Genomic DNA, 72089 nt, shown 5'->3' with positions numbered 1-72089 from the left:
TGCACAATAAAAAAAATCTTCCTCTTTCAAATATTTTTTCTCCTGCATGGCCCTAATACTGTACTCTTCTGTAAAAATTAAAATAAAAACTGTTTAACTAATGATTTATTTGCTATTTCACTGTACTGTGAGTTCATTAAACTGAAAAATGGGCACAATATTTCCGTCTTTGCGGTTGAAACGGGAGTATGTTCACTATATTATTTTAATAACAAAATATGATCTGATTTTTATGTTGAACACTTCCTTTAACCCTTGTGCTGTCTTCTGGTCAAGGAAGGAGGAAGAGAAGAAGGGAGGAAAGAAGGAAGGAAGGAAGAATGAAAAGAAGGAAAGAAAGAAGGAAGGAAGGGAGAAAAGAAGGAAAGGAGAAAAGAAGGAAGGGAGGAAAGAAGGAAGGAAGGAAGGGTGGAAGGAAAGGAAGGAAGGAAGGAAAGAAAGAGGAAGTGAGAAAAGAGGAGAGAGCAGGAGGAAAGAAGGAAGGAAGGAAGGAAGAGGAGAGAGCAGGAGGAAGGAAGGAAGGAAGGAAGGAAGGAAGGAAGGAAGGAAGGAAGGAAGGAAGGAAGGAAAAAGGAAGGGAGAAAGAGGAGAGAGCAGGAGGAAAGAAGGAAGGAAGGGTGGAAGGAAGGAAGGAAAGGAAGGAAGGAAAGAAAGAGGAAGTGAGAAAAGAGAAGGGAGCAGGAGGAAAGCAAGAAGGAAGGGAGGAAAGGGTGGAAGGAAGGAAGGAAGGAAGGAAGGAAGGAAGGACGGAAGGAAGGAAGGAAATAAAGGAAGGAAGGAAGGAAGGAAGGAGGAAGTGAGAAAAGAGGAGAGAGCAGGAGGAAAGAAGGAAGGAAGGAAGGTTGGAAGGAAGGAAGGAAAGAAGGGCGGAATGAAGGAAGGAAGCAAGCAAGGAAGGAAGGGTGGAAGGAAGGACGGAAGGAAGGGAGGAATAAAGGAAGAAAGGAAGGAAATAAAGGAAGGAAGGAAGGAAGGAAGGAGGAAGTGAGAAAAGAGGAGAGAGCAGGAGGAAAGAAGGAAGGAAGGAAGCAAAGAAGGAAGGAAGGAAGGAAGGAAGGAAGGAAGGAAGGAAGGAAGGAAGGAAGGAAGGAAGGAAGGAAGGAAGGAAGGAAGGAAGGAAGGAAGGAAGGAAGGAAGGAAGGAAGGAAGGAAGGAAGGAAGGAAGGAACAGGAGAATTAGGTAATTTTGACCCAAAGACAGTACCAGGGTTAAATGAGTGTAACATAAGGAAACATGAACAGCAGCATTTAGTTGTTTCACAAAACACCGAAGAACCTTTTGATGGAGAAAATCTGATTACATAACTCTGTTTGGCTGCGGTCCAGCTGCAGGAGTCGGGGTTTTGCTAAGCGTCCTTCTCTCAAGCGTTAAATCAAACTCTGCATTCATCCGATGCAGGTTATGCTGAGCCGCCTTTTCCCAGATTATTTCACTCCCGCTTGTTTTCACCTCGATTGTGTCTGCTGATGTCGGTGCTCGTCAGCATCTTCCCGCTCCAGGTTTACGGGCTCGTAGCAACAGCCGGGCGCCGTGGGAGGGGAGGGGGGTGTCACCTCTCTGGTGACAGAAACAGAAAGTGAGTTCGTGGAGGAGAAAGAAGAACAGGCCTGTAAGACCAACGGCAACAGCAAGACTGGGAGACGGAGACATTTTCCAATAAGAATGAATCTGGATGCAGCAAAGCATCATGGGAGGAGGAGGAGACAACCTGTCTTTTAGAGATGTGTCCACGGAGGAGCTACGTGGACCAAGTCCTGTTAGAGCAGATACCTGGTTGTTGCTGCAACTTTCACGGCAACGCAGCGACGTAACTAACGTTTGTAGTGAGGTAATGACGTGGCTCCCCTTAGAACCCGAGCTGGGAAAAAACTAACCAGTCCTCAGCATGTTCGCAAGTTGAACGAGTTGTGAACCAGAACCAGCACTGGAACCTGTTTGGTGGAAAACCTGACCAGCTGACTAACCCTCATATCATAATACTGCCCACACAAACTTGCATGGTAGGAACTTCTTCACAATGGGTACATTATCTTCTGATGCACTTCTTCTTCAATAATTTCTCATGTTCTGGATCTCTGGAAAGCGCCTAGAGACAACTTGTGTTGTAAAAGACCAGGGGTCGGCAACCCAAAATGTTGAAAGAGTCATATTGGATCAAAAACACAAAAAACGAATATGTCTGGAGCCGCAAAAAATGAAACGTCTTGTATAAGCCTTAGAATGAAGAAGACAACACATGCTGCATGTTTCTATATTAGTTAGAACTGGGGATATTAGTTATTTTCATTATGCACTTCAAGAAAAAAGTCGAAATTTTGAGAAAAAAGTCGAAATGTCAAGAAAATAGTAAAAATGTCAAGTAAAAAGTTGAAATGTTGAGGAAAAAGTCAAAATTTCGATAAAAAAAAGTCGAAATGTCGAGATTAATGTTGAAGTACAATCTTGGGAATAAAGTCGAAATGTTGAGAAAAAAGTCGAAATGTCGAAAAAAAAGTCGAAATGTCAAGAAAAAAGTCCAAATGTTGAGAAAAAAGTCAAAATTTCGAGAAAAAAGTCGAAATGTCGAGATTAAAAAAAAGAAGAAAAAAAGAGAAAAAAAAGAAAAAGAAGAAAAAAAGGAAAAAACAAAAAAAAACGGTCAAACATTTTTGAAAAAGCTCCAGGAGCCACTAGGGCGGCGCTAAAGAGCCGTATGCGCCTTTAGAGCCGCTGGTTGCCGACCCCTGTAATAGACGCTATATAGATAAAATTGAATTGAATTCTTATGCTGATACGTCTGTCTTTCTGGACCAGATAAACTAAGACTCATGAGATCAGATGATGACCTTTTCCATTTCGCCTTACTTGTTCTCCAACAAAGGAGTCTTTTTATTTGTTGTCAGCCCCCCTGATAAGTGGGTTTTCAAAAGCTTTCATATAGTTAGGGTTAGTGTTGGGCTGGTTCCAAGTTGAAGGAGTCGTGAACCAGAACCAGCACTGGAACCAGTTTGGTGGAAAAGGGGTACACTTGTGTGTCCAGAGTCAAAGACTTCTAAAACTGCGTCTAGAGACATCTGTTGTATTAGATGCTATACAAATAAAATTGAATTGAATTGAATTGAATCAATCAACCGCAACGATCAGTGCTACGCCCCCATCGCTCCCCGCCCACTCAGAATAGTTAATCCCTGTCCATGTTTCTCTGATATCTGCTGCACGCAGCAGATATCAGAGAAACAGCAGTGCAGCCTCCCGCGCTTCTGCTGCCCATTCAGTTACTGACAATGTCTTTGTTTATCTTGCATCCTGTGCAATAAAATCACCACGCTAACACCCCCCCCCCCACCACAAAAAAAAGAATGACCTGTGGAGTTACGCCATTCACACTTGTGATGCACATGTGTTGTTACAGTAAAAAGGAATTTTTAGAGAATGTTTTACACATATTAAGACACAAGATAGGCTAAACAGAAATACACATCAAAATTCAAATAAAAAAAATACATATATATTTGTCCCCAGGGGGTCATTTTACAGAAGAGTATTAGGGCCATGCAGGAAAAAAGTTTCGAGAAAAAAGTCGAAATGTCGAGGAAAAATGTCGCGAAATTTTGACTTTTTTCTCAACATTGACTTTTTTCTTGACATTTCGACTTTTTTCTCAAAATTTTTTCTTTTTTCTCTCGACATTTTGACGTTTTTCTCAAAATTGTACTTCAACATTAATCTTGACATTTCGACTTTTTTCTCGACATTTCGACTTTTTTCTCGACATTTCGACTTTTTTCTCGAAATTTCAACTTTTTTCTTGAAGCGCATAATGAAAATAAAAATCTCCCCCCAGTTATAACTAATATAGAAACATGCAGCATGTGTTTCTTCATTCTAAGGCTGATACAAGACTTTTCATTTTTTGCGGCTCCAGACATATTCGTTTTTTGTGTTTTTGGTCCAATATGGATCTAAAACATTTTGGGTTGCCGACCGCTGTTCTAGATGAACAGAGGAGTTGTCAATGGAGATGGTGAAATTGGGAGTCCTATTCAGAGTGGACATACGAGTGATGTCGTATACCTAACCCTAACCCTATCCATCCATCACATCATATGCCGATGACACTCAGTTCTATGTTACATTAAGAGCCACCGATCAGAGCACCCACTCGCCTGTCTTTCCCACATCAATTCCTGGACGTCCCAAAACTTTCTCAAATTAAGAAAAAATATTAAAAATTATTTTATTGGCCACTCCCAAATCCTCCAGCCAGATAGCTGCCAATCTCCGAACCCTATCATACTACATTAAACAAACTGCTCGGAATTTGGGTGTTTTATTTAACTCCGGCCTTTGTTTTAATGAAAAAATTAAGACAGTTGTCCAGTCCTGTTTTTACTAGTTGAAGCTAATTTCCAAAATCAAATCTTTTTTTATCTCCTGATTAACAAAGTTGTCCCTGCTTTCATTCTGTCTCGCCTGGATTATGGTAACGCCCTTTACACCGGTATTTCAGTTTTTTTATTATTACATTAATTTAAATTTGATTTATTAGGAAAAAGGGACATATCAAATTAGCTTAGTCTTCTTTCTGCTCCCTTTCATTCAAGGAGAGAGATTTGTTGTCATTATATTGAACTGTTTTGTTTTTCTTTTAATGAATGATATAAAGAATAAAAATAAAAATAAAAAAATAAAATATATGGTTTCTTCAGCAGAACAGAGCTGTAATAAATTATTACTTACTTACTATTTTATAATTAATATATATATATATATATATATTTATATATTTTAAGCCTTGAAACTTCATCATCAAGTAATATTTCCCTTTATGCAGTATATGAAACAAAACAAAGAATCAAATCCTCACATTTGAGAGATTGAAATAGATTTTTTTCAAATGAAATTTTTCTTCAAAAGAATACTTAAAAAAACAGATTTATAGAAAAAAAGAATATATATATATATATATATATATATATATATATATATATATATATATATATATATATATATATATATATATATATATATATATATATTAATTGCTCAAATCTAAAAATGTCCAAGCAGCATCAGAAGACTCTTTTCACCATCACACAAATGTCTAATGTTCACAAATGTCACAATGTTCTAGGTTTATACAGTATATTGAATGTTTTCAATATACAAAAAGTATATAAAATGTTTCTCTGTTAATTGATTTACTGTTCTGTAGCACTCCGTGCTGCTTTCATTTCATTGTATGCCTCGTACAATGACAATGACAAGTCTGAAGTCAAAAAGGGAGAAAGTCTTCGCAACTTTCCTGCTACTAAGTCGCTGTAAATGGAGATAAAAATTTGTGAGGTCTGAAGCCATTGAACGTAGGATGCATGTGTACCTGCATGTGGTCGTCGTGGCGATCTCTCCTCATTAGAGGCAGATCTGTGGGGGAAAGACGACTCTCTGATTTGATTTGTCAGTGTCAGGCTCTATAAAAAGAGCAAGTGAGTCCAGACCGAATTAGCGAAACAATTCTGCTTTGTAATGATGATGGGGACGGGAAACGCGTCCTAATTGGATGCTGCAGTGTGTTTAGAAACGTTAGAAAGGTTATGGGAAAGATAAAGCAGCAGAACCTCATTGTTAGGATTTTATGTTTGAAGGGTTTTCTATAAGATTCTACACTGGTGGTTTTTCTGTTCTCAGGGTCAACTCCTGTTTTATGATTAGGCAGTTTTCTCTAGTTGCAGGGTCAGCCCGTTTTATGATTAGGCTGTTTTCTCTAGTTGCAGGGTCAACTCCTGTTTTATGACTAGGCTGTTTTCTCTAGTTACAGGGTCAGCCCGTTTTATGATTAGGCTGTTTTCTCTAGTTGCAGGGTCAACTCCTGTTTTATGACTAGGCTGTTTTCTCTAGTTGCAGGTTCAACTCCCGTTTTATGACTAGGCTGTTTTCTATAGTTGCAGGGTCTGCCCCTGTTTTATGACTAGGCTGTTTTCTCTAGTTGCAGAGTCAGCCCGTTTTATGATTAGGCTGTTTTCTCTAGTTGCAGGGTCAACTCCTGTTTTATGATTAGGCTGTTTTCTCTAGTTGCAGGGTCAACTCCTGTTTTATGATTAGGCTGTTTTCTCTAGTTGCAGGTTCAACTCCTGTTTTATGACTAGGCTGTTTTCTCTAGTTGCAGGGTCAACGCCTGTTTTATGACTAGGCTCTTTCCTCTAGTTGCAGGTTCAACTTCTGTTTTATGATTAGGCTGTTTTCTCTAGTTGCAGGGTCAAGTCCTGTTTCATGACTAGGCTGTTTTCTCTAGTTGTAGGATCAACTCCTGTTTCATGACTAGGCTGTTGTCTCTAGTTGCAGGGTCAGCCCCTGTTTTATGACTAAGGTGTTTTTTTTCTCGTTGCAGGGTCAACTCTTGTTTTATGACTAGGCTGTTTTCTCTAGTTTCAGGGTCAGCTATTGTTTTATGATTAGGCTGTTTTCTCTAGTTGCAGGGTCAACTCCTGTTTTATGACTAGGCTGTTTTCTCTAGTTGCAGGGTCAACTCTTGTTTCATGACTAGGCTGTTTCCTCTAGTTTCAGGGTCAGCTATTGTTTTATGATTAGGCTGTTTACTCTAGTTGCAGGGTCAACTCTTGTTTCATGACTAGGCTGTTTTCTCTAGTTGCAGGGTCAACTCTTGTTTCATGACTAGGCTGTTTTCTCTTGTTGCAAGGTCAGCTCCTGTTTTATGACTAGTCTGTTTTCTCTAGTTGCAGGGCCAGCTCTTGTTTATGACTAGGCTGTTTTCTCTAGTTTCAGGGTCAGCTATTGTTTTATGATTAGGCTGTTTTCTCTAGTTGCAGGGTCAACTCCTGTTTTATGACTAGGCTGCTTTCTGTAGTTGCAGGGTCAACTCCTGTTTTATGACTAGGCTGTTTTCTCTAGTTGCAGGGTCTGCCCCTGTTTTATGACTAGGCTGTTCTCTCTAGTTGCAGAGTCAGCCCGTGTTATGATTAGGCTGTTTTCTCTAATTGCAGGGTCAACTCCTGTTTTATGATTAGGCTGTTTTCTCTAGTTGCAGGGTCAACTCCTGTTTTATGACTAGGCTGTTTTCTCTAGTTGCAGGGTCAACTCCTGTTTTATGACTAGGCTATTTCCTCTAGTTGCAGGGTCAACTCCTGTTTTATGACTAGGCTATTTCCTCTAGTTGCAGGGTCAACTCTTGTTTTATGACTAGGCTGTTTTCTCTAGTTTCAGGGTCAGCTATTGTTTTATGATTAGGCTGTTTTCTCTAGTTGCAGGGTCAACTCCTGTTTTATGACTAGGCTGCTTTCTGTAGTTGCAGGGTCAACTCCTGTTTTATGACTAGGCTGTTTTCTCTAGTTGCAGGGTCAGCCCCTGTTTTATGACTAGGCTGTTTTCTCTAGTTGCAGGGTCAGCTATTGTTTTATGATTAGACGTTTTTCTCTAGTTGCAGCGTCAACTCCTTTTTTATGATTAGGCTGTTTTCTCTAGTTGCAGGGTCAACTCCTGTTTTATGACTAGGCTGTTTTCTCTAGTTGCAGGGTCAACTCCTGTTTTATGACTAGGCTGTTTACTCTAGTTGCAGGGTCAACTCCTGTTTGATGACTAGGCTGTTTACTCTAGTTGCAGGGTCAACTCCTGTTTTATGACTAGGCTGTTTTCTCTAGTTGCAGGGTCAACTCCTGTTTTATCCTCCGAAATTACAACTATGGAATTGATTAACTGGTCCCTCAGCACAATTGACCAGATTTTTGCAACAAGAAGACAGGGGGTAAGGGAGCCCTCTTGCCCGGATGGAACATTTTTTGCTGGATATACAAATGGATTCCTACAAATATTGGAAGCCTTTGTGCATGGCGATCATGTCCATCGAGGACGTAGAAGATGCCTTCATATTTGGATTTATGATAGCAGGATTTCTCCTGATTATCCTCATGATCGGAGGTGGGGGTTTCCTGATGTATCGACAAACGCGTTCAGTCGTCGGCAGCCGTTTTGGCTCTTTCAAAGCTGCCGGACGTGGCTGAGAGGTCAAGCAAAGCGATCATCGCTCTGACTTTTACGTTTGGGGAGCAGGCCCGTAAGCTGGATGCGATTCTCGAACAGAACCGCAGGCTGGCGGGGGTCTTTGAGCTCATTAACAAGATTGATAACAACCTGGAGAAGTTGGGAGCTCAGCTTGGCCGGAATTGATCACAATTCGCCTGATTGGAGTCACCGCTGATGAACCAGAGACTGAAAGGCAGACGGGAAATTACTGAGGCTGCCTGTTTTCAAAATAATTGTTGATTCTATAATCTGCCCTCGACAGAGCGGTCTTGGGCCGACCGCTCCTGGTCACAATCTCCCTGGTGGAATGTAAACAAGATGACTCTGCCCCCACTACTAACCCTCCCCTCTCCCACGAACACCTGCGGATCCCTGATATGGAACCAACTTCCAATCTGGGTTAAGGAGGCTGACACCACCTCCACCTTTAAAACTAAACTTAAAACATTTCTGTTTAGTAAAGCCTATAGTTAGTGTTTAGTAAACCTCTAGCTGGTGTTGGTAAATCTCTAGGTAGTGTAAACTTTAGTGTGTCAGAGTCGCTCCTGTAGTTTCTTGTGCTGGCCCCCCCTTCTCCTCCCTTTTCTCTCTTTTGTCCATGTTGCAGCATCCTTTGCCGGACACCGGAACCTGCAGGTGGTCATGGGTGGCTTGTAGCTTGCATTACGGAGCACAAGCCTTTCCCTGACCCCTTCCCTTCAACCCTTCCCCGACCCTGCACCCCAACCTGGGACTTGCTGATTGGGCCGGAGCTTCGGGAGCTGCGTGCTGGCCTGCGGTCCCCACCCCTGGTCATCCCTTTGCTGCTTCTACCTGCCTGCTGTGCTGTTGCCGTCCCTGACCCACCAGTCTGGCCCTCGGCAGGAGGGTCCCCCCTTATGAGCCTGGTCCTGCTCAAGGTTTCTTCCCTCCTAAAGGGGAGTTTTTCCTTGCCACTGTTTGGCTTAAGGTTTTTCTCCCACTAGGGGAGTTTTTACCTGCCATTGTTTATGTTTATGTAATAACTGCTCGGGGGTCATGTTCTGGGTATGGGTCTCTGTAAAGCGTCTAGAGACAACTCTGTTGTATTAGACACTATATAAATAAAATTTAATTGAAAATTGAATTGTTGCAGAACTGTACAGAGCCGCCTGATAACATCAAGGACATTGGCTGAGAGCAGATCTGGGCGGAGGTTCACGGACGGACTCATCGCTTCACAGAGACACTTACTGATAAGCACACACAATTCCCTCAATTCAAACGCCTTCCTCGGCTCCTCCCTCTTATCAGCCACCCCCCGACAGTCTCCGGGTTCGAGCGCCAGACGGCCATCACTTGGATGTACTGTGCGGGGACCCCCGCCCCCCCACACACCCACATGCAAGTCCTGTGATGTCTGTTGTTCTGTGTGCTGCTGAGGTGTTTTTTTGCAACTTGATACTTTGTATTGTATGATATTCAGTGTGAAGATGTATTTTTTTTCTTTCCCCCCCTATCCCAGTGTTACCCTTTGGAAAACAGGCGCAGAATACCATTGTGTCGCCGCCGGTGTATCCAAAGTCAAAAACAGTTTTCTAAGCTGACCTAATAAACCTGATTCTGATTCTGATTCTGATTATGACTAGGCTGTTTTCTCTAGGTGCAGGGTCAACTCCTGTTTCATGACTAGGCTGTTAAAATAGTTCAGATATTTACTGTTCATTAAGTGAAGACAGTGAAGAGAAACAGATGTTTTAGCACTGATAGGTCTCATCCGTTATCTGGGTTGACATCTTAAGTAGGAAGCAATAAACACTGAAGGTCTGATATGTTTGGCAGATGGGGTTCATGTACAAAGAACACCTCCCTTTTTAGTATAAATACGACTGGATCCATAACCACCGTGTGCATTTTCTCTCCTACCTTTGTGGTTTGTACGTATTGTACCCCCGGCGGGACAACATTGTGCATGCTATAATAAAAGCTTGTATTAACTTTGATTCTATTTCACTGGTTTTCTTATAGCTGGGAGGGAATATGTCAAAAATCATGAAGCTTGTGCACTTGGTGACAAGTTTCTGATATTTGGCATGTTAGTTATGGACATAAGGTTTTCAAAAACCACTGCAAACAAACTGTGACGCCCCCTAGTGGCCAGTTTGCAGAAAATTCGAAATGGCTCCCGCCGAAAAGACCAAAGGTCATATCTCAGCTTCTCTTAGTCCTAGATTGTTGTATATTGTCACTTCTACTTTTTTGGTGCTAGGAATTCAATTCTGAGATAAATGTCCTATTTCAAGGTCATGTTGAAGGTCAAATTTAATTTTCAAGGTCATTTTTTGCCCAAAAAACTCCATATCTCTAGAATTAAGTCACATAAAAAGATTATATAGTGCTCTAGACCCATGTTTTCACCCCCAAGGAATGCAATTTTCTGTTTATTGGACAGGTCACTATCACTGTAGTGTCAATCTCATTGGGTGATAACAGTGGCCTTCATTCAGGCTTAGGATGAACAGAACCTCGGAACTAAGTCACAGTGAAAGAATAGGATTTTATTCAAATAACACACAAAAAACATCAGCTGTGCATATTTAAACTCACTTAACACCTACAATGCCGCTTCTATCGCCTCGCTGATTGATTCATTTTGAATTTTCGGCAAACCGGCCAGTAGGGGGCCGTCCCAATTTGTTTGCGGTGGTTTTTGAAAACCTTATGTCCAAAACTAACACCATGCCAAATATCAAAAAATTTTCACCAAGTGCACGATTTTCATGAATTCCCTCCCAGCTTATGGTGCACCAGGCAAACGAACATGCAGGATCTTTCATCATCGTGCCACAAGGTGCGCCAACCTGCACCATCCCATTGTCATCTCCTACAAAGATCTGTATGATTTGTTGCAGGGTCACGTCCCACTCGCCTCTCGCATTACTCACATTCTTTGGCTTTTTTGCCAACCTGACATTCTAGCTGGTGTTATATAGGCGTATAATAGGAGGATCAGAGCTGGAATTCGTTGAACAAACTGCTGCGCTTTGGGTGCTTTGTAGAAACCTTTGTGAGTCCACCGCGGTTTCTGCTGCTTTCTTCCACAGGTGAAACAATCGGAAAATATTTCTTCAACATGCTTACTACGGATTTCATGCAGTCAAAAAAATGCGTAAAGAATAATAACTAAAGTAGTTTTCGTTCTTTTCAACGTATGAAAAGCTAAAACGTCACATTCTGAAGGCTTCTTGTCTGCATTACTTTACTTCATAATAGAAAAGTATGAAACAGCGGTGTAACAAGTCGTTTTTCTTCCCTTTTTCGTCTTCGTACCAATACGTGACGTGTGAAGTGGATTTTGGAGAAAGGCCGTAAACTACATACAACAGTGGCCGAAGCATTAGGTCATGTGACCCACTGGTTTCTGAACGGCGGTTTTGAAGACTGTTATTCTTTGGACGAGGCGCAGCCTTGTTTCTTTTGCCTATCCAAGGCAAACCCAAAGTAAATTGAAAGCTGTTCTTGAACCGTTTGAAGTACATAGGTTTGGTCTCTTTTGAAAGGTAACACCCTAAAGTTTTCCCCCCCCAGTCAGAATCACTGACAAGTGCTACTAGCATTGAGCAATCTACGTTTGAACACACTGAAATAGAAGGTTTTCATTTCCGCCGGAAATTTTTTTTGTAATCAGATATCTGCAGATGAGTGTATCTGTGACTTATTAGCTGGAAAACACAATGAAACTACAGCCGGAAGCCTTATCTAGTGCAAGTTCAAATTTGATAACAATACCACAAAAAATGAGTATTTTACACATGTTTCTGTAAGATTGTGTCTAGACCTTTCCAAAAATGGACAATTGGACACTTGGATAACCATGGGCATAACTCTTGAACCTTTCATAATTTTGGCCTCTAATGAAAGCTGACACTTAGGGCCCGATTTACTAAGATCCTAAATAAAGAGTACTAAATTGCGTGTGCACTGAAAAAGTTTGCGCGTGCTGTTGTTGTGTGTTTTGCGGGTGATCAACTAAGATTGCGTGCGCAATTGATAACAGGTGCAAACAGCAGTATTTAAATGAGGTGTTGCGTGTCTTAAGGTTTGCGAGCGCAAACTCTGCGCCATGGAGAGTCTGGATGGAATGCACAGTCACAAGTCACAAGCGCAAAATGAAATTTGACGAGTTGGAGTTAGAGATACTGACAGTAACACTGACAGTAAATGTGTGACAGACGGGACCATATGGCCGTCGATTTAACGCAGAACCATAATTCAGGCGAAGCTGCAGTCTCTGCATTGATCACAAACACAGCGGGTCGGAACGGATTTGGTCATGATGTTTAACCTGTGTTTTGTCATTAATAAGCACGGGTTTTAATTAAATGTAATTTACGAAGGATGATTTCACGTTCAATAAGATAAGTAATCAATAAAATACAAAGTTTTGCACAAAGGCTTGGCCTGCTTGTGGGCGAGTGGAGGGGGGCACAATAAGAGAAGGTGGCAAAGATATAAGGCGAAGAACTAAAGAAAAAGTGGCCTTTAATAAAACTTGTGCAACCATTTTTGAAATAGCATGCAGCAGAATAAAGACTCTCTCTCTGCGTATTCTTTGATTTTGGATGTCGCCTCCTTGCCACAATAACAGCAGCAGCAGATTAGCACCTTCCTTTCAAACGTATTAAATACAGACGCAATCACAATACGCGCAACTACTTTCAGGCTTGGTAAATCTCATTGCGTGTGGTAAATTAACCTATTTGCATTTTCCCCTCCCAGTATTTAGGATTTCTGCCGGGTACGCCCCATATTGATTATTCATCAGGGCAAAAGTACTAAATGGATTGCGTGTGCAATTTTGCGCATTTCAGAGACGCAGTCCTCTTTGCACGCTGTTAGTAGATCAGCTTGCACATTGGTTTGCGGGTGCTGTCAAGTTTGCACACGTTTTTACACACGCAAACCTTTAGTAAATCGGGCCCTTAGAGTTATCCTATCCCATTCCTATCCAGATTCACTATCAATATTGCTGAAAAAAAGATACTGAAAAGTTTGCCTACAAAAGAGTGGAAACACGGACGCACGTTTCATTCGCTGCAAGTGAATTCACTTATGCATGGACTTCCTTGTTGTGGGTTTTATTCCCACCCCCTGAAGCGGCACATTGTTGTTTTCAGAATTTCATTGGCTATACAATGTGCCAGTCATCAGCACAATCGGTTCCAATTGGCTAATTTCTTTCATGACAAAAGGGGGACATGCACTTAATTTACATACAGGCGCTCATTCCCTAGTGTAGGCTGTGGAGGGGACAGGGAAGCTCCTGTATGTTCGAATGAGGTGTCAATCAAAAGGACCGCGTACCGATTCCATTTTGAGACCAAGATATCTGTTGCGGGCGGACCGTCAGAGTGGCAACGGGATATACTATCTTTGTCTGGTACAAAACAAAAAAGTCAACCCCCTAGAGTTGTAATGGATGTGAAATCAGAAAAATATGTTTATTTTTGTTAATTATCTCAAAATTCAGAGAAAAATTGTAATAAAAAAAAAAAATCTGCTCTGTTTTTCTGAATTAACCAGATAATTAACTCAGAATTCTGAGAAAAAGTTTTATTGGTAAGAAAAAAAAAAGAAAAAAAAATCGTTTTCCGTCTGAACAACCTGTCCTGAGGTACCTGGGTAAAGTCGACAAACTAATATCAATACCATCTATATAACTTAAAGACAAGAGTATCTCCCAATGTTTCAAACCTAAAGCAAAATAAAACTGGATTAAACTGGACAGGAACATGTTTGCTTCCATATATATATATATATATATATATATATATATATATATATATATATATATATATATATATATGGATATCTTGTTTTTTGTATCTTATTTACATTTATTTATTATTGATTATTGTTGTTTTGTTTTGTTTTCACTACTGTTTCATGTTCAAAATAAAATTTCAATTCAATTCAATTCTATCACTATATCACTAGACTTCTTCTGTATCAGTCATGATTATTAGACTTTTTAGTCCTGCCATTTGTATGAAGAATCAGCAAAGAGTCCAAAAACACTGAAGTTGTCATACCAAAACAGGAAAATATAAAATCCAATTCCACAGAAATGTATATTCAAAATGAAACTAGTCTGAAGTGAAACCTTCCTTCTGGCTGCGTGAAGTGGGAGGGATACTGCTGCAGAGGCTACTGTAATGAGGTTTAGTCTCCTCGCTGTGGACAGACGACTTCCTATGGCTATTTTAATGTCGATCTGAAGCCTGAACCCTAACTCTCTAGTCACACTGGAGAACAAGAATTATCAAACCAAATTCAGCCAGTGTTTTGAGTCAGGGAACATTTCTCCCAGGGAATCAAACCAAGAGTCAGCAAACTCTGAATGTTAGATCAGACATCAGTTGGCTAATCAAAAAAACCTTCCACCTGGACTTAACCAAGCAAGTAGGTGAGAGCCTGTTATAGGAAAAGTACTGTGGTGATTAATTTGCCCTAACAGGCGGCAATTCAACTTATGCAGTGACGAATTTCCCATTTTTAAATACCATTGTAAAATGATTCATCCTGTCATTGTGGAAAGGATGCTACTCGGTTTCAGAAGGGTCAAATTACTGGCCTGCATTCAGCAAATAAAACAGGAGAGTTAAGGATGGTTGGTTTAAAGTTTGGTTAAAAGTGATTGAAGAAAGTGAACAGTAGAGCTCACTGAAATGTTTGGTAGTGAAATTTATGAATACATTTTCAAGGACATTTTCCAAGGACTTGAACTTGGTTCCTCAAACCTGGTTCTCCAGACCCAAGCCCACCTCTGTAACCACTAGTACTCTACAGGGCCGGTTCTAGAAAATGATGACTAGGCTGCATCTCAGATCAGAGGGGATGCACATGCCTGGCACGTTATTCAACACTAAATTATGCATTTCCCCATAATTTCAAGCGGAATGATAGTAGCAAAACAAGAATGTTTAAAGTGTATTTCAAATGCTTTATTGCAGCAATATTGCTGCAGAACAAAGAAAATGCTACATTTAGTCTGGGCTACCTCACCCATCAGACAATCTAGCAACAGATGTTTCTTACCCTGAAAATAAAACATAGAAATTCAAACTAATTTTATCTATACAGCTCAAAACCATCACTAAACACGACAGTCATTTCAAGTGGAATGATACCAGTCAAACAATAATATTTAAAGTGTCTTTCAAGTGCATTTTTGCAGCAATATTGCTGCAGAACAAAGAAAATGCTACATTTAGTCTGGGATACCTCAGCCATCAGACAATCTACACTGCAAAAATTCTGAATCTTAACAAGAATATTTGTCTTATTTCTAGTTAAAATGGCTCATTTTTAGTCAAAAAACATCTCATTACACTTAAAACAAGACTCATCACTGGAAAAAACAACAATTTTCACCTTTTTCAAGTAGATTTTCACTTAAAATAAGTAGAAAAATCTGCCAGTGGAACAAGATTTTTTTGCTTGTAATGAGAAGATAAATCTTGTCCCACTGGCATATTTTTCTACTTATTTCAAGTGAAAATTTACTTGAACTATCTCAAACACAGATAGTCGCATTCTTTTTTGATTCAAAGAAAAAAAAATATGACAATGGTGCTAAATTATATAGAAGGACAAAGATGTTGCTTCTTTCAGAGAATCATAAATGTAATGTTTCCTTTGTGAATTTAAGGTGTGAAAAGCTGAGTTATGTGCTGGTTTCCGGGATGGTCCGAACCACCATCCCAAAGATGCAGGAAATGGAAACATCCACCATCAGGTCAGCAGGAGAGTGAGATCCAACATTGCCTTCAAAGCGAACCATAAATCAGGCAATGAGGTATCGGGGAAGCTCAGGAATGATCCAGGATGTGTCATGATGCCAGCACATTGTTTTCAAGCCTTCTGTTCAACCACTTGACAGCAGAAATCTGCAGCTTACTACAGCGTGTGCAGATGTTTGTTTTTGTGACAGGACTGGGGTACCATTCTGTCTCGCCCTCCTCCCACGTCCTTCCATTAACGGGACCCTCTTTGATACTGGTTTTGACCTTATTGCAAATAGCAGGAATCAGAGAGATAACAAAGCAACAATCTGACCCTAACCCTAACACCAACCCTAACATTTATCCAAACACTGATCCTAACCTTAATACTAATCCTAACCCTAACCCTAACCATAGGCAAGGCAAGTTTATTTGTACAGCACAATTCAACACAAGGTAAGTCAAAGTGCTTTACATCAACATTAAAAGCGGGAAGACACAATTAAACAGTAAATAAGAAATGAAATGAAATAAAATGATAAGAAAGAAGGTAAAATAATAAAAAATACAGTATTACAAAAGTAATCCGTAACAATTCGTACAGTGAATTAAACCCTGGCCTTTGTTCCCCTTTAACTGCCCAGTCGTCGGATGAGCCTGGGGGTTCATTGAGATATCTTCATTCACTTAACCCTAGTCCCAACCCCAACCCCAACCCCAACCCTAAACCTAACATAACATTAGTAAACGTACTATGATGAATAATTTAGCTGACAACTCAAAACACTAAAATGTCTTAATATGTCTCAATCCTTTAGAAATACACTCAGGTGATTCCAATTCGCCTTGAAAATCCCATTCGGGGACAAGTTCATTCAACCTGTGTTGTTCATTCTTCTTCTTCCCAACATAACGAGGAGCTAAATCAATTCAGGACGAGCACCTTTCCCAAGACCTTAACCTGGAACATAACCCCATTGGATTGGGAAACTTAACTCCGAGATCAACCCTGGCTCTAACCCTAAAGTGGTTCCTACAACCTAACTCGAGTACCTAGATCGTAATCCCTGTCAATGGGCCAAAATGAACTCGTTACTTGTCCTACACCTCCTAACCTTAATCCAATCACTGATCCTAACCCTAACCTTAATACTAAACCCAACCCTAGCCTTTGTTCCCCTTTAACTGCCCAGTCGTCGGATGAGGGAGGGGGTTCATCGAGATATCTTCATTCACCTAACTCTAACCCCAACCCCAACCCCTAACTCTAACCCCAACCCCTAACTCTAACCCCAACCCCAACCCCTAACCCCAACCCCTAACCCCAACCCCTAACCCTAACCCCAACCCCTAACTCTAACCCCAACCCCTAACCCCAACCCCTAACCCTAACCTCAACCCCTAACTCTAACTCTAACCCCAACCCCAATCCCTAACTCTAACCCATGGATGTATTATATAACTGGATACCGGATCGAAAATGGCCGCCCATTCATTTCAATGGAGTTTGCTCACCCAGCGCATCCGCCGAAAAAATTTCTGACTTCCTGGTTTACTTCCTGGTACACGGGCCCATAGAGCATGCGCAGTTGAGTCACCTCCCAAGATGCTCTGGGGCCTCCCATCATGCCCCGGGGCAATGTGAACGAGCGCTGCGCGCTCTGGACAAGCGCTGCGCGCTCATGAGTCCTTCAGACCGGTAATGATAGATGTACACAATGAAATTAGGGATTTATAGGGCAAATCAACCGATGCTGTTCTCAAAGTCATGGTTATAGACTATACATGGTTCATTTGTGTGTTTTTTTTAATTAAAGATAAAACAAGTCATTTTTATTTAAGATGAGACACCCCAGGTTAATAGGCTAAAATAGGGTAAAAATGTAAATAGCAGGTATCACCATGAAACTTCCCAAGTTTATTACTTACATTAAGACAAATATTTTTTGTATTACAAGTTTTGTCAAGTATTATGTTTAAATGTGGTTAATTTACTGCGTTACACAGAGGCTACGCCGTAGGCTCCGCGGCTCCGCGCACCCTACGGCGTAGGAGCCGCGGAGCCGCGGACTGCCCACTGCCCACTGCCCTGCGGGCACTGCCCGGCTTCGCAGTGCCCGCGGAGCTGCGGAGGTGCAGCTTCCCCGGGAGCACTGTCATAAAATAAGCTGAGGATTAAGGGTTAAGATGATGTTAAACACATGACATCTAAAACTCCACGGCACCGTCGCAACAACTACGACACATCTCTCTCCCTGCACGTTTGCTCAAACCTGATGGAGGTCAGTTTTATTGTGAGGTGGGGATCTCACGCCACAAGCTCATTTTGTTAATATTGACCCTCATTTAGTCCCGTGCAGGGCGCTGCCTCCAAATGAAAGAGCAACAGAAGAATACATATTTGAAGTGCGTTAGGTGTGTGTGTGCAGGAGGATCTCAGTGGAAACACCCACATCTGCGCTTCCGCGGAGCCGCAGATGATCTACAGGATCATTAGAATGCTTATGAATGTGGTCGAAAACGCAGATCTTCGGTTATGTGTGGATGCAAATGTTTTTATAAACGGAGGGGGGGAAATATTCGTTTTTAAAAATACCCGGCTACGTGTGGACAGGGTCTTAGACTTGTGTTATTCCTGCCTGATATCTTATTTTCACAAACCACCGTTGGCTACAACGGAAATGTTTAAGTACAAGAATGACAAACCATTATTATTCTTGCTATTTAACATTTCTGTTTGGTGCAAATTGGCAATGCAATGTGTTTCTGAGTGATTATTCCGCCGAACGGCTTAGTTTCAGCCATCCTCGTTCCCGAGACACACACGACCGCGCTTTGCGAGTGCACGGCACAGCCGTGACGTCACGCCCAGAAAGAGACTTTTCTTTTACTTTTCTGGCCGTTATAAAACATTTTTGACGGATATAAAGTCCATGACTTAAAAATATAGAATACAAAGATTAGTAATTGGTGGTGATTACAGCTGGAGGTGTCCTGTGCACAGTTTTAGAGGCTTCTCTTTTACTATTGCGGTCTATGGGAAAAAAGCTTTCTGGGCCCCATGGGATTTTTTGTTGCAGTACCGCGGCTGGCCACTGGAAAAAATCGGCGTGCCTGCTGAGCGCGAGACTGGGGGCCTGCTCTAACCCCAACCCCTAACCCTTACCCTAACCCCAACCCCTAACCCTTACCCTAACCCCAACCCCTAACCCTTACCCTAACCCCAACCCCTAACTCTAACCCCAACCCCTAACCCCAACCCCTAACCCCAACCCCTAACCCTTACCCTAACCCCAAACCCTAACTCTAACCCCAACCCCTAACTCTAACCCCAACCCCTAACCCTAGTCCCAACCCCTAACCCTAGTCCCAACCCCAACCCCTAACCCTAGTCCCAACCCCTAACCCTAGTCCCAACCCCAACCCCTAACCCTAGTCCCAACCCCTAACCCTAGTCCCAACCCCAACCTCTAACCCTAGTCCCAACCCCAACCCCTAACCCTAGTCCCAACCCCAACCCCTAACCCTAGTCCTAACCCCTAACCCTAGTCCCAACCCCACCCCTAACTCTAGTCCCAACCCCTAACCCTAGTCCCAACCCCAACCCCTAACCCTAGTCCCAACCCCAACCCCTAACCCTAACCCTAGTCCCAACCCCAACCCCTAACCCTAGTCCCAACCCCTAACCCTAGTCCCAACCCCACCCCTAACCAGAGTCCCAACACCAACCCCTAACCGTAGTCCCAACACCTAACCCTAGTCCCAACCCCTAACCCTAGTCCCAACCCCAACCCCTAACCCTATTCCCAACCCCACCCCTAACTCTAACCCCAACCCCTAACCCTAGTCCCAAACCCAACCCCTAACCCTAGTCCCAACCCCAACCCCTAACCCTAACCCTAGTCCCAACCCCAACCCCTAACCCTAGTCCCAACCCCAACCCCTAACCCTAGTCCCAACCCCAACCCCTAACCCTAGTCCCAACCCCAACCCCTAACCCTAGTCCCAACCCCTAACCCTAGTCCCAACCCCAACCCCAACCCCTAACCCTAGTCCTAACCCTTAACCCTAGTCCCAACCCCACCCCTAACTCCAGTCCCAACCCCTAACCCTAGTCCCAACCCCAACCCCTAACCCTAGTCCCAACCCCAACCCCTAACCCTAGTCCCAACCCCACCCCTAACCAGAGTCCCAACACCAACCCCTAACCCTAGTCCCAACCCCAACCCTAACTCTAACCCTAACCCCTAACCCTAGTCCCAACCCCACCCCTAACCAGAGTCCCAACACCAACCCCTAACCGTAGTCCCGACACCTAACCCTAGTCCCAACCCCAACCCCTAACCCTAGTCCCAACCCCAACCCCTAACCCTAGTCCCAACCCCACCCCTAACTCTAACCCCAACCCCAACCCTAACATAACATTAGTAAACGTACTATGATGAATAACTTAACTGACAACACAAAACACTAAAATGTCTTAATATGTCTCAATCCTTTAGAAATACACTCAGGTGATTCCAATTCACCTGGAAAACCCCATTCGGGGACAAACTTATTCAACCTGTGCTTTCCAAGACATTCAAGACTCCATTCTCCTCTTTCTTTCTCTCGAGGTGCGAGGGAGTGAGATGGGCAGGGTATAGGGCCCGGTCCGGAAAATACAATAAAATAAATGAAATACAATAATAACAATGAAATACAATTTCAAGAATAAAGTCGAAATGTCGTGAATAAAGTCAAAATTTCGCCTTTTTCTCAGCATTTCAACTTTATTCACGAAATTTTGACTTTTTTTCTCGACATTTCAACTTTTTTCTTGATATTGTACTTCAACATAAATCTCGACATTTCGACTTTTTTCTCGAAATTGTACTTCAAAATTAATCTCGACATTTCAACTTTTTATCGACATTTCAACTTTATTCACGAAATTTTGACTTTTTTTCTCAACATTTTGACTTTTTTCTCGACATTTTGACTTTTTTTCTCCACATTTTGACTTTTTTCTCCACATTTCGACTTTTTTTCTCAACTTTTTTCTAGACATTTCGACTTTTTTCTCCATCTTCCTCTAAAATATTATTTTTATTTTTATCCTACCTGGCCCTAATAATACTCCTCTGTGCAGAACAACATGCATTCAGGTGTAAAAGTGTTAAAAAGCTAAAAATAAAGAAAAAAAAACAACGAAAACTACTCGGGAGTAAAGTATTTTTAATCTGACAGCTGGCTCTAAAACTGTCACCATTAGCGCTGAAAGCTCTGCAGACAGGAAGTGAGCCGAGCAGCTGTTGGAGGTCATTTGGACGGCGTAGAAAGACAGTATTCTTGGGTGTTTTTATTGAGCATAGATTGTGCTGGAAGCCACATGTTGATCATTTGAAGGCAAAGGTATATAAATAAATCAGAATATTGCACAGAACCAAGCACATCCTCACTCATGACTCGCTAAATATTTTATACAGTTGCTTCATCGTCCCATTCATCACTTATCGTGTGGAAATCTGGGAAAATACATACAAAACAATCACAGATCCGATTTTTATCTTACAAAAAAAGAGCCATATAGTGTTATAAACAAAGCAGATTATCGAGAACCAACAGATAGATTATTCGTAAATTCAAATGTACTTAAATTCAGAGATTTAGTGGACCTTAAAACAGCGTAATTTATGTTTAAAACAGTATTCAGAAGCTCTTCCAAAGCAGAGTTAGAAATATGAACTAAGAGGAACATTTATGTTCAGGAAAACAAAGGAAAGAACCAACGTTGAACAACGACAATCTCAGTGACAGGATTAATCTGTGGAACAGCTTATATACAGAAATGAAAATATGGAGCACGTTATTACAATTCAAAAGCAGCTATAAATACAAAATGATTATGTTATATACTTATGTTATATACATATAAAACAAAGGTATAATACGGATAGGCATGTACCTCTGGACATGTGTATGTATGTGTGTGTATGTGTATGTATATATATACGTATACACTAGGGGTGTAACGATACACTAACCTCACGATAACAATACGATACGATATTATAGCAGTATTTTTTAACAACCTTGAATGAGTAACATATGACTGGAAAAAATTGTCTTTCATTTGAACGACACAAAATACAAAACAATACTGTGCGTTTGCCCTATTGTTACAGTTTGTAATGCTTTATAACTGTTTAAGTTTTAAAGAGAAAGCCAGGCCAACCATTTTCCACAAACTGAACTAAAAGTAAATGTCAGGTTTGCATTATGATCTTCAGTTTCAGACAAGTACAAATATTTTGCCACAAACTGAATAGTTTCTTTCATGTATGATTTGACTTTTTTCTTTTCCAGAATTTGAACAACTAAAATAAATAAATAAACCGTATAAGTTTGGAGCTCAAAACCCCACCAGAGTCCCGTGATCCGGACGCAAAACGGTACTAGTTTCTTCTGAGCGGAGTAAGATTTTGGTCCACAGGTCGTCACGAGATCCTGCTGCACTAATAGGATGTTACTAGTAAACACAATATATTAATATTAATAACCCAATATCGCGCTACAGTTTGTCACCTCCACGACACGTATCGTGACGAAATTTCGTGGCACGATATATTGTTACACCCCTAGTATATACAGTATGCGTGTGTGTGTATGTATGTATCTATACATCTGAAGGCCCTGGTACCACTAGCGATGTCTCAGAAAGATCCTCAGGATCGGCTGGGAGGACAGGCGGACTAACATCAGCGCCCTGAAGGAAACCAGCATCCCCAGCATCACCACAACCATCATCCGCTGCCATGGACAACTAAACTTAAAACCTTTCTGTTTAGTAAAGCCTATAGTTAGTGTTCAGTAAACCTATAGTTAGTGTTAGTAAATCTCTAGTTAGTGTAAACTCTACTGTGTTAGAGTCAGTAGTCATAGCTGCAGCTACAGAACAAGACTATAATAGTTAGTCTCAAATATAGCTTGGTGGTAGATATGCTGCTATAGGCTTATGCTGCAGGGGGGACCGACATGATCCTCTGGGCGGTGACTCTCACCCTTCTTCTGCTCTCCTCTTCGCTTCCTCTCTTCTCCATTACCATTTTTATTTATTATAAATATCTCATAGCTATCTTTTTTGTCCATCACCCCTGTAGTCTCTTGTGCTGGCCCCCCTTTTTTCTCTTTTGTGCATGTTTGCAGGCCGGAGCTTCAGGAGCTGCGTTCTGGCCTGCGGTCCCGGTCCCCCCCCCTCTGGTCATCCCGCTGCTGCTTCCACCTGCTTGCTGTGTGCTGCTGACGTCCCCGGCTCCCCCAGTCTGGCCTTCGGCAGGAGGGTCCCCCCTTATGATCCAGGTCCTGGACCAGGTTTCTTCCTAAAGGGGAGTTTTTTCTGCCACTGTTTGGCTTAAGGCTTTTCTCCCACTAGGGGAGTTTTTACCTGCAATTGTTTATGTAATAATTGCTCGGGGGTTTATGTTTATGTTTATGTTCATGTTCTGGGTCTCTGGAAAGCGTCTAGAGACAACATCTGTTGTATTAGACGCTATATAAATAAAATTGAAAGGATAGATAGAGGGATGGATGGAAGGATGGAAAAATAGACTGAATGGTCCGGTCTGGCCCAGCAGGATCCGTGTGAACCAGGAAAACTCGAGTTCGGCTCAGACACAACACGACAGATCACAGGTCGGCCCGGGACCCGGGTCCGTTTGAACCGATGAAAGCCGGTTGTCCGGTTACAGTCCAGCAGCGCAGCTTTTTTATTCTGGCTTTGTTGTTTCTGAGAAAAACAAGTTGTCACTTCGAGCGCCGAGAAAACGCAAATAAACAGTGACAAGACGTAAACAGTTTGGATACTTGATACGTCAGACATTCACACGGAGAAGTTGGAAGCCGGCCCGGCGTTTATCTTTGTGTGTTTACTCCAGAGTTATTATCTGGGTAAACAGGGAGCAAACAGAGCCGCACAATGGAGGCCAGAGCTGCACGAGGCCGCTCTTCCCCTCCGACGGGAACTTCCCTTCCTGCTCGCAAGCTTTATGTTAATAAGCCAATAAATAAATGCAATATTAAATGGTGTGACCGGAAAGTGTCTTCTTACTTTCCCATCCTGCAGCGCCGGGCTGGTGCCAGCGTCGGTGTTTGTTTACCAAATCAATGAGATTAATGTCTCCCGACGGCTTTTTGTGTTTTTTATTTCTTCCAAATGTTTGACTTAAACTACATATGCAACATGACTCAGGTACGGAATGAATACAGGTGATTAATACTCGGGTGTAACCGCTATTTATGTGTGGAGTGGTTAAAAGAGACGTCTTCACACCTAGTATTAGAGAAACTAACACACATTCTACGAGGTAACGTTGAAGGATTTAATGACATTTGTCACAAGGCCACATATTAGAACTCTGAAAAGCTTCACACATTTCACTCAAAAATACAGTTCAGGCATTGGCTCTGCCGATCGGTATTGTCCTACTCTTGCTTATGAATTACTTTTGTTTCTTCACAAGTTATGCAAGTGAATTGTGCATTTGACACATGCAACAATTCGCTTGCATAACTTGCAAAGAAACAGAAGTAATTCATAAAGACTCGCTGAAATGTTGGTCACAACTCTTTTTGAAAATGAATGCAATGATTATGGAAGGAAGGCCTTGGTTTGGTTTATTGGCCATATTAACCCCAAACATGGCAAGAACCACCTCCGACACCAAAACAACCTTAAACACATCCACAGCCACATAAAAAAAGCAGCAAGAGGGGACGGACGGGCAGTAGAATAGCCCGATATCAAAATTTCCTGAAATTTTCTAGTTATTACTATAATTTTACGCACGTTTTTCTGTCAGTTGGAAAGTCCGTGTCTGACATTCATCAATTAAGGGGCCTTCTTCACAAAAGATCATCAAATGGTCATCTGTGGGGTCTGTGTTCACACACACACACACACACACACACACACACACACACACACACACACACACACACACACACACACACACACACACACACACACACACACAAGTTGACATTAGCGCTGATCTTCCCCAACGGCAGGAATTTTCCACAGTCCTGGACCGAAGCCTATTTTTCCACTGAGCGCTCGGAGAGGGGAAAAACACACTCAGCAAAAGAGAAGGAGAAAAAAAAAGTTTTCCTCATTATCTGCTTTCTAAGAAAAGTCATCATTGCCGTTTCTACGATTTCACTTATTGGTCACAGAAGTGTTTCCGATTCTCATCCTTTACATGTCGGCAGGACGGTGGTTAATTCAGAGTCGGAGATGGTCACAACGGATTATCTTCTCAACTCTTGTCACGGAAATGGCCTCCGTGCTGCAGAAAGCAGACGTGTCTGCCACCTTTGATGTGTAACAATGTGGACAGAAGATCGGGCTTCTTCCAAGTGCAACCTCATGCCTCCAGTTTTTATCACCTTATATTAGATTTGAGCAAAACACCTAGAATTAAAAAGAAAAAAAAAAAAAAAAGTCAAATGTCACCAAAATCTTTTTAGGTTTTCATCAGGTGGTTTTTCAGAGAGTTCAACGGAAACACTTTTCTCACATCTGCACGCCTCCGGCATCACAGGATGTGACGCAGGTGGTCACATGACCATTTGATTGTCTTCTGTAGACAATTCTTGCAACAGCGTTGAAATATTTTGTCAAAAACTAGAGATATTTCTGTGCATCCTCTTTGAAGTGGAAATGTTCTTCTTCTTCGTTTTGAAGACCAGTCTCACAACGGAAGCGCTGGGACCCGAAGCGGAAGCAATTTCAAGATCGTCATCTTTGTTTTCAAAAAAACTGTAACGGACCCTGATGGAAGAGAATTCATGCAGAGGTTGTGGGCCCTTCGTATATATTTCCAAACCCAATATCCAACTTAACGAAGAAACTCCTGGTGGTTCGCTGTTCCAACATCTGGAACCTGAACTTGTTTGTCCAACTGGAGATCGAGGAGGTCCACCAGTGATGCCACAGCGATGACCCCTATGGCCGTTAGATTTCTCTACCTGGGAGAGAGATCCAACCACAGATGGCCGCTAGATCTCTCTCTCCACCTGGGAAAGAGATCCAACCGCCTATGGCCGTTAGATCTCTCTCTTCACCTGGGAGAGAGATCCAACCACCTATGGCCGTTAGATCTCTCTACCTGGGAGAGAGATCCAACCGCCTATGGCCATTAGATCTCTACCTAAGAGAGAGATCCAACCGCCTATGACCGTTAGATTTCTCTACCTAAGAGAGAGGTCCAACTGCCTATGACCGTTAGATCTCTCTCTCCACCTGGGAAAGAGATCCAACCGCCTATGGCCGCTAGATCTCTCTCTCCACCTGGGAAAGAGATCCAACCACCTATGGCCGCTAGATCTCTCTACCTGGGGAAGAGATCCAACCGCCGATGGCTGTTAGATCTCTCTCTCTACCTGGGTGAGAGATTCAACCGCCGATGACCGGTAGATCTCTCTATCTGGGAGATCTAACGGCCATAGGTGTTTGGATCTCTTTCCAACTGCCTATGACCGTTAGATTGTGGGGTCACAGTGTCGAGAAGATGTAGAGAACGTTAGAGGAATGTCTTCTGGAGGTGTGGCGGGAAGCTGTCTGTCAAGTGAACCTTTTAGTTCACTAAAACTGACCATATTAGTGTAAATAGAGTTATAAATATAAGCAGACAAAGAGCAACGCGGCTGTTGTGGCAGAAGAGGAGAGTTGGAGAAAGGAGCGAGTGAATGCGGAGGCACATTTTAAATATTTGATGAATGAATGTTGTATATTGTTCTCAACGGTGTGATGTATACCGGGAGCCAAAAAATAACAGGTTTGGATCGTTTAAAAATAAAAAAACACTTTGGAGGGATGGAATAATCCAAAGATTAAATCATTTAATCTGGGAAATATGCCTCCGGTCGGACATTTCTTTACCCGCTCAAGTCAGGATACTAATTATCTTGAGCATTTAAAGCATTTTTATCAACTTTTAAATAATGTTGATTACTTGATGACTTTGGTAACTGGAAAAAGAAAAAAAAAATTTGTGTGTGTGAATAAAAAGGAAAAAACAGGGGGGGGCATGGAATCTGCAAGAGAGCAAGCAAACAAACAGAAACGGGAACAGTAAAAGACACAAACAGCAACCAGTCCTGGGTCCTCATTTATAAGATATAAGAGTGTGTAGAATTCATACTAAAAGTGCACGTAAACCCAAAAGCTGAAAATGGCGGGTGCAAAAAAAAAATCTGGATTTATAAGACCGTGTGCACGCACACTTGCACGCAATGTTCGCTTTATAAATCACAGTCCAGCTGAAAGGTTGCGCAGGTGAATTGCCTCATATTCCGCCCTCTACACGCCCACTTTATACCATAAATGGGCAATGCAAAGTAGTTCATGACTGTATTTGCATATGAATGAGCCTGCTGAGCATGCACAGCGGCTCCTGCAGTCTGTTTCTGCTGCACGTCAGGATGAATGAGACGTGTCGAGCCACCGTGCCACTGAATTTCACGGAGACTGAGATCGAGATGTTGTGGAAGAGGTGGAGGACAGGAAAACCACATTATTTGGTGGTCACAGTAAAAGTAGAAAGAGTATATAAATAGTATAAAATAAAGCGAGTGAGTGGCAGCACGCCGTTGCTGCGCTAAACGCCGTGAGTGCCACGGCGCAATTTCCACTGGGCACAGGGGGGACATGCCCCCCCCACTTTTCAAAATTATGTTTTTGTCCCCCCCACTTTTTACAGTTTAAAAACTAAGGGTAGGCTCAGCCTGTGATTGCAAATCATCAAGACACTGTGTGCGAAGGCGATGCGAAGACGGCACGGCAGCTCCGCTCCCCCTCCTCCCCTCTCCCCTCAGTGCTGCTCAAGGCTGATTTATGGTTCTGTGTCACCAACGCAGAACCTACGGCGTAGGTGCGCGTCGCGGCGTAGGCTCTGCGTCGTTTTAACGCGGAACCGTAATTTAGGCTTTACGCGCGCTCATTATATATATAAAAAAAAATCTGTGTCCCTTTAGGGGCTCCGTAGAGTGGCCCCGCACTCATTTGTTCTGTCATCAGTCACTCTACGGTTGTCGTGGTGGGTGAAGAGGAGGTTCCCGGCGTGTCTTGCACCGCGGCTGCAGCAGCAGAGTCCTGACTGATGCTGTGCTCCAAACACAGAGGGATCAGCGCTATTACATTATAAGTCTGATATGTGATGACATTATTAAGAGTATGACATGAATCTGGCTTCATTTCACCACCTCACCGCCTGCGTCGCCAGTTCCCCATATCTTAAGTAAGTTCCTACGGGAGGGTCAGGGTTGGCGTAGAGATATACACACATTTTTCGGTTAGTTTTTTCTTTTTAAATCCCAACCTTTGCGTAGAAGGTGGCTTGCGCATCTTTCAAGCCCTGTTTTGTGCGCAAACAAGCTTTATAAATGAGGCCCCTGGTCTCTAAAACTACATCAGGACTAGGCCACTGCGATTATCTGTCCACATGACCATCCTTATCAAAATCACTAGCCCCTTTCACACAGAGATTCCGCAATATTGGTGTAAAGAAGTCCTGCCAATACGCCGCCTTTGTTGGTTCACACAGAACCATACAACGCCGGCATAACGCCGCTCCCGTCTGTAAATTCACACAGCATCCCGGCGTTCCGCAATCAGAGGCGTGACGACAGCGTCAGCGTCTAGTGGCATGCCGGCATGCCGGCTGTGTCATTCACACAGACCCCGTTTCGGCTCTGTGACTACCTCCGCTGCCGGCTTATTGGTGGGGCCACTTGGCCCCCCCATTCCGCCTCCGTGACTTTCACACAGAACAGCGAGGCGGCTTAAAGGCGCAACGTTCCCGCCTCGAACTGGCTGTGTGAAAGGGGCTACTGTAATCGTAAGGATTCCCACCAACCACTGGTTCTAATCACGGAAACTCCATTACAAAGTTATGCAGGAAAAAATATAATAGAATTACTAGAAACCAAACGTTTGAATCTACTTCCTACAGGAAGTAGGAATTTCCCATTTGGGATGAAGGACAGAGTCATGTTTGGTTCTTTGGAAACCGCTTAGAGACAACTTGTGTTGTAATAGACGATATAGGAATACAATTGAATTGAACATATTGTCAAAGGTACAAACATATTCTTCTACCTGGACACTTTCTATCTATCTATCTATCTATCTATCTATCTATCTATCTATCTATCTATCTATCTATCTATCTATCTATCTATCTATCTATCTATCTATCTATCTATCTATCTATCTATCTATCTATCTATCTATCTATCTATCTATCTATCTACCTACCTACCTACCTACCTACCTACCTACCTACCTACCTACCTACCTACCTACCTACCTACCTACCTACCTACCTACCTACCTACCTACCTACCTACCTACCTACCTGTCCGTCCGTCCGTCCGTCCATCGAAGTCCTGAAGAAATCCTTATTTCTTCTTATCAATGTGAATTATAACTGGGGTTTGTGTCTACAATGACCAAGTAGCAAATAATTTGGTATATTAAGTAGAAAAGCTTATTAATTATTATGCTTTTCTATGTTTTTTAGCTAATCTACAAGGCTGTTGTGACGATTGAGCCTGACGATTGAGTGCTGAGTTGTATTGTTTTGTGTTGACAGCAGCTCTGGTGGCTTTTCTGTTCTCCATGGTTCCCAGAACCTCCGGCTACTTGGTGGTTCCCAGGTGGTTCCCTGTTGGTTCCCTGGTGGTTCCCTGCTCCCAGCGCACATTCACCAGCGCTAACGACCCAGCGGTGCTTCCAGAGCCGCCCTAGCGCTAAAGCCTGAATTATGGTTCTGCGTCAAACCAACGCAGAGCGCACGCCGTCGCCGTGACGCCGTGCTGAACCCTTCGAACTTCTCCGTCACTCCATTTCGCCGTGGTGCAGTATCCCCCACGACCGCTAGTTAGCGATCTTTTCCTGAATGGTTTATCCGACTTTTTCCGGTCACAGTTAATCAAAGAGATAAGGACAACTATTGTGCAAAAAACCAAAACAAAAAAAATCACACATACACGAAGAAAAGAGTGCTAAAAGTTCACGACTTCAAACCGAAAACCGGAAATGTGTTTCTACCAAGCGAACAAATCACAGCCCTCTCCGTCTGCGTCGCCTCGACGCGTAGTTACAATTTTTGGGAGGTGCACGTCAGTGACGGCGTCAGTGACGGCGTCAGTGACGGCGTGTGATCTGTGTCGACGTGTACCACACGCCGTAGGAACGGCGTCGTTTTGACGCAGAACCATAACTCAAGCTTAACGCCCCGGCAGTACGTCCAGAGCTGCCGTAGCACTAGCTAGCGTCCCAGCAGTACCGTAGCGCTAGCGCCCCAGCCGTAGCTCCAGCCGTAGCTCCAGACGTAGCTCCAGACGTAGCTCCAGCCGTTGCCAGGTTACGCATGTTTTCCACCCGGCCAATCTGCTGCTACTCCTTGTTAAGTAAAGTTGCTTTGGTTTCTCCAGCGTCTTCAAACAGCCGTGTTTGTGGTTGGGAGGGAAAGTTGGCTGGCGGCGGATCGATTCCCGCCGCCGCTGATTCCCGGCCAGAACACTTAACGGGGGATGGGCTAACGAGCTGGAAACCCGCGCTAACGGAGACTGAAGCTGCTCCACAGCTATTAAACTTCATCACTTCCCACACCAAAATATCTCTGAGTGTTTGCAACTACGGAGTCAAAAATAGCATCATTAGCTTTCCAAACTGTTGGTGACTCAGTCAGCATCGTAACACGCTTCCCACATCATTTACTGAGTTTATTAAAGAGAAAAACCTTTAAATATAGCTGGTGAGTAGCTGAATCTTAACAAAACAAACGCCCAGCATTTAATTGTGCCACTATGTACAGTATGTATGTAATTATAATGTTTAGTATTACATTATCATTACTTTACTAATACTACAATATAATAGATAACAATAGACTAGAATAACTATAAAGGACTGTCTCAGAAAATTTAAATATTGTGATAAAGTTCTTTATTTTCTGTAATGCAATTAAAAAAACAAAAATGTCATACATTCTGGATTCATTACAAATCATTTGAAATATTGCAACCCTTTTATTATTTTAACATTGCTGATTATGGCTTACAGTTTAAGATTAAGATTCCCAGAATATTTTAATTTTTTGAGATTGGATATTTGAGTTTTCTTAATCTGTAAACCATGATCAGCAATATTAAAATAATAAAAGGCTTGCAATATTTCAGTTGATTTGTAATGAATCCAGAATGTAGGACATTTTTGTTTTTTTAATTGCATTAGAGAAAATCACAATATTTTAATTTTCTGAGACAGTCCTGTATAAGAGTAGATATGCTATATATACACGGTTCACATATTTACCCGCAATTATATACATAAAAACTACTATAAATCTATATATCAACATATCTACATATAACTATAAATCAGTATATATTAATAGAGATATAGATATATCTATAGATATATATGTCATATCCAAAAAGTGCATGTGTATGTGTATATATGTATGTGTGTGTATGTGTTATATATGTATATATAGATATATATCTTTTGTTTTTTTGTATAGAAATTAAATTAATTTTGATTATAATGAAATAGAGTTTAGGGGGTAGGATTTAATACGTTTTTACTTCTTCCTTCTCCTTTTCGAGCATGTTAATTATGATGGATGCATTTTTTAATTTATATATATATATATATATTTTTGTTTGTTGTTCTTATTTACATTTATTTATTATTGATTATGATTGTTTTGTATTCAGTACTGTTTCATGTTCGAAAACTTTACTTTGTTGAAAACTGAAAAAGAAAAGAGAAAATATATATATTTGAGCTGCTTTTCCTGGTTTTTACAAAATATTTAGGAGAAATTATTAACAAAAAAGTTTCCATCATGGCAGAGAAAAGTAGAAAGGTACACAAATTGGTTTTAATCTACTCAATTTAAGTGTAGTCTTTGTTTGGACCCTGAACGCATTTAATAATTGACAGTTTTAACATGGAAAATGTCTGATTCGGGCTGGTTTTTCAGTATTTCATCGGATTTTACAGCGTTTTTGGGCTGGAACCTGTCAGATCTGGCAACCTCGACGTCAGCGCTGGCCTTTTTGGTCTTAATTTAGTTTGAAAATGGTATTAAGTCTTAAATTTACTTTGGTCAAACCTATAGACGCCCTGTTACATCTGAAGCACTCTGTTTTCCTGTGGTTTATGAAGATCTGTGATCTCTGACATAATATTTGATATCTGATATAATAGCTGAATAATAATAATAATTAAAGCTGCAAGCAGCGATGAATGGGCCCTCGCACTCATGGCCACCGCCCCCCATAAGCATATCAGAAATTACACCACCCACGAGTCTTTATGTCAAACCATTCAAAAGTTATGGCAGAGAAAAGTTTTCCTGGGGGGCGCTGTTGAGCCGTTAGGCCACGCCCATTAATGCAAACCATGACATATCAAATTTATCACCAGGCCTCGCTTGCGTGCAAAATTTGGTGACTTTTGGGGAACTATCAAATATGGACCAATCAGATGAAGGGTGGGTGCGCTTTTTGGCGTCTAGCGTCGCCACGGTAACGCTTTTGAAAGAGAAAAGTAATGTGCATCGTCACAGGATGGAGACGGACATTTTGATATATAACACACCTGGGTGCAGGTTACGGTTCGGGACGTATTAACTGCCGAAGGAATGGCATAAATTGCGCCAAAATTACACGATTAATTAAAAATGTTCAAAATGGCCCACTTCCTGTTGGGTTTCGGCCATGGTGCCAAGAGACTTTTCTTTAAGTTACGACATGATACAGGTGTGTACCGATTTTCGTGCTTGTACGTTAAACCGTATTGTGGGGCTTGAGGCACAAATTTTTTTCTGTCTGAAACAATCAGATGAAGGGGGGGCGCGCTTTTTGGCGTCTAGCGTCGCCACGGTACCGCTTTTGAAAGAGAAAAGTAATGCGTGTCGTTGCAGGATGGAGACGCACATTTTGATGTATAACACACCTGGGTGCATGTTACGGTTCGGGCCATATTAACTGCCAAAGGAATGGCATAGATTGCGCCAAAAGTGGGGCTTGAGGCACAAAGTTTTCTAGGGGGCGCTGTTGAGCCATTAGGCCACGCCCGTTAATACTATCCATTAAATATCAAATTTTTCGCCAGGCCTGGCTTGCGTGCACGTTTACGGGGGCAAAAAGGGCCTCCTTTCGTCAGAAGAAAGAATAACGATGACAATAACTAGAAAATTTCATGAAATTTTGATATGGGCATGCCCTACTGCCCATTCGTCCCCTCTCGCTGCTTTGGTTTGGGGCTGTAGTGGTTGTGTTCGGGGGGGTTCTATGTCAGTTTGAGGTGTTTACGGTTGTATTGCATTCATTCCTGTGCTCCCTATAGTTATTAATGGGGTACGCTTTTTGGTGTCTAGCGTCCCCACGGTGACACTTTTGACTGAGAAAAGTAATGCCCATCGAGGCACGATGCAGCCATTTGGCATGGATTTTGACATAAAATTTCCTTAAATCACAGCTTCATGAAATTTGAATATGTTGAAGTCCACAGCGTGCCGAGTCGGGGAACATTTGTACGATGTCTCTACGATAACCTGTTACTTAGCAACAAGCGACCAAAGTCAAATGGAATTTTTTTTTTAATTGAAAGTTAAATATCGCAAAAACCGTAATAATTAGCATGATGAGGTTGTACGGTCCATTAGTGCCAATCGGGCTGAGTGTTTGAAAGTTTGAACGATGTCTCTACGATAAAGTTCGGCCGAGCAATAAGCGTCCGAATTTTCACCTTTTTTTTTTTGCTTTTTGGCATCTAGCGTTGCCACGGTAACAATTTTGACTGAGAAAAGTAATGCCCATCGAAGCACGATGGAGACGCATCCGACGATGTATGCCATGCATGGGTGCACGTTGCGGTTCAGGCTACATTAACGGATAGGTTTTTTTTTCACCGTGGTAAAAAACCCCATCCAAATGAATGGGGCCATTTGGCATGGATTTTGACATAACATTTCCTTAAATCACAGCTTCATGAAATTTTAATATGTTGAATTCCACAGCGTGCCGAGTGGGGAAACATTTGTACGATGTCTCTAGGATAATCTGTTGCCTAGCAACAAGCGTCCAAAGACAAATGGAATTTTTTTTCAAATTGAAAGGTAAATATCGCAAAAACTGTGTTAGTGCCAATCGGGCCGAGTGTTGATGTCTCTACGATAAAGTTCGGCCGAGCAATAAGCGTCCGAATTTTCGCCTTTTTTAAATTTTTGGCATCTAGCGTTGCCACGGTAACCCTTTTGACTGAGAAAAGTAATGCACATCGAGGCCTGATGGAGACGCATCTAATGGTGTATGCCTTGTATGGGTGCACGTTCCGGTTCGGGCCGTATTAATGGCCGAAAAAATAGTAAAGAATAATAAGAAGAAAAGGGAGACCTTTTCTGTATACTATTATATCGCCTTCATTTTCATGTTTTTCCTCATTTTTTCGGCCGTGTTTTATTTTTTGGGGATTTTTTTTTTCCACATCAGAGCGGGGTCATGCTGTTCCCTAGGGCTGGGCGGTATGGACTAAAAAATGTTTCATGATAATTTCTGGCGTTTATCCCAATAATGATAAAAATGACGATAAAAAGAATACCAAATCAACTCCACCTTTGTAACTATAAATCTATCACCACATTCAGTCTTTGGAGCCCCCAAATCACTGCTCTAAAAGATACTAAACTACACCAATTAATAAAAACCAATTAAATGAGTTACACCTGTACTGGAAAACTGGAATGACTCAGATCTGCCATGTTTGACACGTATCAACAGGAATTTATCCTTCTTTCTTTCTCTTTCTTTCTTTCTTTCTTTCTTTCTTTCTTTCTTTCTTTCTTTCTTTCTTTCTTTCTTTCTTTCTTTCTTTCTTTCTTTCTTTCTTTCAGGCTCATATCTTTCCATCCATCCATCCATCCATCCATCCATCCATCCATCCATCCATCCATCCTTCCTTCCTTCCTTCCTTCCTTCCTTCCTTCCTTCCTTCCTTCCTTCCTTCCTTCCTTCCTTCCTTCCTTCCTTCCTTCCTTCCTTCCTTCCTTCCTTCCTTCCTTCCTTCCTTCCTTCCTTCCTTCTTTCCTCCCTTCCTTATTTTCTCCCTTCCTTCTTTATTTCCATATTTTCATTTTTCCTTCCTTCTTTCCTCCCTTCTTCTCTTCCTCCCTCCTTGACCTGAAGACAGCACAAGGGTTAAAGGAAGTGTTCAAAATAAAAATAAGATCATATTTTGTTATTAAAATAAAATAGTGAACATACTCCCGTTTCAGCAGCAAAGACGGAAATATTCAGCCCATTTGTCAGTTTAATGAACTCTTCCTTCCTTCCTTCCTTCCTTCCTTCCTTCCTTCCTTCCTTCCTTCCTTCCTTCCTTCCTTCCTTCCTTCCTTCCTTCCTTCCTTCCTTCCTTCCTTCCTTCCTTCCTTCCATAAATCAGCTTCACACAAAAACGTCATCAACGGGAATTTATCGTTTTTACCGTCAGATGACAAATTCTTACTGTGGGGAATTTTTTTGACGGTTTATTGTGAACGGTAAAATATCGCCCAATCCTACTGTACACCCACTCGTGCGCAGTGGGACTTTTGCCACTTTAGCTTGTTAGCAAAATGCTAGCAACATTGCCCTTTGGGCCATTCTGGACGATTGCAATATGGTCATGCCACTACTTGGCATGCCCATAATAATAATCAGAATGTAGAGTAACTCAGTGCATGTTTGATGTCGTCGTAAAGTGAAACCTCGGAGCAGAAAAAACAGCCCAATTCCAGTCGACATTTTATTGAAAAAAGAGCAATATAATATCATGTACAACAAAAATAATAATAACATTAATACAAAAAAAAATCTCTACATTCTGTGGTTTTTTTGCAGTACATTTGGAAGACTGATAGCAAAGTAACTGCAAGAGGGAAGAAAGTATTTACACATGCAGAGTCGAGGGAAATCTCCGTCCGTGGTTTCTGTCTTCAACTAAAAATACAGAATATTAACTGATAAATGTGCAGGACGCCTTCAAACGCAGGGGTTGAACTAAACGTTAAAAAGCTTTAAAAGGCACACTTGTCTTCACAACTTGTAATAATCATGTCAATATTATCCAAATCACGGTTTTAGTTCAACTCTTTCTCATTTTTGGACCAGATTAAGGCTCCCGAGTGGCCGAACGTAAAGATGATTAAGTAACTGTACATATTCCTTATAAAACTTGTTAAAACTTCCTAAAAAGGTTCTACTCTTTTGTACCAAATCTAATTAGGTGTTATTAGGCACACATGTATATACGGAAGAGTATTAGGGCAAGGCAGGAGAAAAATAAAAATAATATTTTAGAGGAAGATTTTTTTTTTCATTATGCACTTCAAGAAAAAGTCGAAATGTCGAGAAAAAAGTCGAAATGTTGAGGAAAAAGTCGAAATTTCGTGAATAAAGTCGAAATGTTGAGGAAAAAAGTCTAAATTTTAAGAAAAAAGTCGAAATGTCGAGAATATTGTTGAAGTATAATTTCGAGAAAAAAGTCGAAATGTCGAGAAAAAAGTCGAAATGTCGAGAATATTGTTGAAGTATAATTTCGAGAAAAAAGTTGAAATGTCGAGAAAAAAGTCGAAATGTTGAGAAAAAAGTCAAATTTTCGTGAATAAAGTCGAAATGTTGAGAAAAAAGTCGAAATTTTGAGAAAAAAGGCGAAATCTCGACTTTATTCACGAAATTTTGACTTTTTTCTCGAAATTGTATTTCAACAATCTCGACATTTCAACTTTTTTCTCGACATTTCGTCTTTTTTCTCGAAGTGCACAATAAAAAAAAATCTTCCATTCTCAAATTTTTTTTCTCTTGCCTGGCCCTAATACTCTTCCGTATATACATAAATATGTGAGATGATGAAGATAATACTCTGGATTTCTCTTTAATCGGTCGTTATAAAAACAAGCAACATCATAGCAGCACTTTTCAGAACATTCAGATTCTCGTACTACCCCACCACGTTTTAAATTAACCATCGTTTTTTTTTTTTTTTGCCGTGTTGATGCGGTCGCCGCCGCCGATCGTAGACCTGGTTCCTTCCGAACCCGATCACCTCCATCGATCGGAGCGACGGCTAAAGTTTCAGTGCGGTCGTGTCAAAGTAAAAAGGTCTCCACCGCTGGTTGGACTCGTCTTTTCTTTATTGCATCCGTAAAAAAATCCCGTTATGCTTGCCGTGAGAACCAGCTCACCAACAAATACGCTGTACCTTCTCGCCCCCTTTTTCACGTCTGCCAACTGCAAAAAAGTTGTGTCTTTATTTTGTTTTGTGCAACTTTGGTTGACAACGAAGTGAAATCTTCAGTTTTCAAGTCACCTGGCAAGACGTTGGGGACATTGCGGAGAGACTTGTTCACGCTTCGTAGTGCCGTGTCTGTTTGTAGTCCAGAGTTAAGACGGAGTTTCAAGCCTTTGGCTGCGATCCACAGCAGTACCGTTAAAACGCCTCGTCGTACCATTCGAGAGGGCGAAAAGCCCCTCTCATAGAGGGCGAAAAGCCCTTCTCATATCTCCGACTCTCGCCTCAGCGGCCGGGGGTCCGGCGGCACCGCGGCCTGGCTGTGCTCCGACTCGGAGAGGTTGTCGGTCTGCGTGCCGTCGGGCCCCACGCTGCCGCCGTTTCCCTCGTCCGTGTCCTCCTTGCTCTCCAGCGCCACCTCGTTCTCGTAGCAGAAGGAGTTGGAGTTGGCCAGGATGTACTTCTTCTCGGCGAGGTCGCGGGCGCTGCACAGCGGCGTGCTCGCCACCTCGTACGTCTTGTGGAAGCGCGAGTAGTCCACCTTGTAGTAGCTCTTCTCCTCGAAGAGCACCGGCTCGAAGCGGTGGCCCCACAGCACCTCGCCCGCCACGTAGGAGCTGCGGCACTGCGTGGTCATGGCCGTGGCCTCCACCATGCCCTCCAGGATCACCACGATCTCGAACTCCGAGCCCTCCAGGTCCTGCTTGCTCATGTCGTAGAAGGGGCTCTCCTCGTCGATCTCGTGCACGATGGTGATGGGCGACACCAGGAAGATGCGGTCGACGCCGCTATCGAAGCCGACGTCGATGTCCATCTGGTCCAGCGGTATGTACTCGCCCTCCGCCGTGGTGCGCGACTTGAGCAGTTGCGCTCGGACGTGCGCCTCCACCAGGTGGCTCTTGCGCAGGTTCCCCACGCGCCACATCAGGCAGAGCTTGCTGTCCCGCAGCGCCACCGTGGCGTTGTGGCTGAACACCAGCGTCTCGTTGCGCTTCTTGGGCTTGGCCATCTTGGCCATGACGGCGCCAATGATGAAGGCGTCGATGATGCAGCCCACGATGCTCTGGAACACCACCACGAACACGGCCACGGGGCACTCGTCCGTCACGTAGCGGTAGCCGTAGCCGATGGTCGTCTGCGTCTCCACCGAGAAGAGGAAGGCGGCGGTGAAGCTGCCCACGTTGGACACGCACTTCTGCTGGCCGCTGTCCAGGTCGCCGTGGCAGATGGCCACCAGCCAGAAGACGCAGCCGAAGAAGAGCCAGGACAGCAGGAAGGCCAGGCAGAAGACCACGAACATCCAGCGCCAGCGGATGTCCACGCAAGTGGTGAAGATGTCGGCCAGGTAGCGCTGGCTCTTCTCGCTCACGTTGACGAACTGCACGTTGCAGTGGCCGTCCTTCTTGACGAAGCGGCTCTGCGGCTGCTGCCGCGTCTGCACCTGGAACAGAGGTGGAAAATGCACTTTAATCATTTTTTGTTTTCAAATTGTATTTGGGGATTTTATTCATTTATTCATTTTGTTGAATATTTGTGAATTTCAATTAGTTGATTTATTTCATTGTTATTAGGGCCCGAGCACTTACAGTGTGAAGGCCCTATTGTATCTCTAGGAGATGTTCTCGTTCTCGTTTTCCTCGTTTTTATTTTCCTTGTTTTTCTTCCGACGAAATGAGGGCCTTTTTTAAGGTGGCCAAGACCCGCCATTGCTGAAAATTAAAGAAACGCTGCAAATAAAAAGAAATGCCACTGCAAATAAAAGAAACGCTGCTGCAAATAAAAAAAAATCGATGCAAATAAAAAAGCCACAACGGAAGTGAATTACCGGGGACTTTTTTTGCTGATGCACTGGTGTTTTTTACGTGAGAGGAGAAGAAGAAGACGAAGAGGACGTCAGTGAAAAGGAAGAAATAAGAAGAACGAGGAATAAGAAGAACAACAAAAGAGAAAATAAGTGAAAAAGTTAGTGTTCAACGTCACTACGTGTAATTTTTAATGTGCAACACCGGTGCATCGGCAAAAATAGTCCCCGGTAATTCACTTCCATTGTGGCTTTATTATTTGCGTCGTTTTTTTATTTTATTTGCAGCGGAGTTTCTTTATATTTTCAGCGTTTCTTTTTGTTTGCAGCGTTTATTTTATTTGCTAAGTGTTTATCTTATTTGCAGCGGCATTTGTTTCTGTTTGCAGCGTTACTTTTATTTTCAGCAATGGTGGGTCTCAGCCACCGTACATTTTGCCCTCCTAAACGTTCCCCAAAAGTCACCAAATTTTGCACGCAAGTCAGGCCTGGCGAAAAATTTGATATGTAATGGTTTACATTAATGGGCGTGGCCTAATGGCTCAACAGCGCCCCCTAGAAAACTTTGTGCCTCAAGGCCCACAATACGGTTTGACGTACATGCACGAAAATCGGTACACACCTGTATCATGTCGCAACTTAAAGAAAAGTCTCTTGGCGCCATGGCAGAAACCATGCCATTTTATTTATGCCATTTTCACGTGTCGTACTTTAACGAACTCCTCCTAGCGGGATCGTCCGTTCGACATAAAACTCGCTCAGGAGACACAATAGACGTCAATGGTGAAAAGTGATCAAAATCGTGAGTTTTCGTGAAATGGCGTGGCAGTGGCGCTGCGTCAAACTTCACAACGTTAAACAGGAAGTGATACTAGTAGCTGATTGGTCGATATTTGATAGTTCCTATTTTCCTATTTTATGCCATAACTTTTGAATGGTTTGACATAAAGAGTCGTGGGTGGTGTCATCGGACTCGGTTTTGAGTCCTTGACCATAATTGGTGAAAATTGCAAGCGCGAGGGCCCATTCATCGCTGCTTGCAGCTTTAATAATTTTTGTTTTCAAATTGTATTTGGGGATTTTATTTATCATTTATTCATTTTGTTTAATATTTGTGAATTCTATCTCAATTAGTTGTTTTATTTTATTGTTATTTTTATTTGCGTCTCTTGAGGAAACTAACATTTTTGGCTGTACCCTCTTTCTGTTGCATTAAGAACCGCTGCTGCGATTTTTAACAAGTTTTCTTCAAGAAACGATCCATTTATGTTGGCATTTTTGGGTATATCGTGTAGTTTAAATGCCACTAACATTACGTTGCTGTTTTAGGTAATTTTGATCATTAATATGCTTTTTGTGGATGTTTTTGCTTTTTACGCCTTTTGTATTAACGGCAGGCGGCGACGTTGCGTAAACCAGACGGCGCTGCAGAGCCTCTGAGTGCTCACTTTCTAATTTTTGTTTTGCTTGTTCAGGAGCAAAGTGCAAAAAGAGGGTCCAGAAGACTTTTTTAAAAGTGTTTTTGTGTCTTCTGTAGCAAATAAATGCAGAAAAAAAAACCCTGACTCGATGACGTTTGTCACACTCGGTCCAAACCCGTTACGCACCTTGGCCTTGGCGTTGCCGTAGCCGTTGGGGACGGCCATACTGGCGAGCTTCATGGCGTTCTCCTCGGACGACACGATGCTGTAGCGACTGGCTCGCACGCTTCCCATCACCTCGGCCTGGGAGGGCGGCGCTGCGTCCGCTCCGGGGGAAACACTTTCAACGTTCCTGGAACCGTTTTGGATCTTCGCTTGTTGAGGAACCGGGCGCCGATTGGAAGCGGTAGTCGAAGGGGGGAAGGCGAGGAAGCTCCTCAGCCCTCGCTTGATCACTCCTGTGGTACCGGGGGGCTGGATCTCCTCGCCGTCATCTGCTACCAGGAGACACAAACGGACGTCTGTTAGAGCAGCGGTCCCCAACCCCCGGGTCGCGGCCCCGTACCGGGCCGTGGGTCATTTGGTACCGGGCCGCACAGAAGGAAAAAATAATTGTGTATCTCCAACTGATGATGATGGATGACTCTCAAACTGATGGTTCACAATGTTTTTCTTCCTTGGATGTAAATACACTGCAAACACATCGTAAGATCTATAAAGGAATAAAATAAATTAAAGCTGTAAGCAACGATGAACGGGCCCTCGCACGTGCAATTTGCACCAATTAAGGTCAAGGACTCAAAACTAAGTCCGATGACACCACCCACGACTCTTTATGTCAAACCATTCAAAAGTTATGGCAGTGAAAAGTTTTCTAGAGGGCGCTGTTGAGCCGTTAGGCCATGCCCATTAATGCAAACCATTAAATATTAAATTTATCGCCAGGCCTGGCTTGCATGCAAAATTTGGTGCCTTTTGGGGAACTATCAAATATGGACCAATCAGATGAAGGGGGGGGGCGCGCTTTTTGGCGTCTAGCGTCGCCACGGTAACGCTTTTGAAACAGAAAAGTAATGCGCATTGTCGCAGGATGGAGACGCACATTTTTCGCCAAAATTACGCGGTTAATTCAAAATGTTCAAAATGGCCGACTTCCTGTTGGGTTTTGGCCATGGCGCCAAGAGACTTTTCTTTAAGTTGTGACATGATACAGGTGTGTACCGATTTTCGTGCATGTACGTCAAACCGTATTGTGGGGCTTGAGGCACAAAGTTTTCTAGGGGGCGCTGTTGAGCCATTGGATTTAGACCAATTAATAGAATAGTCAGACAGAGATGAAAATCCCTCTATGAGTGCAATTGTCTGTGATAGTGAAGTACGTGAGTTCTGGAGGAAGAGGAGTACGTCATCCGCATAAAGACTTCTTTTGTGCTCTAATATTTTGCATTGTATACCTTTAATATTTTGATTTTGTCTAATGGCTGCTGCTAAAGGTTCAATAAATATTGCAAATAGTGAGGGAGAGAGAGGGCAACCCTGTCTAGTGCCTCTTTCCAAGTTAAAACTTGTAGAGATTTGATCATTTGTCCTTACACGTGCCTTGGGAGAGCTGTATAATATTTTTATCCAGTCAATGAAAGATTCGCCAAATCCAAATGTATGTAAAGTTGCCAATAGAAACTTCCACTTCACCCGATCGAATGCTTTTTCAGCGTCTAAGGATATAATAGTAGTTTCCTGTTTATTGATACTCGAATAATCTATAATATTTAATAATCTACGAATATTAGTAGAAGAATGTCTACCTTTAATGAAACCTGATAGATCCGGATGTATAATAGAAGGGGTGACTCTTTTCAGACGTTTGGTAAGACCCTTGCTAATTATTTTATGGTCCACATTTATCAGTGATATTGGGCGGTAGCTCGATGGGAGCAAGGGATCCTTATCCGGTTTTAATAAAAGACTAATATTAGCAGAATTCATATTTAAGGGTAAGCTTTTATTCTCCCTAATATTTAGAATCATTTTATAAAATGTTGGTGCTAATATGCTCCAGAATTCCTTATAGAATTCAGCTGGGAAACCATCTGGGCCCGGAGCTTTATTATTAGGCATATGTTGGAGAGCTTCATGGAGTTCTCCTATTGAAAGCGGTGAGTCTAAGTTTGTAACCTGCTCATGATATAACTTCGGCAGATTAATTTTCCCAAGAAACTCGTTGATGGATTGGTCGGATGGCTCGATTTGCGATGAATATAGTTTATAGTAAAAGTCTCTAAAAACTGAGTTTATTAAACAGGGATCATGTGTAATGTCCTCTGACTGGTCCTTAATAGATGATATGGTTGCTTTCTCTCTATTTATTTTTAATTGATTTGCTAAATATTTCCCCGATATGTTGGCGTGTGCAAAGTTTTCCAGGCGAAGCCTTTGTACTAAAAACTATGTTTTTGCGTCAATTATTTTGTTTAATTCTAAATTAGTTTTCCTTATTCTATTAAGAATATGTTCGGCTGCAGAGGTCCGGAAGGCCTCCTCTAGCATTTTAATTTTGCATTCTAATTCTTTTGTTTTTAAGTTATCTTTCCCTTTTTTTATTCGAGGAGAAAATACCACAGTTTTTAACCCTTGTACTGTCTTTGGGTCAAGGAAGGAGGAAGAGAAGAAGGGAGGAAGGAAGGAAGAATGAAAAGAAGGAAAGAAGGGAGAAAAGAAGGATGGAAGGAAGGAAGAAAAGAAGGAAGGGAGGAAAGGAGGAAGGGTGAAAAGAAGGAAGGGAGGAAAGAAGGAAGGGAGGAAAGAAGAAGGGAGGAAAGAAGGAAGGGAGGAAAGAAGGAAGGAAGGAAGGGAGAAAAGAGGAAAGGAGAAAGGAAGGAGAGAGCAGGAGGAAAGAAGGAAGGAGAATTAGGTCATTTTGACCCGAAGACAGCACAAGGGTTAATGCCGATCTTGTCAGTTTATTTAGTTTTTATCAGCTGCACCTTTAGATTGGGCCGTGAAAATATTGTCAGACATTAAACCAGTCCTGGTTCAGAAAAGGTTAAATATTGTCAGACATTAAACCGGTCCTGGTTCAGAAAAGGTTAAATATTGTCAGACATTAAACCGGTCCTGGTTCAGAAAAGGTTTGGGGAATCACTGATTTAGAGGAAGCAGCTCCAAGAAACACTGGTCTCCGCGCGCCAGAAACATTTCACCCAGTTCTGACTGAGACACCGATGTTTAACCCCGTTTATCCCCCGACTGCAGCTCCGTCCGCCGGGGAGTTACTGGACTTTAGCCGACTTGTTTTCCTTGGGCGACCCGCGGCGACCCGGTCCTTTTCTAGCTGGTTCTGCAATAAACACGGAGAAAAGCTCCGATCTGCACTCCTTTATACACTGTATTTGTACGGTCTTTGTACGTTTTGACCATATAGAAACGTAATTCTTGCCATTGACCCTTTTTTGTACATTTTGACCGTATAGAAACGTAATTTTTGTACATTTTGACCGTATAGAAACGTAATTCTTGCCATTGACCCTTTTTTTGTACATTTTGACCGTATAGAAACGTAATTGTTGTACGTTTTGACCGTAAAGAAATGTAATTTTTGTACATTTTGACCGTATAGAAACATAATTCTTGCCATTGACCCTTTTTTTGTACGTTTTGACCATATAGAAACGTAATTTTTGTACATTTTATAGAGACATAATTCTTGCAGAATTCTTGCTGCCTAATCTCAAGAAGTCTTGCGACTTCTTGAGATTAGGCAGCAGCTCCATATGCATTATGCACCGCATTATTTGCAAGACCTGATAGTGCCTTATGTTCCTGGTAGAGCTCTCCGTTCTCGGAGTGCAGGTTTACTCGTAGTTCCTAGAGTATCCAAATGTAGATTTGGAGGGTGGGCGTTCTGCTATCAGGCACCACTACTATGGAACCAACTTCCAATCTGGGTTAAGGAGGCTGACACCACCTCCACCTTTAAAACTAAACTAAAAACATTTCTGTTTAGTAAAGCCTATAGTTAGTGTTTAGTAAACCTCTAGCTGGTGCTGGTAAATCTCTAGGTAGTGTAAACTCTAGTGTGTTGGAGTCGCTCCTGTATTTTCTTGTGCTGGCCCCCCCTTTCCTTCTCTTTCTTCTCTCTTGTCCATGGTGCAGCCTCCTCTGCCGGTGGCGAAGAGCATCTCTGAATGCACAACACCGGAACCTGCAGCGTGGGAGTGAGGGGGGCAGGGTAATGGCCCCTTCGGGCGGGGGAGAAGGTTTGTCCGTCAAGACTCCTCTCCCTGGCCCTGCCCCTTCTCAACCTTTCCCCGACCCTGCACCCCAACCTGGAACTTGCTGATTGGGCTGGAGCTTCGGGAGCTGCGTGCTGGCCTGCGGTCCCCACCCCTGGTCATCCCGTTGCTGCTTCCACCTGCCTGCTGTGCTGTTGACGTCCCCAACCCCCCAGTCTGGCCCTCGGCAAGAGGGTCCCCCCTTATGGTCCAGTTCCTGGTCCAGGTTTCTTTCCTCCTAAAGGGGAGTTGTTTGGCTTAAGGCTTTTCTCCCACTAGGGGAGTTTTTACCTGCCATTGTTTATGTAATAATTGCTTGGGGGTCATGTTCTGGGTCTCTGGAAAGCGTCTAGGGACAACTTCTGTTGTATTAGACGCTATATAAATAAAATTGAATTGAATTGAAATATCTAAAAAACAAAATAAGAAACAGGAAACATAAGAATACACACACTATGTAAATGAATAATTGAATGAGAGAATATTGCACATGAATGAGTGAAGAATATTGCACATAATGGATGAAGAATAAAAAATATTGCATAATATGAAGTAGCTTATGAGTTCAGGAAGTTCACAGCTTTAGGAAAGTTTAATGTTGATGTAAAGCACTTTGAATGACCTTGTGTTGAATTGTGCCTTGCCTTTCTCTTCTTCCCTTATCTTCTTTTATATTTATAATGTCCAGGCAGCCAATTGGGAAGCATCTCTTTAAATATGCATTTATAAATCACGGTTTCAGCCTCAGGTATCCAGGTTTAACTGGTGTATTACGGCCGGTGTTGTGGGGAGAGCGTAGACGCTTGTTGACTCCCAGAAATCCCCCCAGGGGGCTCCGGCTCTGCTCCCAGCGAGCCTAAAAACACCTCTCATTAGCCTCGGCTGTCCTGGCAACAAACCCCCAGCTCTCCGAGGCCCCGGCATCATCACCCGCTCTCTGAATCCATAACTACGCCTTGGCCTGCGATGATGCAGCTTCATCCCTGCAGAAGTAACTCTACTGCATCTGTAGATGTTCTCCTTTTCCTCGTTTTTATTCCGACAAAATTAGGGCCTTTTTACCCCCTAAACGTGCCCCAAAAATCACCAAATTTTGCACCAAGCCAGGCCTGGCGAAAAAATTTGATATTTAATGGTTTGCATTAATGGGCGTGGTCTAATGGCTCAACAGCGCCCCCTAGAAAACTTTGTGCTTCAAGCCCCACAATACGGTTTGACGTACATGCACGAAAATCGGTACACACCTGTATCATGTCGCAAATTAGGGAAAAGTCGCTTGGTGCCATGGCCGAAACGAAACAGGAAGTCGGCCATTTTGAACATTTTGAATTAATTGTGTAATTTTGGCGCAATTTATGCCATTCCTTCAGCAGTTAATACGGCCCAAAATTCTTCTATAAGTCTTGTATAAGCCTTAGAATGCCCTGCTGGTAGAGACGCACAATTTAAATGATATATTTTGGTCATCTAACATGACTAAGCATAAATTACATAGAAACACCAGCAAAAATATTAAAAAAAATTCAATAAATAAGGATTTAATCAGATTTAAAGTAATTAAACCTTCATATTGTTTAGTTTTTTATACGTTTTAAGGATTTAAAGTAAATAAACCTTCATATTTTTTAGTTTTTATACATTTTAAGGATTTGTTTTTTTTAAATTGGTTTAATTAGCTTTTTTAAATTGTAGTTTTCAATTTGTTAATATGTGAATTATTCAAGTTCAATCCGATTAAATTTTTCATTTAATTTACATCCAATGTAAATTTTTTCATTTAATCAGAATTTAAATTACATATTTGGGTCAACGTGTAACAAACATGACTCAGCATATATTACACAGGACCACCAGCAACAATATTAAAACAAAAAATTAAAATAAAAAAGGATTTGATCCGGATTTAAAGTAATTAAACCTTCATATTGTTTAGTTTTTACCTGTTTTAAGGATTTACATTTTTTGTTTTTGAATCCTCTTTTTTCCTCAGTTATTTTTCCCTTTGGCTGGTTTGTTTCCAGCAGCTCCTGCCTGGCGCCCCCTGCTGGTGGAAACAAGTGTTGCAGGCTCCGACGCAAATCTTCGTTAGCAGAAATGTTGAAATTTAATATTTATTCTATATATTTTTACAGTATTGGAAAACGTTAAAAATGTTTGTGTCATGTTTGTCCTCCTATAGAAACCATATTAAAACCAAAAATATATTTCCCTCCCCATCTATTTCCATTTTCAAACATTTTTGAAAAAGCTCCAGGAGCCACTAGGGCAGCGCTAGAGCCGCGGGTTGCCAACCCACGTCCTAGCAGGATCGTCCGTTCGACATAAAACTCGCTCAGGAGACACAAAAGACGTTAACGATGAAAATGTATAAAAATCGTGAGTTTTCGTGAAATGGCGTGGCCGTGGCGCCGCGTCAAACTTCAACGTTAAACAGGAAGTGATACTAGTAGCTGATTGGTCGATATTTGATAGTTCCTATTTTCCTATTTTCTGCCATAACTTTTGAATGGTTTGACATAAAGAGTCGTGGGTGGTGTCATCGGACTCGGTTTGGAGTCCTTGACCATAATTGGTGAAAATTGCACGCGCGACAGCTTTGGGAGACTCTGCAGAAACGCAGGGAGGGAATAAAGCTACATAAAAAAGGTGTAAAAGACTAAAATAAGGTGCAAACATGTTCATCAAGCTCTTGCCAGAGGTTCAAGGTTCAGGAGAAAAATAAAAATAATATTTTAGAGGAGTAAGATATTTTTTTCGTTATTACACTTCGAGAAAAAAGTCGAAATGTCGAGAAAAAAGTTGAAATGTCGAGATTAATGTTGAAGTAATATTTCGAGAAAAAAGTCGAAATGTTGAGAAAAAAGTCGAAATATCGAGAAAAAAGTCAAAATTCCGTGAATAAAGTTGAAATGTTGAGAAAAAAGGCGACATTTTGACTTTTTTCTCAAAATTTTGTCATTTTTCTTGAAGTGCACAATAAAAAAAAATCTTCCCCTCTCAAATATTGTTTTCTCCTGCATGGCAGGAGAAAAATAAAAATAATATTTTAGAGGAGTAAGATTTTTTTTTCATTATGCACTTAGAGAAAAAAGTCGAAATGTTGACTTTATTCACGGAATTTCGACAGTGCAGCTTCATACCTGCAGAAGTTACGTGACGCACAGGGGGAGGCGCTGCAAATTCAAACATATCAGCTCTGGGAGACTCTGCAGAAACGCAGGGAGGGAATAAAACTATATAAAAAGGTGGAAAAAGCTATGAAGCAATAGAACGTTTTTTAAATTATTATTATTCTAACCCATTTTTCTTATTCTTTTTAGGGGACGAGGGGATGGGAGGGAGAACGGGGAGAAAAGGTTTGCTTTGTTACCTGTAACAGTGACTGATGTTTGACTTGTTGGAAACTGCAAACAAAAATCTAATAAATACATTTAAAAAAAAAAAAAAAAAGGTGGAAAAGACTAAAATAAGGTGCAAACATGTTGATCAAGGTCTTGCCAGAGGTTCAAATCTCTCTGCTGGTCTACAAAGCCTGCAGTGCAGCTTCATACCTGCAGAAGTAACGCGACGCACAGGGGGAGGCGCCGCAAATTCAAACATATCAGCTCTGGGAGACTCTGCAGAAACGCAGTTTGGGAATAAAACTACATAAAAAGGTGAAAAAAGACTAAAATAAGGTGCAAATATGTTGATCAAGCTCTTGCCAGAGGTTTCAAATCTCCCTGCTGGTCTACAAAGACCTGAATTGGATCTGTTAGTTCCTATGAATCTCCCCTGAGCTTCGTCTGGATCTGGTTTGTTGTGGTTCCCAAGAACCATAATCAAGCAACATTTCAACTTTATTCACCAAATTTTGACTTTTTTCTCAACATTTCGACTTTTTTCCTCAACATTTCGACAGTTGATCCTTTAAATCAGGCCGAAAAACATGACCTGCTGGACTCTACTGCCCTTACTTTGTATTATTTTACCTCTTTTCTTATCATTTTATTTGTGATTTACTGTTTAATTGTGCCTTGCCGCTTTTAATGTTGATGTAAAGCCCTTTGAATTGTGTTAAATTGTGCTGCACAAATAAACTTGACTTGCCTCATCGGTTCATTGTTAATCGATTGATAAGGTCATCAATTAATGAATGAATCGATCACTAGCATCTCTACGATCAATAAGCAGCTTTTTTTCAGTCTTGTTTTGTTTATATATGTTGGTCTCGTGCAATATATTAGCATTAACTTCATGTTCTTTTGTTGCTGTTTTCTTTTCTTTTATTTCTTTTGTATTTTGAATTCTTATTTTGGAAATGACAGAAATTTGACCTCTTTTCTTCTCATTTTATTTACTGTTTTATTGTGTTTTGCCGCTTTTAATGTTGACGTAAAGCACTTTGAATGACCTTGTGTTGAATTGTGATATACAGATAAACTTGCCTTGCTTTGCCTGAGCATTGAAAAGGTACAAATACATAAACTTCTATACACAGAAAGTATGTATAGGCTATTTTTTCATGTAATCAATATGTATTTAGACCTTTATTTGGTGAATTATGTCATTCAACAACACAAATAACCCATATACATACATATAAATACATATATAGTCAAAATATATTGATAATATATTAGATTTTGTTGAAATTCATTCAGAGGACCATAACTTTTATCTCTTTTCTTATCATTTTATTTCATTTTATTTGTTATTTACTGTTTTAATTGCGTCTTGCCGCTTTTAATCCTGACGTAAAGCACTTTGAATGACCTTGTGTTGAATTGTGTTGTACAAATAAACGTGAATTGCCTCGTTAAGAGCGATGTGAAGCCTCTGAGAGGCAGAAACCCCCCCAGAAATGTCGCAGAAATGCGAGCGAACAAATGTTAACAGGTGCCGGAGACCCAGAGACGCAGGAGGAACAGAAGGAGAACAGAAGGGAAACAGACTTCTGCTGCAACCCCACGCCTCAGCCCACGCTTTTAGACCGAAACCTAAAGCGAAGTGACAGAGGTGAAGCTTTTTGGCGGGTCCGGGGACCGGCGGTGGCCGCGGAGCTCCGTGCGTAAAAGCCAGGAAGGAAGTCGGTGCGTCATGGTGCAAAATCCGCGGCTGCTGCCCGTGAAAAACCCCTCAAACCGCTGCAATCAGCCCTCAAATCTCAATTTCACACAATATTTATACGTAAAAGTGATGATTCCGGTACCTGGTGCGCATTTGTGGGCCGGTCGGGATCAGCAGGCACGCGTAAAAGCCAGGAAGTCGGCGCGTCATGGAGCAAAATCCGCAAAATCCGCGCCTGCTGCCCATGAAAACCCTTCCACGCGCTGCGATCAGCCCTCAAATCTCAATTTAACACAACATTTATGTATAAAAGTGATGATTCCGGTACCTGGTGCGCATTTGTGGGCCGGTCGGGATCAGCCGGTGCGTAAAAGCCAGGAATCCGCGGCTGCTGCCCGTGAAAAACCCCCTCCAAGCCACTCAAATCTCGGTTTCACACAATATTAATATATAAAAGTGATGATTCCGGTACCTGTTGCGCATTTGTGGGCCGGTCGGGATCATCCGGGTGGATTATAATCCAGGTGTGGGGTTTTTTTACGCGTTATCCTCCAGGTTTACTTTGGCATCTCCAGGCTTAAGGAAAGTGTCCTGCGCGTCTCTGGAGGGAACCCGGTCTCTGATCATGTGTTCCGCACACAGTTCCCCCCAAGCGTTTTTAAACGGCACGCACCGGCACGGCCCGCCCCCCGGGCGGCGCGCCCGGCCAATGGCAGCGCGGAGCCGGGGACCCGGAGCAGGGGACCCGGAGCCCGGAGTCGGGAGCCGGGAGCCGGGGGCCGGTGCTCCGTCGATTTCTGCTACCCTGTCAAAAAATGCTACCTAAAGGTTTTCTACCTTTTGTAGATCTACAATTTTACTGTGTTTTACTCCCTAAACCACCTTCTTAATTACCTGTCTGCTTAAATTACGGAAAAGTATTAGGGCCAGGCAGGAGAAAAATAAAAATAATATTTTAGAGGAAGATGTGTTTTTCATTATGCACTTCGAGAAAAAAGTCGAAATGTTGAAGAAAAAGTTGAAATGTTGAGAAAAGTCAAAATTTTGTGAATAAAGTTGAAATGTTGAGAAAAAATTCAAAATTTCTTCAATAAAGTTGAAATGTTGAGAAAAAAGGCGACATTTTGACTTTATTCACGAAATTTTGACTTTTTTCTCCTGCATGGCAGGAGAAAAATAAAAATAATATTTTAGAGGAATAAGATTTTTTTTTCATTATGCACTTAGAGAAAAAAGTCGAAATGTCGAGAAAAAAGTCGAAATGTTGTGATTAATGTCGAAATGTTGAGAAAAAAGTCAATAAATAAAAAAAAAGGAAAAAAGAAGGAAAAAAGAAAAGAAGGAAAAAAAGAAAAAAGAAGAAAAAAAGAGAAAAAAGAGAAAAAAAGGAAAAAAAGGTCAAACATTTTTGAAAAAGCTCCAGGAGCCACTAGGGCGGCCCTAAAGAGCCGCGGGTTGCCGAGCCCGGCCAATGGCAGCGCGGAGCCGGGGTCGCGGCTCCGCGGCGCGCCCGGTGCTCTGTCGATTTCTGCTATCCTGTCAAAAAATGCTCCCTAATGGTTTTCTACCTTTTGTAGAGCTACAATTTTACTGTTTTTACTCCCTAAACCACTTCCTTTTCCCCCCAAGTGGTGATTGTCGCTTGCCAGGCTGTTATTGTAAATAAGAATGTTCTTAATGATCTGCCTGCTTAAGGAGAAAATTAAAAATAATATTTTAGAGGAGGAAGATTTTTTTTTCATTATGCACTTCGAGAAAAAACTCGAAATGTCGAGAAAAAAGTCAAAATTGTGTGAATAAAGTTGAAATGTTGAGAAAAAAGTCGAAATGTCGAGAAAAAAGTCGAAATGTCGAGATTAATGTTGAAGTGCAATTTCGAGAAAAAAGTCGAAATGTCGAGATTAAAAAGGAAATGAAGGAAAAAAATAGAAAAAAGCCCCCCCAGATATCTCTGGGGGGGCGCGAATCTTCGTCTGCTTGGAGGATATGCAGTTGTAAAAATTATATTTACACATGTTAAATAAATAAAAAATCATAATAACACACCTAATGGAATACAGTAATCCAAGTCTGTATAAACCCACATAGTATTTTATTTATTCATACTACCACTTTGACAGGTTCGTGAAAAGGAAAAATGTTGCTCTCATATTAAAAGACACATTTTTCAGAAATTATTTTATGTTTTTGTTCGTATTTTATACATTGGTGACATTTTTTCAATTAAAGGTTTGTAACGGATCACTTTCCTCTTTTGGTGCTGGTACGTACGGGTCGGGGGGCCCGGCTGGTCTTAGACACAAGTAGGGGGGAAACAAGGAAAAAAGGTTGGGAACCGCTGCCCTAAACCACTTCCTTGTCTCTTGCCAGGCCGTCATAGTAAATAAGAATATGTTTTTAATGACCTGCCTGGTTTCTAGGGATGGATTAAAAAATGTATCACGATAAATTCTGGCATTTATCCCGATAACAATAAAAATGACGATTACTACTAAACTAAACCAATTCAATTGAATTAATAAAAACCAATTAAGTAAAAAAGTTGAAATCTCGAGAAAAAAGACGAAATGTCCAGAAAAAAGTCAACTTTTCGACTTTTTTCTCTAAATTTCGACTTTATTCTTGAAATTGTATTTCAACATTAATCTCGACATTTCGACTTTTTTCACAATAGTGAAAGTACACAATAAAAAAAATCTTCCCCTCTCAAATATTTTTTCTCCTGCATGGCCCTGATACTCTTCCGTAAATATCAAATAAAGTGATAGAATTGTTTTTTTTTTCTCTTTATCGTATAATGTTCACAAAGTGTAATGAAATTCATGTCATGGGTAGTTTTATTTTGAAGGATCAAATACTCAACATCCCATATTATCCATTTTAAATCAATATTTCAGGGGTAGCATGATCTGATGGTCCAGTAACATCCTATCAAATAATGCTCCCGTCACTTAATGGATTCAGGTAAGATACTAATAAATCTCAGGCCACGTTTCCAGGTAGCTGGTATTTACAAAAACGGATATTTCCCCTTCTACGTTTTGAAAAATACCATCATTTACACAAACCCGCATAAATAGCTGTTAAGGTGCTATGAGCAGCCAAACCTACAGGGGGCAGTGTAACGAGAAGATAAAGTCATGCTAGCCAATCAGAATCCTGGAAAAAAACATCAACAAATGACACGAGTAACTTCCAGTTACTTCCAAGATGAAACGAGTCTTTGGTTTGGAGTGACAGAGAAGTGGAGTTACTTTTAAGTGTGACGTTAGAATATAAAACAGGTAAAATACAAGAAAATATTGACGGTTACAAACTAATTGGGTTAGGGTTAGGGGATGGACTATCAGACAATCAGACTACTGGACTATCTGACTAGTGAACTATCTGACTACTGGACAATCAGACTACTAAACCTAACCCTAACCCTAAAATTTCTGTCCCATAATGTGACATTCTGAAGCCTGAAAGTCCGTTTCTCTTCGTTTACAAGCAAATGTGAAGACGGAGTTTTTGAAAATCTCCACTTTGGCCGGAGTTTTCAGAAATTATCGTTTTTGGAGACTTTGAGCTTCGTTTTCGTGTAAACGAACGGCCAAAACGCATGAAAACACCACCGTTTTTGCTACGTGGAAACGGGGCCTCAGCTTTCTTATACCTTAAATTAGAAAAAAAAAAAAATAGAAAAAAGTTTCGAGACAAAAGTCAAAATGTCGAGAAAAAAGTCAAAATGTCGAGAAAAAAGTCAAAATGTCGAGAAAGAAGTCAAAATGTCGTGAAAAAAAGTCGAAATGTTGAGAAAAGTCAAAAGGTCGAGAAAAAAGTCGAAATGTCGAGAAAAAAAGTCAAAATGTCGAAAAAAAGTCAAAATGTCGAAAACAAGTCAAAATGTTGAGAAAAAAAGTCAAAATGTCGAGAAAAAAGTCAAAACGTTGAGAAAAAAAGTCAAAATGTCGAGAAAAAAGTCAAAATGTCGAGAAAAAAGTCAAAATGCCAAAAAAAAATCAAAATTTCGAGAAAAAAAGTCAAAATGTCGAGAAAAAAGTCAAAATGTTGAGAAAAAAAGTCGAAATGTCGAGAAAAAAAAGTCAAAATGTTGAGAAAAAAAGTCAAAATGTCGAGAAAAAAGTCGAAATGTCGAGAAAAAAAAGTCAAAATGTCGAGAAAAAAGTTGAAATGTTGAGAAAAAAAGTCGAAATGTCGAGAAAAAAAAGTCAAAATGTCGAGAAAAAAGTCGAAATGTCGAGTAAAAAAGTCGAAATGTTGAGAAAAAAAGTAAAAATGTCGAGAAAAAAGTAAAAATTTCGAGAAAAAGGTAGAAATGTGGAGACCTTAAATTGTCTATTTTAAATCAATATTTCAGGGGTAGCATCATTTGATAGTCCAGTACTGTCCTGTCAAATAATGCTCCCTTTGAGGATGTCACGCGTTAACAGCAGCAGGGACTGAAGGGATGCAAGAAATGATTAGGCGTGGCAATCAAACTTTGCAGGAATTGAAGCAGGAATAAATAGTAGCTTCACCAAGAGCTCCACAAGGCGGAGACAAGGGGGTGAATAGAGGACAGGACGACAAATGTGAAAGGAAACCACATTAAACCACGTTTTTTAAAAGTTTAATGTATAAAAAACAGAGTTTTTAAAGGGGACCTATTCTGAAAACCAGGTTTTCTCTTGCTTTAACATATATAAAGTGTTTGTTTCTTCCTTTAACATATATAAAGTGGTCTCTCCTCAGCCTGCCAACTCAGAGAAGGAGGAAAGAAACCAAATTCTGCAGTGTCTGTTCAGCCGCCCGGATGATCCTCCAGTGTGATGTGGATCTACGAGCCAATAAGATTCTGCTCCCGTCGTTATGTAACGACGATGCGTGAAACCACTAACAACTACTCCTGGCAGGAACAACAACAACTCGAAATGTCCATAAAAAAGTCGAAATGTCGATAAAAAAGTCAAAATGTCGAGCAAAATAGTCAAAATGGCGAAATTAATGTTGAAGTACAATTTTGAGAAAAAAGTCAAAATGTCGAGAACAAAGTCAAAATGTTGAGAAAAAAGTCGAAATATCAAGCAAAAAAGTCATAATGTCGAGAAACAAGTCAAAATGTTGAGAAAAAAAGTCAAAATGTCGAGAAAAAAGTCAAAATTTCGAGAAAAAAGTCAAAATGCAAAGAAAAAAAGTCAAAATGTCGAGAAAAAAAGTCGAAATGTCGAGAAAAAAAGTTGAAATGTCAAGAAAAAAAGTTGAAATGTCAAGAAAAAAGTCAAAATGCAGAGAAAAAAAAGTCAAAATGTTGAGAAAAAAGTCAAAATGTTGTGAAAAAAAGTCAAAATGTCGAGAAAAAAGTCGATTTTCTCTTGCTTTAACATATATAAAGTGGTCTCCCCTCAGCCTGCCAACTCAGAGAACGAGGAAAGCAACCAGATTCTGCAGTGTCTGTACAGCCGCCCAGATGAGCCGTCCAGTCTGATGTGGATCTACGAGCCAATAAGATTTGCGCATTTTCGTTACGTAACCAAAATGCAAACCACGGCCACAACTAAACACCGTGTAACTGCATGAGCGTCCGACTATCGTAGCACTGCGTGACATCGTCTCTCTGTCCATCTCCCTCCAGCAGCTGAACTCTATTGAGGTTTTTGTAGTGAAATGAGGAGGAATCATAGAGATAACTTCTCATTTCAACTAACTGGATCAGCCGTTCCTCATCTGTGACTGTTTCCTACAGCGCTTTCAACCGGCTTTCAACGTGAGTGACAGGAAGAAAATAGAAGCAGGTCCGACAAATGTTCAGCTCAAAACGACGCGCAGCGCTGCGTCGCTGCGTCGCTGCGTCGCTGCGTCGCTGCGTCAATGCGTCGCTGCGTCGCTGCGTCGCTGCGTCGCTGCGTCGCTGCGTCGCTGCGTCGCTGCGTCGCTGCGTCGCTGCGTCAATGCGTCGCTGCGTCGCTGCGTCGCTGCGTCGCTGCGTCAATGCGTCGCTGCGTCGCTGCGTCGCTGCGTCGCTGCGTCGCTGCGTCGCTGCGTCGCTGCGTCGCTGCGTCGCTGCGTCGCTGCGTCGCTGCGCCAGTTGCAAGAAAAAAGAGGGAAAAAAGACGAAAAAAAGGGAGGAAAAAATAGTGAACAAAAAGAAGAAAAAAAGGAAAAAAAGAGGGAAAATAGGAAAAAGAGGAAAAACAGAGGAAAAAAAGAAAAAAGAGGGAAAACAGGAAAAAAGAGGGAAAGAGAGGATCAAAAGAGGGAAAAATAAGAAATTAATATTTGAATATATTGAATGAAACTCTGAATATATTGAATGAACCTTGACTTTCGATATATTCAGGGTTTCATTCAATATATTCGGAGTTGCATTCAATATATTTGGAGTTTCATTCATTCATCCATCCATCCATCCATCCATCCATCCATCCATCCATCCATCCATCCATCCATCCATCCATCCATCCATCCATCCATCCATCCATCCATCCATCCATCCATCCATCCATCCATCCATCATCCATTCATCCATCCATCCATCCATCCATTATCTATACCCGCTTTATCCTTTGCAGGGTCACGGGTGTCTGCTGGAGATTATCCCAGCTATTTTCAGGTGGGCAATTTAGAATCATAAATTAACCTAGCATGCATGTTTTTGGACTGTGGGAGGAAACTTTGTCTGCTTGGAGGATATGCAGTTGTAAAAATTATATTTACACATGTTAAATAAATAAAAAATCATAATAACACACCTAATGGAATGCAGTAATCCAAGTCTGTATAAACCCACGTAGTGTTTTATTTATTCATACTACCACTCTGACAGGTTGTTGAAGGAAAAATGTTGAAAAATGTTGCTCTCTTATTAAAAGACACATTTTTCAGAAATTATTTTATGTTTTTGTTCGTATTTTATACATTGGTGACACAAAATGAAGGTGAGAAAAAAAAAGTCATATCTGTACAGGGTAAACCGAAGAGAAATGTATCAAAAAAACATAATTAATGTTCCTTTTTTTAATTAAAGGTTTGTAACAAATCACTTTCCTCTTTTGGTGCTGGTACGTACGGGTCAGGGGGCCCGGCTGGTCTTAGACACAAGTAGGGGGGGCAAGGAGAAAAGGTTGGGAACCACTGGCCTAGAGTTTCATTCAATATATACAAATATTAAATCCCTGAACGGCATGCCATAGTATATATATATATATGTGTATATGTATACATATATGCAAATATGAGGGTATATATACATCTATACTTGTGTACTTGTATGTGCAGCTCACGCAGAGCGCTCCGTCTGCGCCACACACGACGCTGCCTCCCCCTCCCACCTGTAAACCAGTTGTCTTGCTGTTAGTGATATAATTTGTTTTCACAAATGTTATTTTTTTAAATGCGAGGCCTCGGAAAAATGTTCCGCTGCTGGAAACACTGACTCACTGAAAGTGAGGACCAACGTGCCGGTTGTTGCTGCGATATGACTGTCTCCCTGCGCCGGGCTATCGGGTTGCCTCGGATGTTTAGACTATGCATCTGCTCGCCCTGTAATTCCAGGCCCGTCTGTAACCGTGTCGTCCTGCAGCCGTCCACTAAATCACTCTTCCTGCTCGCTAATTCATCAGAGACATTAACCCTGCAGCTCCGGGCCGCTCCAACGCTCACACTCCCCGCCAGGGCTTATTTTTAGCCGGCGTTATTTATAGCCGGCACGTATATTTAGCTGGAACCACCTGTGTCAGTGAACTGTGCACATTGTGTGTGTGTTTGTTTTTTTCCATGCCCAATTTCCAGCAATGCATGCAGGGAAGTTGAAGCCAGTTGTGCATGTGGGCCGCGAGGTGGAGTGGAGCGGCGACCACCTCCCTCACGAATCCTCCCGGAGCAGCTGACGGCAGAAACAACACGAGAGGAGAAGGCAAGGCAAGTTTATTTGTGTAGCACAATTCAACACAAGAGCTTTACATTAACGTCAAAAAAATAAAGGAAAAAAGAAAAGAAGAAAAAAAAAGAAAAAAGAAGAAAAAAAGAAAAAAAAGAAGAAAAAATTTAGCAATGTCGAGTAAAAATTCAAAATTTCTAGAAAAAAGTCGAAAAGTCGAAAAAAAAGTCGAAATTTCGAGAAAAAAGTCGAAATATCGAGCAAAAAAGTTGACATTTCAAGAAAAAAAGCCGAAATGTCAAGAAAAAAACTTGAAATCTTGAGAAAAAAGTTGGAATTTCGAGAAAAGGTTAAAATGTTGAGAAAAAAAGTCAAAATGTCAAGAAAAAAGTCGAAATGTTGAGAAAAAAGTCGAAATGTCGAGATTAAAAAGGAAAGGAAAGATGAAGAAAAAAAAGAGAAAAAAGGAAAAAAGAAGGAAAAAAGAAAAGAAGAAAAAAAGAAAAAAAGAAGAAAAAAAGGAAGAAAAAAGAAAAAGAGAAAAAAAGAAGAAAAAAAGGAAAAAAAGGTCAAACATTTTTGAGAAAAAAGTCGAAATGTTGAGGCGACCACCTCCCTCACGAATCCCGGAACAGCTGACGGCAGAAAAAACACGAGAGGAGAAGGCAAGGCAAGTTTATTTGTGTAGCACAATTCAACACAAGAGCTTTTACATCAACGTTAAAAGCGGCAAGACACAATTAAACAGTAATTAACAAATAAAATGAAAGCTGCAAGCAGTGATGAACGTTCCTCCACCCTTGTGCACGTTCAGGCTGCAGTGGAAGCTTGTATGACTTGATGTAGATTCTTCAGGCCTGGGGCCTCATCTATAAAGCTTGCTTGCGCACAAAAAGGGCTTGAAAGATGCGGAAGCTGCCTTCTACGCAAAGGCTAGGATCTAAAAAGAAAAAACTAACCGAAAAATCAACGTATCTTTACGGCAACCCTTACCCTCCCGTAAGAATTTACTTAAGACACGAGGAACTGGCGACGCAGGCTGTGAGGTGGTGAAATGAAGCCAGATTCATGTCATACTCTTAATAATGTCATCACATATCACAAAATATATCAGACTTATAATAAAATAGCGCTGATCGTGTCCCTCTGTGTGTGAAGCTCAGTCAGTCAGGACGCGGTGACACGCCGGGAACCTCCTCTTCACCCACCGCTTAAGGACAGAACAAATGAGGGGCTTCGTAGAGCGTTTAGGGGCTCCACGGAGCCCCTCATTTCTTCCCTAAAGGGACACAGATTTTTTTACATATATAATGAGTTTTACGCGCGCATGAAACCTTTAGGTGTGGGTGTAAGCCTAAATTATGGTCCCGCGTTAAAACGACGCAGAGCCTACGGCGTAGGGTACGCGGCGACGCGCACCTACGCCGTAGGCTCTGCGTTGGTGTGACGCGGAACCATAAATCACCCCTGAGCAGCACTGAGGGGAGACGGGAGGGGAGGCCGGGCTGTTCTCGCATCGTCTTCGCACAGGGTGTCTTGATGAGTTGCAATTACAAGCTGAGCCTACCGTTAGTTTTTAAACTGTAAAAAGTGGGGGGGACAAAAACATGATTTTGAAAAGACGTGTCCCCACTGTTGCGCCGTGGCACTCATGGCGTTCCGCGCAGCAACGGCGTGCTGCCACTCACTCGCTTTATTTTATACTATTTATTTTTCTACTTTTACTGTGACCACAAAATAATGTGGTTTTCCTGTCCTCCACCTCATCCTCAACTTTCGATCTCAGATCTCAGTGAAATTCAGTGGCACGGTGGCTGGACACGTCTCATTCATTCTGAAGCCAAACAGGCTACAGGAAGCCACTGCGCATGCTCAGCAGGCTCATTCATATGCAAAAACATACCATTTTTGGTATGAAGTGGGCGTGTAGAGGGCGGGATATGAGGCAGATTCAGCTGCGCAACCTTCCAGCTGGACTGTGTTTTATGAAGCGAACATTGCGCGCAAGATTGCGTGCACATGGTTTTATTGATCCAGATTTTTTTTGCGCCCGGCATTTTCGGCTTTTGGTTGTACGTGCACTTTTAGTATGAATCCTACGCAGTCCATTTTAAATGAGGCCCCAGGTCAATGGCAAGAATTACATTTCTATACGGTCAAAATGTACAAAGACCGGGTCAAATACAATATTACAAATGTAATCTGTAACAATTTGCATGGTGAATTAAACCAATTTGACAATTCTATGCGACAATGTCTGTTTTCAGGTCTTATTTCGCACAACTGACGAGAATTACGTTTCTATACGAAGGGTAAAAAGGTCAAAGGTCAAAAAAAGGTCAAAAGGTAAAAAGACTGGGCCAATGGCAAGAATTATGTTTCTATACAGTCAAAATGTACAACTACGTTGTCTAGTGTCGCATGAATCACAACAGAAACACTTCTGCAGTTTTAAAAACTAAGCCCGCACATCTTCTTTTCTTTTCCATATTGTGGAAACTTTGAGAGCTGGCCTGGTCCATAATCCCCCCCCACTCCGCCCCCCGCAGGTTAACCCACAAGTAAAATAATAAACTGTTGTCTTTACCTCCGCCGAGCAGTTCATGTGGTTAATCCCCCGCCAAGACCAGAGCCGAGGTGCAGGAATGTGGTCTTGCCATTCATCGTTCTGGTAGCGGAGCTGCAACGGTGGCTCGCCAGTGAAGTTCAGGGAAGAACTTGGTCGGTGGTGAGTTGGAATTTCGCTGCAGATCAGAATCAGAAACAGCTCTGACCTTGGTGGAGTTCGTCACCAACGGACGGCGGTTTAAAAAACGTCCTACCGTTCATTTTCAATCAGGACTGAGGTCTGGACTGTTGGCTAAAAATGTTAACCCTTGTACTGTGTTCGGGTCAAAATTCTCCTGCTCCTTCCTTCCTTCCTTCCTTCCTTCCTTCCTTCCTTCCTTCCTTCCTTCCTTCCTTCCTTCCTTCCTTCCTTCCTTCCTTCCTTCCTTCCTTCCTTCCTTCCTTCCTTCCTCTTTTCTTCCTTCCTTCCTTCCTTCCTTCCTTCCTTCCTTCCTTCCTTCCTTCCTTCCTTCCTTCCTTCCTTCCTTCCTTCCTTCCTCCCTTCCTTCCTTCCTTCCTTCCTTCCTTCCTTCCTTCCTTCTTTTTCCCTTCCTTCTTTCCCCCTGCTCTCTCCTTCCTTCTTTTTTCCTTGTTTCCTTCCTTCCTTCCTTCCTTCCTTCCTTCCTTCCTTCCTTCCTTCCTTCCTTCCTTCCTTCCTTCCTTCCTTCCTTCCTTCCTTCCTTCCTTCCTTCCTTCCTTCCTTTCTTCCTTCCTTCCTTCCTTCCTTCCTTCCATATGTCATTCCTTCCTTCTTTCCTCCCTTCCTTCTTTTCTCCCTTCCTTTTCTCCCATCCTTCCTTCCTTATTTTCTAGGGAGAAAATAAGGAAGGAAGGGAGAAAAGAAGGAAGGAAGGAAAGAAGGGACGAAATAAGGAAGTAAAGGAGAAAAGAAGGAAGGAAGGAAAGAAGGGACGAAATAAGGAAGTAAAGGAGAAAAGAAGGAAGGAAGGAAAGAAGGGACGAAATAAGGAAGGAAGGGAGAAAAGAAGGAAGGAAGAAAAGAAGGGAGGAAGAAAAGAAGGGAGGAAGGAAGGAAGAAGGAAGGATAATTAGGTTTGGTTTGATTTGATTTGAGCTGATGATTTCCCCCAGTGAAGTGGTGAATAGTGAAAAGAGAAGGGGCCCAGCACCGATCCCTGTCTATCTATCTATCTATCTATCTATATATATATATACACATACATACAGGACTGTCTCAGAAAATCAGAATATTGTGATAAAGTACTTTATTTTCTGTAATGCAATTAAAAAAACAAAAATGTCATACATTCTGGATTCATTACAAATCAACTGAAATATTGCAAGCCTTTTATTATTTTAATATTGTTGATTATGGTTTACATTTTAAGATTAAGATTCCCAGAATATTCAAATGATTTTAGATAGTATATTTGAGTTTTCTTAAGCTGTAAACCATGATCAGCAATATTAAAATAATAAAAGGCTTGTAATATTTCAGTTGATTTGTAATGAATCCAGAATGTATGACATTTTTGCATTACAGAAAATAAAGAACTTTATCACAATATTCTAATTTTCTGAGACAGTCCTTATACACATGCATAAATACACATATAATTAGCTTAATCCTATTAATCTGAATATCACAAAACCCTGATGATGTACTTGAACCTAGTATTGACTGTAATGCAGGTAATGATGTGACATTGTAATGTGACGTATGAAGCTAAACTTCTCCTAGTGCAGGGGTCGGCAACCCAAAATGTTTTAGAGCCATATTGGATCAAAAACACAAAAAACAAATATGTCTGGAGCCACAAAAAATGAAAAGTCTTGTATAAGCCTTAGAATGAAGGCAACACATGCTGCATGTTTCTATATTAGGGGGAGGGGGAAGATTTTTTTTTTCATTATGCACTTCGAGAAAAAAGTCGAAATGTCGAGAAAAAAGTAGAAATGTTGAAAAAAATGACGAAATTCTTGAGAAAAAAGTCGAAATGTTGAGAAAAAAGTCGAAATGTCGAGAAAAAAGTCAAAATGTTGAGAAAAATGACGAAATTCTTGAGAAAAAAGTCGAAATGTTGAGAAAAATGACGAAATTCTTGAGAAAAAAGTCGAAATGTTGAGAAAAAAGTCGAAATGTCGAGAAAAAAGTTGATGTTTTGAGAAAAAAGTCCAAATATCAAGATTAATGTTGAAGTAAAATCTTGAGAAAAAAGTCGAAATGTCGAGAAAAAAGTCGAAATGCTGAAAAAAAAGTTGAAATGTTGAGAAAAAAGTCAAAATTTTTAGAAAAAAGTCGAAATGTCGAGATCAAAAAGGAAAGGAAAAAGGAAGAAAAAGGAGAAAAAAGGAAAAAGAGAAGAAAAAAAAGAAGAAATAAAGAAAAAAAGGAAAAAGGAAGAAAAAAAGAGAAAAAAAGGTAAAAGAGAAGAAAAAAGAAAAAAAGGAAAATGAGAAAAAAAAGAAGAAAAAAGAAATAAAAAGATAAATAAAGAAAAAAAGGAGAAAAAAAAGAAAAAAAGAAAAATAAGAAGAAAAAAAAGGAAAAAAAAGGTCAAACATTTTTGAAAAAGCTCCAGGAGCCACTTGCCGACCCCTGTCCTAGGTGATTGCTATACAAGATCACTTTCCAGTTAGCATATTACAGAGAGGATGATGGTCTGATCTCACTAGTTTCTCTGCATATGGACAGAATACACCGGTGAAGTCAATATGCAGGGGTTAGGGTTGCAGTCTTTTCCATCGGAGGCAGTTGGCAAGTTTTAAACTCATTATATTTATATTATTTACTTATATGCAGCACTTCAACTGCTCTTCTGCAGAAGGCTCAGACCACAGCAACCACCGCACACCTTTTAACTGGCCCAGATAAACAAAATGGGCTTTTTTTTCCTTTCTATTTTGGTTGTTTTATTAATGTCATGGAAAATTCAGTTCAGCCTGACAACATTCAACTTATCGCCTCTGCATTTCTCTCTAATCAGTTCAAAAAGTGACTAAAAGTGAACATTTATTACAACCTTTTTTTCCTTCTGCTGACCTCCTGGACTTTCCTCAAGGAGGATTTGAGGAAAACTGCATTTTCACCTGTTTCAAGTAGATTTTCACTTGAAATAAGTAGAAAAATCTGTCAGTGGAACAACATTTTTTTGCTTGTAATAAGAAGATAAATCTTGTCCCACTGGCAGATTTTCCTACTTATTTCAAGTGAAAATTTACTTGAAACAGGTGAAAATTGTCAAATAAGTTATTTTTCTGGTGTTATTTTTCTGGTGATGACTCTAAATGTTGAAATAGCAGTAAAACCACATTCATTGATGAAATGACATAAGGGATGGGAAAGGAGGGATGGCAGTTTTACAGGGGGATGGATTTGGACCGTTTTTATTTCAGGGGGGGATGATTTGGACCGTTTTTATTTCAGGGGGGATGATTTGGGCCGTTTTTATTTCAGGGGGGATGATTTGGGCCGTTTTTATTTCAGGGGGGATGATTTGGACCGTTTTTATTTCAGGGGGGATGCCATCCCCCCTCATCCCCCCTCAACTGCAGTACTGTCCCCCTCGGCCGCCGGCTGGGGGGGGGGAGGGCTTTCCTCGCTGGCGGTGGGGTTGCCTCCCTCCTACTTCTCCCCTCTGTGGGGTTGCTGGTGGCCTGGGTTCTGGGTTCTTCCTCGTCGGGCCTCTGGTCGACATGCACATACATACCCATACACATAGCCACATAGACATATACACACACACTCTCTCAAGCACATATACACATATATATGTATGTATTCATATACTGTACATATACATATATGTACACATACGCACACATAGCTATACATACACACACACACACACAGATAGCCACACATACATATACACGTGTATACGCACAGATACAGCCCCTTAAGTCATATTCATATACACACACACATACACACACATAGCCACACACACATACACAGCTACACAAACATATACGTACACATAGACACACACAAATACATACACACATAAACACAAATAGCCACACAGACATGTACATACACACATGTACACGTATACATACACACACACACACACACACACACACACACACACACACACACACACACACACACACACACACACACACACACACACACACACACACACACACACACACACACATATAGTCATATTACATACACGCATACACACACATAGATATATTACACTGGCTTGTTCACCTGCATGCTTACTCTGTAGTTTTTGGTTTAGTTAGCGGTAGCTTAGCTCAGACTGTGATCGGATCTCGAGATTTGGGTCGATTGCTGCTCGTGTTTTGGTCGGCTCCGTGCCGGTTTTGTGTCTTGTCTGTGTTTTGTTGCAGATTTCCAGTGCTTTACGTGTGTTCCTGCTTCCTGGATTGGCAGTGGATGTCACCCCCCCCCCAAGTCCCCCCACCCCTCACCCCTCACCCTCCTTCCTTCTTTGCTCCTGCTCTCTCCTTCCCTTCCTCTTTTCTCCCTTCCTCTTTTCTCCCTTCCTTCCTTCCTCCTTCCTTCCTTCCTTCCTTTCCTTCCTTCCTTCCTTCCTTCCTTCCTTCCTTCCTTCCTTCCTTCCTTCCTTCCTTCCTTCCTTCCTTCCTTCCTTCCTTCCTTCCTTTCCTTCTTCTCTTCCTCCTCCTTGACCCAAAGACAGCACAGGGGTTAAGTTGGGCCATGATACAGGTGTGTACCGATTTCCGTGCATGTACGTCAAACCGTATTGTGGGGCTTGAGGCACAAAGTTTTCTAGGGGGCGCTGTTGAGCCATTTGGCCACGCCCATTAATGCAAACCATTAAATATCAAATTTTCCGCCAGGTTAAGGGATTTTAAATACTGGTAAAGGAACTACATTTTAACATTTTCAATTGTTAAAATGTTGATTAATGTACATTGTCTTTTGTAAAATGAACAAATAAATGAAATGAAACTGCAGACAGATGGCCGGGAGGGGAAAGCAGAGGGTGGATTCAGTTTCCTTATTTGTGAGAAGAGGAGGACGATATCATTATGTCTTTATTCACATTGTAATCAGCATTACACTTTTTTTTGGCTTAATTATATATCATTAATTCATTTAACTCAAGGATATTATTACTTTTGTAAATTTTGCATGCATGATTCTCGATGTCCAAGAAGAAAAAGTCCACACAATGAACTAAAAGCTCCACACCCGTAAAAAATACAAGATTGTGTGGTTTGAGTAAAAGAATACATTTGAACAAATATTTATAAACTAAAATGTCCCCAATTTCCTTCATAAATAACAGAAAAAGTGAAAACCTTTTCAGAAACAAAGTATTGTAGGCTATATATGTTAATATATACAGGACTGTCTCAGAAAATTAGAATATTGTGATTTTCTGTAATGCAATTACAAAAACAAAAATGTCATACATTCTGGATTCATTACAAATCAACTGAAATATTGCAAGCCTTTTATTATTTTAATATTGCTGATTATGGCTTACAGTTTAAGAAAACTCAAATATCCTATCTAAAAAAATTAGAATATTCTGGGAATCTTAATCTTAAACTGTAAACCATAATCAGCAATATTAAAATAATAAAAGGCTTGCAATATTTCAGTTGGTTTTGTAATGAATCCAGAATGTATGACATTTTTGTTTTTTTGATTGCATTACAGAAAATAAAGAACTTTATCACAATATTCAAATTTTTTGAGACAGTCCTGTATATATACTGTATATATAATATATACAGTATATTGTCATGTGTCTATTGCCTATTTACTGTACAGTGAGCGGAAATAACTGAGTCAAAGTCCATGTCTTGTTTGACCTGACTCTGCCAAATAAACATGATTCTGATTCTGAGAAAGTTTGTGATTGGTCGATATCTTGAAAAAAAGTTCAAAATTTCAGTATTCCAAGAATAGGAAAAGTGTTAATAGTCTAATAGGACTTGGTCCACGTAGCACCTAAGTGGACCACATCTCTAAGGGTGTTTTTACAGCTGTCCCGTTTGGAGCAGTTGTTCCAAAACAGGGAGCGTTTCCCCCTAAAGATCGGTTCGTTTGGTACATGTGAACACAGCAATCGCGCTCGGATGCGGGACCAAACAAGCGAGCCGAGATCTCCTAGGAGAGCTAGGAGTCCAAAAAAGCTCGTAGCTCTTAGTCTTTCTGAGTCAAAGCGGCGTCGTGTTGACTCTCCGTTCGGGACATTGCGACCGATGGGCCGACGTGGTTGTCGGCCACGAGTTCCACCACCACCTTGGGGGGTTTCAAACTGTCCCCGGGACGGATTTGGGGCAGCGGCCTGTGAGACGGCCTCGGGGAAGATCTGGGCGAGTGTCGCGCCGCGAGTCGCAGCTGCTTCTTGACTTCGTAGTCCTCAGCGCTGACTAGAGGCACCAGCACTTTGGCCGTGTGGTGGAACAGACTGTAATCGACCCTGTAGTTCCGCCTGCTGACCCGGATCATCTCCTGGAACAGCTGACCCCAGAGGATCTCGTCGGGGGTGTACGACGTCCGGGTCTGGTGCAGCATCCCCGTGGAGTCGTCCGTGTAGGTGAAGGACACCACCAGCTCGAAGTCGGCCCTGCGCAGATCGTCCAGGCTCATCTTGAACAGTGGACTGCCCGGTTCGATGCGGTGGTAGACGGTGGTCGGCGTGACCAGGGTGATGTTGCTCTGCTGCAGCACCAGGTCTTCGTAGGTCATGTCCACCTTCCCCGTGGCGTGAACGGTGGCGCTGGCGATCTGGGCGCACGCCTTTCCCTCCACCAGGTGGTACCGACGGAAGTCGCCGATCCTCCAGGAGAGACACAGGTAGCCGTCGCGGAGGTTGATGACCGCAGAGCTGCTGAAGCCAATCGTCTGCGCCCTCTTCCTGGCCGACGCCATCTTGGCCACGACTATCCCGATGACGAAGGTGTCGATGAAGCAGCTGACGACGTCCTGGATGGTGACGACGATGACGGCGCTCATGCAGTTCTCGGACATCCCCCTGAAGCCGTAGCCGATGGTGGTCTGCGTTTCCAGCGAGAAGAGGAAGGCGGCCGTGAAGCTGCGGACCTCGAACACGCAGGGGTCGTTGTTGGGTTCCCTGACGTCGCCGTGAGCCAGCGCTATGACCCAGAAGAGGAGTCCGAAGAAGAGCCAGGACAGGATGTAGGACAGGGCGAAGATGAGGAACATCACGCGCCACCGGATCTCCACCAGGGTGGTGAAGATGTCGGTCACGAACAGCAGCCACTCCTCGGGGACGTGGCGGAACACGATGTTGCAGGTGCCCTCTTTTCGTACATAGCGCGGTTTCTTTTTGCAAATCTCCTTCTCCGTCTTCACACTCATGTCATCGCTGGGGCTCACAAACGTGTATTTTTTCTGCATCGTTCAGACTCTGTGGAGAAAAATAAGAGTAACGTTAATTTATCCATCAGTGATGGTGTTTAAATCTACAACAAAAATGGCTGTGTAAAGGTTTTCCCCCTAAATTCCTAGGTCAATAATAAAATAGGAACTATGAAATATCGACCAATCAGAAGAAGGGGCGGGGCTAATTTGCACCGTTTATGGTCAAGGACTCAAAACAGAGTCCGATGACACCACCCTAGCGTCTCTATGTCAAACCATTCAAAAGTTATGGTAGAAAATAGGAACTATCAACCAGATGAAGGCTTTTTGGTGTCTAGCGTCGCCACGGTAACGCTTTTGACTGAGAAAAGTAATGCGCGTCGTCACAGGATGGAGACGCACATTTTGATGTATAACACACCTGGGTGCACATTACGGTTCGGGCCGCATTAACAGCCGAAGGAATGGCATAAGTTGCGCCAAAATTACGCGATTAATTAAAAATGTTCAAAATGGCCGACTTCCTGTTCGGTTTCGGTCATGGCACCAAGAGACTTTTCTTTAAGTTGCAACATGATACAGGTGTGTACCGATTTTCGTGCATGTACATCAAACCATATTGTGGGGCTTGAGGCACAAAGTTTTCTAGGGGGCGCTGTTGAGCCATTTTGCCACGCCCATTAATGCAAACCATTAAATTTTTCGCCAGGCCTGGCTTGGTGCAAAATTTGGTGACATTTGGGGCACATTTAGGGGGAAAAAAGGCCCTCCTTTCGTCAGAAGAAAAATTCCTACAGATACAATAGGGCCTTCGCACTGTCAGTGCTCGGGCCCTAAAAATACGCCCTTGACTATTGTACATTCGGTTTTATTTAGTCTGTGATGTCCTCGTATTTCAGTGCAACCACATCGAAGTTTGCTCAGAGAATATTTGGAAGATCAATCCCACTAGACTTCATTTGAATGAAACCAAACCTGTTGACTGAATAGATCCTTGGATAGTTCCAGGTCATTTCACGCACGCAGTTAGGAAACTTCCAAAACAAAAAAAAAAACACAGTTTGACCGAACCCTGTGAGTTTCCACCAGCATTTTCCAGAGAATCCCTGAATCGGTGTTTAATGAAAACCACCTGAGTGTTTTTGAGAAAGGCCATGCAGGAGGTCAGAGACAGGAACAGCAATCTAATCAATCTTCAGGTGAACATGCCCTTTGTTTTCCTGATCTATACGACATCAATTCCTTCATGAGGCTGATGCTACAGGTCAGAAATAATCGGGCAGAATAGAGGGAATGCGCATGACGTCACAGATGTGACTTCACAGCGGGTTTCGCCCACTGAGTGTCAGAAAGACTGAGTGTCAGAAAGACTGAGTGGCAGCGTAAACTTTCAGTTTGAGCAACTGGAAAACATCTCAAATGGGAAAGAGCTGTTGTGCGATCGACTGTACTCATAGATTTAGCAAGAAATCAGAGTTATCATTTTACAGACTGCTGAAAAATAAGCTTAAGAGAGACAAATGGATCGCTGCAATTCACAGAAACAACTGGATTCCAGGCACCGAAACGTGGATTTGTGGTTCCCATTTTGTATCAGGTAATGTTGGATTTTTGGGTAACTAACGTTAAACGGTCAAATCATAAAGTTTGGTGTCCTCATCACTTTAATTTCTACAACAAATCCTGCCTTGAAGTCGGAACAAGCGTCAAGACTTTTGTAAGCCTTCAAGCTTTGCTTCGTGTATTTTCCCGGCGTAGAAATTAGGTACATAAAAATATCAGGAAACTGGATTCGTGGACAAATATTAATGTCCATGGACCACTGGTTCTTGGTAACTGTACCAAATATTAATGTCCATGGACCACTGGTTCTTGGTAACTGTTCCAAATATTAATGTCCATGGACCACTGGTTCTTGGTAACTGTACCAAATATTAATGTCCATGGACCACTGGTTCTTGGTAACTGTACCAAATATTAATGTCCATGGACCCACTGGTTCTTGGTAACTGTACCAAATATTAATGTCCATGGACCACTGGTTCTTGGGGTAACTGTACGGGTCACTGTCAAGTCCAAGTCCTTTCTGAGGTCTATCCACTTGAGGGCGTTAAACTATGGTGTCTTAGGTTTGTGCACCATGACACCAGGGAGTCTATCTCACACCTGTAGGCCGACTCGTCTCCATCAAAGATGAGACTGATAAAAGGTGGTGTAGGTTATGAAGCACTTGTGCGCCAAATTTGGTGCTTGTTGTCAGGGTTTGACACTTCCCCCCCAGTCTTTCAGTTTCTGTTTTGCCCCGCCTGTGTCCCATCTGCCCTGATTGTGTCTGCACCTGTGTCTCATCGTGTCTCGTTATCCCCTGAGTATATCTGGTCTTGTCATTCCCTTGTTCCCTGTCGGTCCGTACTGTTCTTCCCTCCATGTTTTCTGCCTGTTTGTGCTCCAGTTCTTTGATCCCCGTACCCGTGAGTTTTTTGATCCTGCCAAGCAGCGCTTTGTGTTTTGATTCTTGCCTGTTTTGGAATAAACCCTGTTTTTTGAGAACTCCTGCCTCCGGCCTCCCTCTCTCTCCTGCATCTGGGTCCTCACCACACCAGCCTGACAAAGGCCTTGACACTTGTATCACCAAGTGAAAGATTGTTTCAGTTATTTGCTGCACTACTTCACTACACTAGACTACTGTACACATCAGAAAAGATGGAAAAAAGGCCCAATCCCAATACACCCACTACCCCTACTTTTCATCCCTACCCCTACATTTTTCGCATTCCCGTGAGGGTAGTGGTGTCCCAATTCCTCTTTGCATCTAGGGGGAGTGGGCATAACGAGGGCTAGTGTGTATGAATCTAGCCCTTCACAGCGAGGGATTTCAGATGGCTGATTTATGGTTCTGCGTTACACCAACGCAGAGCCTACGGCGTAGGTTACGCTGCGACGCGCGTCGTACGCCGTAACCTACGCCGTAGGCTCTGCGTTGATTTAACGCGGAACCATGAATCCGCTCCCAAGCCGGCGGCTCTTCTCATCCCCGAAAACATCGGAGAAAATTTCTTAACAGGCGTATTAAAACTTAATAAATGGGCATATTAACAGCACTACAGCTGAAATTAAAACAGCTTTAGCTCTGGGCTTCCTGATATGGTGTGACGTTTGTGCAAACGTAACTACGCAGTCGCTTACGTACCCGAACGTAAACCACGCAGTGACGTAGCAAGTGGTGTCCCATCCCTAGGGAAAATAACAAGGGCCCTACCTATTTTTAGGGCTAGTGGTAGAAAGTAGGGGGTGTATTGGGATTGTCTTTCCATCTTTAAGTCATCACAAGTAGCTGCTCTGATGTTCAAGAGTAGCCTGATTTAAAAACTTTAATTAAAACACAAAACACCAAAACTGTCCGTCCATCTTGAACCAGAACATTTTTTCATGAGAACATCAGAAAGGAAATTTAAGTGCGAGGTCAAAGACTAGATGTAGAGATCCGTCCGCTGTTACATCCCAGGGAGGGTTTGACAGCAAGGTGGGAACTAAACAACATACATTCACAGAAAAATCAGTAATTTTATAAGCAACTCCAAACAGCCGCTGCTTTCAATGTGAGCATTTGGTGCGTTTATTGATTTCCAAGTTGTTATAAACGGTTTATGAGTTGTGTGGCAGGGTGGAGGAGCAGCAGCCCACTCAGGTGATGGGTCACAGGTGTGTCCCATCAACCTCTCCACCCTGCCTGCCTTCATAAGGCGTGGCTGCACAGCAGCAAGGGGGCTGTGAAGGAGCTGAAGCACGTGTGTCCCTGTGTGTTGGGTGGAATAAAAAGTGGTTGTGCACTGAAACTCCGTGTCCTCTCCATCCTGTCGGTGGGGCCCCCGTAGCACTCGCCCTGCTACACTGGCGCCCAACGTGGGGCCCGATGGGATGGAGGAGGGAGGCACAGAGCGGGCCTTGGAAGCGCTGGCCCATGCCCTGGCGGACCTGGCAGCCCCGCTTTAGGGCCAGGGAGAGCAGCAGCTCGCGGAGCTGGAAGCGCTGGTGGCGCCGCAGCCAGCAGGCCTGGAGGCAAAAGCTGCGGGCCGGCCAGCGACGGCTCCCGATGCGGCGGGACCCGCGGAGCGACCCACCCCGGCACCACGCCTGAGGTTCGCCGCAGCAGCGCGGGAGGAGCTGGTGGCGCCGCAGCCGACAGGCCACCAGGCGACGGCTCCTGAGGCGGCGCCAGCGACGGCAGGACCCGCGGAGACGGGGACGGACCAGCGACGGGAGCAGTGCTGCGTCACCGGGAAGGCGGTCCTGGATGCGCCAGCTCGGAGGTGGACGAGCTGCTGGAGCGGTGCTGCATCGGGGAGGGGGTGGTCCGGCCTGAGGTTGGCGATGGGGGTGTGTGGCAGGGTGGAGGAGCAGCAGCCACTCAGGTGATGGGTCACAGGTGTGTCCCATCAACCTTTCCACCCTGCCTGCCTTTATAAGGCGTGGCTGCACAGCAGCAAGGGGGCTGTGAAGGAGCTGAAGCACGTGTGTCCTGTGTGTTGGGTGGAATAAAAAGTCGTTGTGCACTGAAACTCTGTGTCCTCTCTATCCTGTCGGTCGGGGCCCCCGTAGCACTCGCCCTGCTACAAGTTGATAACGAGAAAATGCATTTACAGTAAGGAGCCATCTGTGAACCCAGGGGGTCACTATTAGATAATCTGTCTG

At 42.2% G+C, this 72089-nt stretch overlaps 2 protein-coding genes across 5 annotated transcripts; both read right to left on the bottom strand.

Moving 5' to 3' along the window:
- Positions 1 to 36597: 36597 nt before the first annotated feature.
- kcnj2a (potassium inwardly rectifying channel subfamily J member 2a) lies at positions 36598 to 50183 on the bottom strand. Of its 4 annotated transcripts, none has more exons than XM_061708386.1 (3): positions 50099 to 50183; positions 40493 to 40803; positions 36598 to 38525 (listed from the first exon to the last, which is right to left on the bottom strand). In XM_061708386.1, the coding sequence occupies exons 2-3, from the start codon at positions 40598 to 40600 to the stop codon at positions 37350 to 37352; spliced, it is 1284 nt and encodes a 427-aa protein (XP_061564370.1). In that variant the 5' UTR covers positions 40601 to 40803; positions 50099 to 50183; the 3' UTR covers positions 36598 to 37349. The 4 variants fall into 4 exon arrangements, with proteins under 4 accessions (XP_061564370.1, XP_061564371.1, XP_061564372.1 ...); XM_061708387.1 differs by having other exon boundaries at positions 40493 to 40800; XM_061708388.1 differs by lacking the exon at positions 50099 to 50183 and adding an exon at positions 49955 to 49978 and having other exon boundaries at positions 40493 to 40800.
- A 16020-nt stretch (positions 50184 to 66203) lies between these two features.
- kcnj16a (potassium inwardly rectifying channel subfamily J member 16a) lies at positions 66204 to 67439 on the bottom strand. The gene has a single exon (XM_061708163.1). The coding sequence runs from the start codon at positions 67431 to 67433 to the stop codon at positions 66213 to 66215; it is 1221 nt and encodes a 406-aa protein (XP_061564147.1). The 5' UTR covers positions 67434 to 67439; the 3' UTR covers positions 66204 to 66212.
- Positions 67440 to 72089: the final 4650 nt, after the last annotated feature.

Source organism: Cololabis saira, chromosome 19, assembly GCF_033807715.1.
Source record: "Cololabis saira isolate AMF1-May2022 chromosome 19, fColSai1.1, whole genome shotgun sequence".
NCBI classification, from domain to species: domain Eukaryota; kingdom Metazoa; phylum Chordata; class Actinopteri; order Beloniformes; family Belonidae; genus Cololabis; species Cololabis saira.
Note: the sequence above shows the minus strand (reverse complement) of the source record. Positions and strands in the feature narration are given on the sequence as shown.

Coding starts and splice junctions, on each gene's coding strand:
- kcnj2a (XM_061708386.1), bottom strand. CDS start 40,600: ATGGGAAGCGTGCGAGCCAGTCGCTACAGCATCGTGTCGTCCGAGGAG. Junction 38,526..40,492: donor ACGGCAACGCCAAGGCCAAG/GTGCGTAACGGG, acceptor CCTCTGTTCCAG/GTGCAGACGCGGCAGCAGCC.
- kcnj16a (XM_061708163.1), bottom strand. CDS start 67,433: ATGCAGAAAAAATACACGTTTGTGAGCCCCAGCGATGACATGAGTGTG.